Source organism: Phyllobates terribilis, unplaced genomic scaffold (genome assembly GCF_046119375.1).
Source record: "Phyllobates terribilis strain yellow unplaced genomic scaffold, ASM4611937v1 Scaffold_9__5_contigs__length_417890890, whole genome shotgun sequence".
NCBI lineage: Eukaryota > Metazoa > Chordata > Amphibia > Anura > Dendrobatidae > Phyllobates > Phyllobates terribilis.
Window position 1 is genome coordinate 145,289,292 of NW_027362769.1, and position 72,089 is coordinate 145,361,380.

Consider the following 72,089-nt stretch of genomic DNA (forward strand, 5'->3'; position numbering starts at 1 on the left):
TGTGGCGGACAAACACAGCAGAGTGAGGCCGCCCAGAGAGGTGAGCGAGAACAGGGCAGGACAAGGCCGCCTGGAGCGGTGAGCAAGAGTAGAGCAGGACAAGGCCGCCAGGAGCGGTGAACAAAGGATCAGAGCTGAGCGAGACTGCTGGAGCAGTGAGCAAGAGTAAAGCAGGACGAGGCCGCCTGGAGCGGTGAGCAAGAGTGGAGCGAGACTGCCGGAGCAGCGAGCAAAAGGGTCAGAGCGGAGCAAGGCTGCCGGAGCAGCGAGCAAAGGAGTCAGAGCAGGCTAGAACCGCCGGAGCGGTAAGCAAAGGAGTCAGAGCAGACTAGAACCGCCGGAGCGGTGAGCAAAGGAGTCAGAGCAGACTAGAACCCGCCGGAGCGGTGAGCAAAGGAGTCAGAGCAGGCTAGAACCGCCGGAGTGGTGAGCAAAGGAGTCAGAGCAGGCTAGAACCGCCGGAGCGGTGAGCAAAGGAGTCTGAGCAGGCTAGAACCGCCGGAGCGGTGAGCAAAGGAGTCAGAGCAGGCAAGGCTGAGTAGGGGGGACAGGGCTCTGTTCACACGGAACAGACAGGAAGGGAAAGGCAGAGCCAGACACCCACAGGGTACTTGCAGTGAAGTAGCGAGTGGACCACAAACTCACAAACGGGAGTACAGAGACAACAGGCAGGAGTTAGGTACGAGTTCAGACTCTGCAGAAAAAGGAAAGGAACAGACATAGAGAAAAGACAGATGAAAGATAGGAGAGAGTACAGACTGGAACTGAGTGTACGGACGAGACCGACACAGGAGCGGGACACAGGAGCGGGTCTGGGAATACGGCCCCCAGAGAGGCGGGACGAACAGGCAAGGAGCGTGTTCAGACAGGACAGACAAGATACAGGAGCAGGTCTGGGTAATCGGCCCCCAGAGAGGCGGGACGAACAGGCAAGGAGCGTGTTCAGACAGGACAGACAAGATACAGGAACGGATCTAGGTAATCGGCCCCTAGAAGGCGGGAGGAACAGGCTAGGAGCGTGTTCAGACAGGACTGGAAATACAGCCTCCAGGAAATGCAGCAGGCAAGAGTACACAGACAGGACTCAGTTCAGACACGGGAACTGATACCGCAAGGCAGGAGACATAGACAGGACTCAGTTCAGACACGGGAACTGATACCGCAAGGCAGGAGACATAGACAGGACTCAGTTCAGACACGGGAACTGAAACCGCAAGACAGGAGACAAAGAACGGGACCTGGCACCTTCAGAGTGAAAGCACACACTGAATGAAACACTATGCTCAGGCAGGAATAGATGGGAGCAGCTGAGCTATATACCAGGTGACAGACAGCAATAGGCTGAGGACGCACAAGGGGTGTGACCCACAGCAGGTACAAAAGCAGGAAGTGATCGGGCGCCGCCCTTAAGCAGCAGAAACAGACACAAACAGACAGCATGGAGGGAAGCCAGAGAGACATTCTGGACTGGAGATCAAGTGCGCGCTCTTGCACAGTGGGAGATGGACCACCATGCAAGGACGCCGCCAGGTATGTTACACACATGCACATTTGTGGCCTGCTGGAGGTCATTTTGCAGGGCTCTGGCAGTGCTCCTCCTGTTCCTCCTTGCACAAAGGCGGAGGTAGCGGTCCTGCTGCTGGGTTGTTGCCCTCCTACGGCACCCTCCACATCTTCTGGTGTACTGGCCTGTCTCCTGGTAACGCCTCCAGCCTCTGGACACTACGCTGACAGACACAGCAAACCTTTTTGCCACAGCTCACATTGATGTGCCATCCTGGAGGAGCTGCACTACCTGACCAACTTCTGTGGGTTGTAGAGTCCGTCTCATGCTACTACGAGTGTGAAAGCACAACCAACATTCAAAAGTGACCAAAACATCAGCCAGAAAGCATTGGTATTGAGATGTGGTCTGTGGTCCCCACCTGCAGAACCACTCGTTTATTGAGGGTGTCTTGGTAATTGCCAATAATTTCCATCTATTGTCTATTCCATTTGCACAACAGCATGTGAAATTGATTGTCAATCAGTGTTGCTTCCTAAGTGGACAGTTTGATTTCACAGAAGTTTGATTTACTTTGAGTTATATTCTGTTGTTTAAGTGTTCCCTTTATTTTTTTGAGCAGTATATATATATATATATATATATATATATATATATGTATATATATATATATATATATATATATATATATATATATATACATATATAGAAAGAGAGAGAGAGAGAAATAATTATATAAATAATTGTATAGTAAAAAAAGTAATAGAAGCATATATAGTGGATATGATATTATAAAGATAGAATAAATATTATTATTATTTACTTGATTATAACATAAATAATGAACCAAGTTGCACACTTGAAGCTATTTCTTTTCTTATCAATATCTTATCCATATGAGACAGCCATTATTAAACACAATATAAAATAATATATGTATGTAGCAGATCATGCCATCTTTTGTCAAGAGATGAAAGCACTATCAATACAGAGAGAATGCATTTAATAATAAAACAATCAAGAATGCAAAAATAAAAATAATGCGAACTGTTCTGTTTTTCAAAAAGTTGGACACAGCTTAAAAGCGAAATAAATTGAGCATGAAATGAGGTTTGCTTAGGAAGTTTCTCATATATTTAACCGCAGACAGATATAACAAAGACCAAAATCAATTAAAAATTATTTTCATCTGAACACCTTTCTATGGGCTCGAGCATGAATCTCTTTAATGCCTCTGTTTACCAGGTTGTTGAGATTTTTTTCTTCCTATTCTGAAATACCAATGAGCTGCGCTGTCTGTTGCTGCCCTCTGTGGTGATATTACACAGATCAGACGACTGGAAATATAGACAGCGCATTGTGAAATTAGGGAAAGAGGAAAATGTTGTTAAATTCATCTCCTATAATAACTGCAAGAACCAGATGCTCCAGATTCTGGATACAAAGAGTCAAACTTTTCTAAACTTTCTGTTCTATGAGAAAGTAAATTGTTGGAATTTTTTTTATGATAAATATAATTCTGCACTTGTTGTTTTGCAAGCCTATGCAATGCAGAAGAATTTCCATCATTCTTTTTTTCCCATAAGCACATTCATAAAGAACTTTCTGGTTCATGAATAGAATGCGAGAGCCATAGTGAAGACTGACATGTATACAGAGCAGTAGAAGATTAGGAGGAGGATGACTGGGCCCCATAGAAGTCAAAAACAGTGTTTACCCCCCTTCTGCAGCAGCGCTGTTCCCCGATGATTGCACTGCTTTTCGCGAGAGACGACATGACATTTTTGAGTCACTTGACTGCTGCAGACAATCTGCAGCTGATGACCAGCTACAACCTTCACTATAACAAATTTAATAAAAGCAGATGTCCAATCTGATGGATGATTGATGAGATGGGGTTGATCAGTGGCTATTGATTGGCTCTAGCGGTCATGTGATAAAAAATCTCACTGTCAGGAACAGCAGTGCAGACATTACTGGAATGGCACCGCTGCAGGCAGTGAGTCATTCATTGCTTTTATTTTCTATCGGTCCTTGTGTTTATTAAGCTGGGGTTGTCCCCTTCAACGCAAAAACAACACATAGCTGTCACACACTATCTGTAATATTTATTCACTGTTGTAAAGATGTCTCTTCTTATCTCTATGGCTAATCTGTGAGCTGTGACATCCTCTCACTATCCAGTTGCACAACAAAATGTCTGCTGAATTCCCTGCCTCTGCTTTTACACTGGCTATGATCATTCCACCTGATTGGCTGTGCAGTACCATGTCATTGGATGTCACAACTGCAAAGATGGCTCATGCTATCTAGAACTTTGTCTAGAATGAGATATATATATATATATATATATGTGTGTATACAGTGTATATATATATATACATATATATATATATACACTGTATACACACATACTGTGCTCAGAATGTGATTTTAATTAGTATCTCACATCTGAACACAAGAACAATTTCCATAATTTTGACAAAACCGTTCATAGAACATTTTTTAAACCACAACATGAAAGTAAGGTGAATAATATAACTTCCACTACAAAATCTTCAGCTTTACTCAAATTCAATAATTCTAAATGAATACACCCCACATCAATGACTACTACATCAAGTATTTGTTATGATCCTCATGATTTTCAAGGACATCACCAAGTCTTCTATGAATGAACAAGTTCTTTTAGAGCCCGGATGCTGGATGGAGAGTGAGGACAACTTGTCTCTTCAGAATTCCCCATAGGTGTTCGGTTGGATTCAGATTAGGAGACACTTGACCACTGAACCACTTTGCCCCTGTTCTTCTTTAGAAATGCAGCAGATGTGTGTTTTCTATCATTGTTGTGTTGGAAAAGTGCACATCTACCATGGGCACAGAGTGATGGCGAGTGGCGACATCTTCTCTTTCAATATAGAGCAGAACATCTGTGAATTCATTATATCATCAATAAAATGTAACTCCCCAACACCAGCTGCTCATGCAGCCACACATAAGAACACTGCCATCACCATCTTTCATTGTACGCATTATATCAGCCACGTGAACCATAGGTAGTCTGAAGATGTTCATTCACTTTTTTAGAAGAGTATTGTGGGTATGTTTTCTGACTTGTGCAAAAGTCATTGTGCAGGGAGGAGGCGGTTGTGAACTGTGACATCACGTAATGGGAATGGTGGATAATGTCTATAGAAGTGCTCTCAGTCATTGTACAGGAGGAGGATGAGGTAAGTTGCCACATCACCTATTGTGAATTGTGGATCCTTTGTTGTTTTCTGTATATAGAGGTGTTATCAGTCATTGTACAGGAGGAGGAGGAGGTGAGCTGTGACATCACCTATTGTGAATAGTGGATCCTGTGTTATTTACTGTATATAGAGGTGTTATCAGTCATTGTACAGGAGGAGGAGGTGAGCTGTGACCTCACCTCTTGTGAATGGTGGATCCTGTGTTATCTACTGTATATAGAGGTGTTATCAGTCATTGTACAGGAGGAGGAGGTGAGCTGTGACATCACCTCTTGTGAATGGTGGATCCTGTGTTATCTACTGTATATAGAGGTGTTATCTGTCATTGTACAGGAGGAGGAGGAGGTGAGCTGTGACATCACCTATTGTGAATAGTGGATCCTGAGTTATCTACTGTATATAGAGGTGTTATCAGTCATTGTACAGGAGGAGGATGTGAGCTGTGACCTCACCTCTTGTGAATGGTGGATCTTTTGTTATCTGCTGTATATAGAGGTAACTGGTTAACCAAAGAAAAGGGCCAGTCAAGTTCTAATGCTCTTCCAAAATATAATCAAAACTCAAAGAAAATTAAAGGAAACAGGAGCATATTAAATAAAAATAAAAAGGATTTTTATGTCAATATTCAATAAAAGTTCACACTGAACAAGAGGATAGAAAAGGGAAAAAGAAGCGACACCGAAGTGCCACGTCCGTGCAGGGAGTATACAATGGTCAAAATTGTTTGCAAATTGCAAATACATAGCAGTATAGAAAAAGTATGTCACATGAATCACTAATAATTTACATAAAGTGCTTGTGAAATATTATTTGATGATGTGGCAAAAGGCAAAAGTATTTAAAGAGTGAGAGCATCAAGAGAGGAGACCCATATGTAGCAAATACAAAGGAAAGGGTCAATGCATAGAGTGCATGGAAAAATAAATAAAGTGCATACCAAGCATACCAAAGGATTCACATGATATAAGCCGCAGTCGCAGAAGATATCCTAACGCACCATCATACTAGGAAATAAATAAAGGGAAAGTTCCCAGCCAGTTCCCACCCAAAATCCTGCAATACATATACAAAATTGAAGTGTACAACCTGGTGGAGCCGTGGATAGATGGCCCCAACGCGCGTTTTGCGTTTGGCTTCCTTAGGGAGGGGCGTTTGTGTATATAGAGGTATTATTAGTCATTCTACAGGAGGAGACGAGCTCCGACATCACCTATTGTGAATGATGGATTATGTGGTATCTACTGTATATATAGGTGTTATCACAAGGAGTAGATAGGTGAGCTGTAACTTCAGCAATTGTGAATAGTGGATTCTGTGATACCTATTATATATTATCAGCTATTGTACAGGAGGAGGAAAAGGTGAGCAGTGACATCATCTATTGTAAATGTTGAAACCTGTGTTATCTGTACGTAGGTAATATCTTTTATTTTAATCTGGTCTATGACGATGATGACTGCTGAAAAATAATCTCTACAGATCAGGAAGTGTCAGACTAATATTAGGCGAGGTAATTTAAGTGAAAATTACTGAATGTATTCCTACTTTTAACAATGAATAAAAAAGGGGAAAAATCTATTAAAAACAAAAGTTCCAAAAATATAAATATATATATTTTTTCTGATGACACCTTTGATTTAAAATAAGACAGATTTGGATTTAGGCTGTGTTCGCATGTGAGGTTTTATATCAACTTTTATAAAATGGCATATGCTTAAAAAATCATGGCATTTTTCTTGTGGTTTTATGAAAATAGAAGTAAAATTGGGATAAAATCACTAAAAAACTTTGATGTGTGAACACAGCCTTCAGGGTTAACACGTTCTTTTAGCAATAGGTAGGAATCCAATTGGGTTGGAATTAACTTTTTTTTAATATAAAATGTAACAGTTCAACATCTCTACCTGCAAGAAATGTGTGAGTTTTTGAAAAGGATGTAAGTGAGTACACCTGTGTCTTATCAGTCATCTCTAGCTGGTTTTCATCAAGTGCCATTCATTCCCTGGAGACGTGCAGAACAATGAAGGAGGTACAGAAGAAGTGGCGAGGATTTATAAGGAGGCTGACCACTAAAGTATACTATACGGTTAAAAGCTTAATTATCTAGGTGTCTACCACCGAGAAGAAATTTGTATAATTTTACATACTTCATAATTGCTCTTGAAATGGCATAATGATAAGAACATTACGAGGGCAAAATTAGAGATTACCTTAAATGTGCGCAATGTAATTTTTCTAATTATAAAGCTTAATGCTTAAATATCTGAACTTATAAAGTGAATATTCGGATACCTTTAAAATGCCACCAGGTGTTTTTACATGAAAAAGAAACAGATTTCACTGATTTGCTAAATATCTCTATTTTTGCTTTTCTTTGAGGGTATTAATCTTTGCAGCACAGCAGGATTCTGTAGATTACAATTAATGGGAGAAAGTCTGACAATATATTAAAGAAAAGGCATTTCTGCTCATTGGAAATTTATATTACATTACATTGTATGTAATTAGTTTGATAAGAAAAAATAAAAACAAACAAGTTATATTAAATAAATTCTGAAGGAGGTTGACTTTACATTTCAATCTCTGGGAATATGCTGTATTACGGTTAAAGGGTATAAAAGGGGAAACCCATTTATGTGTTGAGTCAAGAAACTAAGGGGCACCTGCACTGACGAACTTGGGGCACTATCTTACTTTATATTAGCAGTGCCCCTTATTTTGTCCACGGCGATAATATTACACTTCACAGTTAAATTGCACAATGAAAGGGCAGCACGGTGGCTTAGTGGTTAGCACTGCATCCTTGCAGCGCTGGTGTCCTCGGTTCAAATCTCACCAAGGACAACATCTGCAAGGAGTTTGTATGTTCTCCCCGTGTTTGACATACCCCCAAAATCCTTTCTTAATGCTCTTGACATCTCTTTCAAGCCTTAATTCATTATCAGCTTTAGCTAATCTGATGCATGCCCTGCAGGTTCTGCAGATAACCGTCTTATGTGCAGGACACCACTGCTGCACTCAAGCGTCTAGATCAGCTCCACCTTGATAGCCAAATGATACTGGTGACTGCTGACGCGGAAGCACTTTACACCTCTATCATGCATGCACACGGATTGAGGGCTACTTCTTGGTTCCTCAACAATAGCAATCTAGATGTTGAGCTGGTCGATTTGATTTTGGTGTTGCTTGAGTTTGTCCTGACACACAATTGTTTTATTTTTAAAGATGAAGTTTTTTGCAAATACAAGGGACAGCAATGAGGGCGGCGTGTGCCCCCTCTTATGCTAATTTGTTTTTAGGAGCCTGGGAGAGGGAGATCTTTCAAAGCTCTCCCCTCCCTGGAAGTGAGAATATCCATAATTGGGCAAGATATATTGATGACGTCCTATTTGTGTGGGATGGCAGTATCAATGATCTTCATGAAATTATGCGTTTGATGAACAACAATGATCTCAATATCAAATTGACTTATACTTATGGACGCAAAGTTAATTTTTTGGATATTGATATTGAGGTGTCCCCAGATGGGGTGATTCATACGGATATATTTCGTAAACCTACGGCCACTAACTCCATCCTCAGGGCAGACTCATCTCACCTCCCTTCTACCATTCGTGGCATACCGGTTGGGCAATACTTAAGAGCCAGAAGGATCTGTTCTACTGATGAGGCATTCGAGCAACAGGCTTCTGAACTTTATGTCCGATTTAGAGAAAGGGGATATGGACATAGACAAATCCGGTGAGGATATTGGCAGGCTAAGAAAAGTAGTAGGAATCAGCTACTCTATTTCACACATATCCCCAAAGTAAAATCAAGTTCCAATCAAGTGAGGCTGATCACTCCATATAATTGCCAGTGGAAAGACTTCTCTGAAATTATCCATAAACACTGGTCTGTTTTACAAACTGATCCAATTTTGGGCAAGATCCTACCTAAAAAACCCTGCATCACTACAAAAAGATCGAAAATTTGAAAGATTTTTTGGTCCGCAATGAATACCAACCGGCTAGGATAAGGCATATCTCATTCAGTGAGCAAATCCAGGGTTTTTGCCCCTGTGTTCAATGTAAGGCCTGTCTTAACACTGTTAGGAGTAAGGAATTTTTCAATTCAACTCGGGATCGGAAATTTGTGATAAGACAGTTCCTCACTTGTTCCACAAAGGGTGTGATCTATGTGGCTGAATGCCCGTGCCACAAAATATATGTGGGCATGACCACTAGGGAGTTCAGGATTCGCGTAAGAGAGCATGTGCGTGATATCGAAAAAGCCAAAAACTCGGATGAAGAGGAACAGCTAAAGACCCTCCCCAGACACTTCAAAAGCTTTCACAACGCTGATGCAACATTTTTGAGAGTGAAAGCTATTGACAAGGTATCTTTGGGAAGTAGGCGGGGTGATTTATTTAAGACTCTTTCCTGTGTTGAAAGTCGGTGGATCTATCGGTTAAATTCTACAGTACCCCATGGGCTTAATAAACATTTTGGTTTTGGTTCATTTCTGTAAATTTCTGTGTATCTTATTTCTGTGTGTTTTTAACTGGTTTTAACATCATCTTTTGTATGTTCTCCCCATGTTTGAATAGGTTTTTTCTGATTTCCTCCCACACTCCAAAGACATACTAATAGGGAATAGATTGTGACCCTCAATGGGGACAGTGATGATGATGTCTGTGGAATTAGTGGAGCTATATAAGTGAGTAAAATAAACCTTTTGTGCCCTAAGTTAGTGATCTTCTTTGGGCCACAAAACAGTAAGTACTTCTCTGTAGTGCCCTACATAGTAACATTATCCAAAATTGCACCCTTTATACCTTACAGAGTAATAATACCCCACCTAAAATTTTTTATTGCCCCCGAAAAGCATTAGCTTCTCTCTTTTTGTCCTATAGATAGTAATAATGCAATGAGTGCCCATTTATAAAGCAATAATATCCAAATTATTCCTGTAAAGTGATAATACCCCTTAAGTGCTGTGATATAAAGTAGCAATGCCCCTTAAATGCTCCTTTAACTAGTGTTTGTGGTGCCCCTGAGGGTTCAGTCGCCACAGAGGTACTGCACCTCACCCAGAGGTGTGGTGTCTCCTTCTTGCAGGTAAGGAGGGAGTGCTGCCCGGAACCCCAACACTCACATTCAACACTATACTGCTCCAGGCCGGCTGGAGGGGCAACATGCATGTGCGCAGCTGCTGAGCCCTGACCCTGGCTGGAGTGGGGGGAACCCAAAGGTAGGGGGAACCAGTAGTGGGTGTGGGTGGAGGAAGCAGTTTAGGAGAGCACCATTGTAGGAGATGTATTTAAAGGGAAGCCATCTTAGGGTGGCAGAGGAGTGAGCGAGGACAGTCAGACAGGGAGCAGAGTCTCGTTAGGAGCTCCGCTCCACAAGTAGGGCCCAGTCTTAGAGGCCCCGGAGGGGGGCAGAGGAGTAGACTCCGATCTAAAGAAGGGATCCCAGGGGGTACGGCGAGTGCGGGACAGCACCCGTATGCCCCGAATCTGTCAGAAAACAGAGGGATCGTAGGCCGCAAGAAGGGGACCGGCCCCTGGACCAGTCGTGTAACTCCACGTCTCGGCTGGAAAAACCGGAGGCTTCAGGCTTTCAGAGTCCAGTTGCTGAAGCCCTATCCTAATCTCCGTGAGGGTCAAGCAGGTCTGGGAACTCCAGTAAGACAGGAGGGACCTCAGAGCACCCGAGCGGGATTGAGAGTGGGGAAGCACAGGGCAGTAGGGAGAAAGACCCAGCGTGAAGACGGTCTAGCTAGGAACACAAGAAAGTGGGGTTCCGTCAGGTGCTCCTGATCTGCCTGAGGAAGAGCTGAGGAAGAGCTAAACCCCTGCCTTAAGGAACGCAGCATGGCGTGGGAGGCTAGCACCCGTGGAACCGTCATAAGAATTGTGATTAAAGACTCGGATGACTGCACCGTACTGCCTCCGTCCTTTCTTTGATCTGCGCCCTCTTGCCTCCCGGCACTACAACGCCCAGCGCAACCCACCCTGTTCACACTGCCCTGAGGCCCGCTCCACCTGTGGGGAGACGTTCCATCATAAGCTGCCCTAACATTTGCCTCAGAGGACTGCTCCGCAGCGGAGGCTCCCTGTAGCCGCATTCCACAGGTGGCGTCACAAACACTTTACAAACCCCCTATAAATAATTCCCCTTTTTGGTGACCACCTGGGGCCACGGACCGGGCCAGCCACCGTGATATCCCCCATCGGCATCCATAGGCCCGGCTGCCGATTACCCCACGGCCCTGGGGGCGAGTCATGTTAATACCTCCTGAATGCCCCCTTAGCATGTAACAATGCCCCCCTGAGTGCCCTAAAATATGATAAATACCCAATGTGTCCTTTTAATAATTATTCATAGAATCATAGAATGTTAGAGTTGGAAGGGACCTCCAGGGTGATCTGGTCCAACTCCCTTCTCAATGCAGGATTCACTAAACCATTTCTGACAGATGTCTGTCCAGCCTCTGTTTGAAGACTTGCATTGAAGGAGAACTCACCACCTCTCGTGGCCGCCTGTTCCACTCATTGATCACCCTCACTGTCAAAAAGTTTATTCTAATATCTAATCTGTATCTTCTACCATTCAGTTTCATTCCTTTGCTTCTAGTCTTTCTTTGTGCAAATGAGAATAAGGATGATAACCCTAAACTGTGACAGTCCTTGAGATATTTGTAGACAGCTATTAAGTCTCCTCTCAGTCTTCTCTTTTGCAAGCTGAATATTCCCAAAACCGCTCCTCATAGGACATAATTTGCAGTCCTCTCTCCATCCTGATAGCTATTCTCTGAACTTGCTCCAGTTTTTTCATGTCTGTGTTTAGATGTGGTGCCCAGAACTGTACACAGTATTCCAGATGAGGCCTGACCAAAGAGGAGTAGAGGGGGATAATTGCTTCATGTGTTCTAGACTCTATGCTTCTGTTAACACAACCCAGAATTGTGTTTGCCTTTTTTGCTGCTGCATCACACTGTTGACTCTTGTGCAGTCTGTGATCTATTAGTATACCCAAGTCTTTTTCACATGTGCTGTTGCTTAGCCCTATTCCTCCCATTCTGTATATGCTTTTTTCATTTGTGCTGCCCAAATGTAAGACTTTGCATTTATACTTGTTAAAAACCATTCTGTTAGTTGCTGTCCACAGCTCCAGTTTGCTTAGATCTTTTTGCATCCTTTCTCTGTCTCCTCTAGTGTTAGCTATCCCTCCTAGCTTTGTGTCATCAGCAAATTTAATCAGTTTACCCTCAATTGCTTAATTTAAATCATTGATAAAGATGTTGAAGAACACAGGGCCCAGGACAGAACCTTGAGGTACCCCACTTGAGACATTCTTCCAACTGGATGTGCAACCATTTATGAGACCACTCTTTGGGTCCGATCACTAAGTCAGTTATGAATCCACCTAACAGTTGCCTTGTCCATTCCATAGTTGGTCATTTTTTCAATAAGGATGGTATGAGATACTTTGTCAAATGCTTTGCTGAAGCTAAGATATACTATATCTAATGCGTTTCCCTGATCCACCCAGTGAGTGATTCTGTCATAGAAGGAAATTAAGTTAGTCTGACATGACTTATTACTTACAAACCAATGCTGGCTCTGGTTAATCACTTCATTCTGAAAAAGGTACTTACATACATGTTGTTTAATAATTTGTTTAAATATATTTCCTTGTATAGAAGTAAGGCTCACAGGCCTATAGTTTCCTGGGTCCACCTTCTTCCCCTTTTTGAAGATAGGGACAACATTCTCTCTTCTCCAGTCTTCTGGGACTTCCCCTTTTCTCCAAGAATTTTCAAGGATTATGGAGAGTGGTTCAATAATTTCCTCTGCTATCTCCCTCCGTACCCTAGGATGTAAATCATCTGGACCTGGAGACTTGAGTTAATTTATATTAGCTTAGTATTCCCTCACTATCTCTCTGTTTATAGATAGTGTGGATTCTTCTATTCCTTCAATAGTACAGTGAAGATCAGTTGATGTCACACAGAAGCAAAATAGGAATTTAAAAGTTCGGTCTTCTCAGCATTATTTTTTACCACTTTACCATTTTCATTCTGTAAAAAATCCTATAGCATCTTTGACTTTTCTTTTACTTTTGACATACCCCCAAAATCCTTTCTTAATGCTCTTGGCATCTCTTTCAAGGTTTAATTCATTATCAGCTTTCGCTAATCTGATGCATGCCCTGCAGGTTCTGCGGACAACATTATATTCTTCTTTAAATATGCCTCCCTCTTTCCATCTGGTAAACATTTCTTTCTTCCTTTTTAGCATGTGTTTAAGTTCTGTGTTCAACCATCCTGGTTTCCTTCAATGCTTCCTATTCGTCCCTCTTTTAGGGATTGTTAACGATTGTGCTTGGAGAATTTAATTTTTCAAAATTTCCCATCCTTCCTGGACATTTCTGTCCATACTGACATCCAGCCATTGGATGCCTAATGTCCTTTTTCTGAGTCCCTTTAAATCTGCCTTTCTAAAGTCTAACCTTAAAGTCTGACTCTTCACAGGTCTTCCTCCTCTAGTTACCCAAAATTCTATGATAGCATGATCGCTGCCTCCTATGGTCTCAGCAACCCTTACCTCCTCAACCATTTCCTCCTTTTTTATGAGGATTAGATCGAAGGTAGCAGATCCCCTTGTTCTCTCTTCTACATATTGGAAGATAAAGTTGTCAGCAAGAGAGGATAAGAATTTGTTGGACCTGTTACTTTAGCCTGAGAGAGATCCCCAACAAATGTCTGGATAGTTGAAATCTCCCGTGATTAATACGTCATATTTTTTGATAACTTGATACCTTCTAAATTCCTGCTTTAAAGTAATACTGGCCCCCTAAGTGCCCCCCAAAAGTAATAAAACCCCTTGTTTTACCCCAAACAATATTAATGCCCTCTGAGGGCCCAAAAAAAGAAACAATACTCCTTTGAATTCTTCCCTGAAAGTAATAATGCAAAATAAGTGTCTGTTTAAAGGTAATAACGTTCTAAGAGAAAAAAATTATAATCACCTCTCCCAGTGAGAGGAATAGCTAAGTTATCTTAACTGTTAGTAGTATGCAACAGCATTGAAAGTGGTGCTTGCCTGGTAAACCAGATGGGCCCTACTATGTAGAGGTTAATAACCATTGTCCATCCCCTCCATATGGATCTACTCATATTTATGTATACGAGTAGAGAAACTAACTTTGAACATACAGATATTTCCCTACTCATGTTTGATTTGGCTCAGCATATCCTGAGAGAGTCAGTAGTAATGAGCGAGCACTAAAATGTTCGGGTACTAGTTGCTCGGGTCGAGCAAATTGGATGTTAGAATCTATGTTGTTTATCTATCGGCCATCTTGCTGTGGCTTGCCGGCTTCTAGTCTTTTCCTCTGGTGCTGGGTGTCTTGGTCACGTGATCTCTTCACTCTTTATTACTCAGCACTAGTGATGAGCGAGCATGCTCGCCACTGCTCGGTACTCGCCCGAGCATCTCAGTACTCGGGATGCTCGAAGCTCGAAGAGTACTTTCGAGATGCTCGGGCGGGAGCTCCGGTCCCCGTCCTGCATGTTTGGCACTATTTAGAGCACCAATCATGCAGGTATTGTCTGCCACTCACTGTAATGTCACAGCCATGGTGGTTGTGGCATTACAGTGATTGCCCAAATCGATGGGAACAGTGCTCACAGTGAAACATGAAAAGCCAGCAATTCATCAGCGGCATACACAGGTACCCGACAATTTAGAACAGAAAGAATGGAGCATCACACATAGATTAGATAGATAGAAACATGTCAGTCACATATATAATAAGTACAGTGACAGTGTTGGTTACTGTACTTGTTATTTAGTGTTAAAATAAAGGATTTATTAAAAAAAAAAATAATAGTGTTTTCATGCACCGTCTCTTTAAAAAAGCTGGCCGGCAATTCATCAGCGGCATACACCGGTACCCGACAATTTAGAACAGAAAGAATAGAGCATCACACACAGATTAGATAGATAGAAACAGGTCAGTCACATATATAATAAGTAAAGTGATAGTGTTGATTACTGTACTTGTCATTTAGTGTTAAAATAAAGGATTTATTAAAAAAAAAAAAATTGGCGTGGGGTTCCACGTAATTTTAGTCTCTAGAGGAGGTTAATCAGACGGCTGGGGCAGATGTTTGAAGCCTGGGAAGGGGGTAATACCCACGCAGCTTCCCAGGCTACTAATATCAGCCCCCAGCTGAATACCTAGCCTTTACTAGCTATTAAAATGGGGGACCCAAAAAAAAATGATGTGGGGTCCCCCCTATTTTAATAGCTAGCAAATGCTAAGCAGACAGCTGGGGGCTGATATTAATAGCCCAGGAAGGGTGCCATGAATATTGGCCCCCTCCCAGGCTAGAAACACAAGCCGTCAGCCGCCCCAGAAAGGGCGCATCCATAGGATGCGCCAATTCAGGCACTTAGCCTCGCTCTTCCTACTGCCCTCTAGTAGGGGCAGTGGGGTAAGAGGACTGGGGTTGATGTCAGCTTATAATGCCATCTGACATCCACCCCAGGTTGGTAATGGAGAGGCGTCAATAAGACACCCCCATTACTAACCCCATAGTCAAAGTTAAAAAAAAAACAAACGCCCAGAATAAAGTCCTTTAATTGAAATAAACACACAATTCTTTAATGTTCTAAATTAAACCATACTTACCATCACGCCCATTCCAGCTGAAGCCAACGATCTCCTGCAATAAAAATAAAATAATAATCCAACCTCATCTTTACCTTTCCATGGTTCCCAGGATGGCTCCAGCTCTGCTACATTCACATGACAGGCTGGATCGCAGCTGAAAACTGCCATCCAGCTTGCCATGCCGCAGACACTGAGAAGCGCAGGCATGCTTGCGCTCTTCAGTGTCTGGCTGTGAGGGCATCCAGATGAGCCGAGTTCATGTCCAATGTACTCAGCTCACCTCATGCTCGTCACTGGCAGTGTGGGAGAATTCTCCCACGCTGGAATGGCATTGAGATGACAGGCTGGATCGCAGCTGAGCGCTGCCATTAAGCTTGTCATCCTTCAGAGACACTGCAGAGCCGCAACCCTTACCTCCTCAACCATTTCCTCCTTTTTTATGAGGATTAGATCGAAGGTAGCAGACCCCCTTGTTCTCTCTTCTACATATTGGAAGATAAAGTTGTCAGCAAGAGAGGATAAGAATTTGTTGGACCTGTTACTTTTGCCCGAGAGATCTTCAACAAATGTCTGGATAGTTGAAATCTCCCGTGATTAGTGTTGAGCATTCCGATACTGATATATCGGGTATCGACCGATATTCGCTGTATCGGAGTTCCGATACTGAGTTCCGATACTTTTACAATATCGAATACTGGAATCGGAAGTTCACATAATGCCTACGCTCTGCAGTGTCTCTGAAGGATGACAAGCTGCATGGCAGCGCTCAGCTGCGATCCAGCCTGTCATCAGAATGCCATTCCAGCGTGGGAGAATTCTCCTGCTCAAGCGCTGACATTACATTATCTCCCTTACATTACAATTAAATGGAATAGTAGGAATTAATATTTTTTTAAGACGTTAATGCCACAGCCATGATGGTTGTGGCATTACAGTGGTTGCCAAAATCGATGGGAACAGTGCTCACAGTGAAACATGGAAAGCCGACAATTCATCAGCGGCATATACCGGTACCCGACAATTTAGAACAGAAAGAATAGAGCTTCACACATAGATTAGATAGATAGAAACATGCCAGTCACATATATAAGAAGTACAGTGACAGTGTTGCTTACTGTAATTGTCATTTAGTGTTAAAGGATTTATTTAAAAAAATAATAATGTTTTCATGCACCGTCTCTTTAAAAAAGCCGGCCGGCAATTCAGCATCGGTACCCGACAATTTAGAACAGAAAGAAACACCATCACACATAGATTAGATAAATAGAAACATGTCAGTCACATATATAAGTACAGTGACAGTGTTGGTTACTGTACTTGTCATTTAGTGTTAAAATAAAGGATTTATTAAAAAAAAAATTGACGTGGGGTTCCCCGTAATTTTAGTCTCTAGCGGAGGTTAAGCAAACGGCTGGGGCAGATGTTTGAAGCCTGGGAAGGGGGTAATACCCACGGAGCTTCCCAGGCTACTAACATCAGCCCCCAGCTGAATACCTAGCCTTTACTAGCTATTAAAATGGGGGACACCCCAAAAAAATGATGTGGGGTCCCCCCTATTTTAATAGCCAGCAAAGGCTAGGCAGACAGCTGGGGGCTGATATTAATAGCCCAGGAAGGGTGCCATGAATATTGGCCCCCTCCCAGGCTAGAAACACTAGCCGTCAGCCGCCCCAGAAATGATGCATCCATAGGATGCGCCAATTCTGGCACTTAGCCTCGCTCTTCCCACTGCCCTGTAGTGGTGGCAGTGGGGTAATAGGGCTGGGGTTGATGTCAGCTTATCATTCCAGCTGACATCAAGCCCAGGTTAGTAATGGAGAGGTGTCTATAAGACACCCCCATTACTAACCCCATAGTGAAAGTTAAAAAAAACACAAACACCCAGAATAAAGTCCTTTAATTGAAATAAACACACAATTCTTTATTGTTCTAAATTAAACCATACTTACCATCACGCCCATTCCAGCTAAAGCCAACGAACTCCTGCAATAAAAGTAAAATAATAAAGCAACATCATCCTTACCTTTCCATGGTTCCCAGGACGGCTTCAGCTCTGCTACATTCACATGACAGGCTGGATCGCAGCAGAAAGCAGATAATACCAAGCTGGCCCTAACCCCTTTATTACCCAGTGAGCCACCGCACCAGGGCCCTGGATAAGTTGGGTACAGCGCCAGAAGATGGCGCTTCTATGAATGCGCCATTTTACGGGGTGGCTGCGGACTGCAATTTGCAGCGGGGGGGGGGGGGGCAGAAAGCTTGGGCCTCCCTGCGCTGCAGATTCCAGCCCTCAGCTGCCTAGCTGTACCTGGCTGGACACAAAAATAGGGTGAAGCCCCACGTATTTTTTTTTTTAATTATTTCATGAAATTCATGAAATAATTAAGAAAAAAATAGCTTCCTTATATTGTTGTGTACAACCAGGTACAAATAGGCAGCTGGTGGTTGGGGGCAGCCCGTTCATGCCTGCTGTACCTGGCTGGACACAAATATAGTGCGAAGCCCCACGTCAATTTTTTTAAAACTATTTCAGGAAATTTATGAAATAATTTAAAAAAAATTGATGTGGGGCTTCGCACTATATTTATGTCCAGCCAGGTACAGCAGGCAGGAACGGGCTGCCCTCAACCACCAGCTGCCTATTTGTACCTGGCCGGACACAACAATATAGGGAAGCCCTTTTTTTTTATAAATTATTCCATGAAATAATTTAAAAAAAATTGACGTAGGGCTTCGCACTATATTTGTGTCCAGCCAGGTACAGCAGGCAGGAACGGGCTGCCCCCAACCACCAGCTGCCTATTTGTACCTGGTTGGACACAACAATATAGGGAAGCCCTTTTTTTCTTAATTATTTCATGAATTTCATGAAATAATTTAAAAAAACAAAATACGTGGGGCTTCGCCCTATTTTTGTGTCCAGCCAGGTACAACTAGGCAGCTGGGGGCTGGAATCCACAGCGCAGGGAGGCCCAAGCTTTCTGGCCCCCCCCGCTACAAATTGCAGTCCGCAGCCACCCCGGAAAATGGCGCGTTCATAGAAGCGCCATCTTCTGGCTCTGTACCCAACTCATCCAGGGCCCTAGTGCGGTGGCTCACTGGGTAATAAAGGGGTTAGGGCCAGCTTGGTATTATCAGCTGGCCCTAAGCCCGAAATTCATGGGGTCACGCCAATATTAGACATGACCGCCATGAATTTCTAGTAAAGTATTTGAAAAAAACCACAACACCCAGAATAAAGTCCTTTAATTGAAATAAACACACAATTCTTTATTGTTCTAAATTAAACCATACTTACCATCACGCCCATTCTAGCTGAAGCCAACAATCTCCTGCAATAAAAGAAAAATAATAAACCAACATCATCCTTACCTTTCCATGGTTACCAGGAAGGCTCCAGCTCTGCTACATCGAGATGACAGGTTGGACCGCAGCAGAAAGCTGCCATCTAGCCTGTCATCCCGCAGACACTGAGAAGCGCAGGCTTGCTTGCGCTCCTCAGTGTCAGGCTGTAACGGCATCCAGATGAGCCGAGTCTCTCACGCTCACCGCATGCGCAGGATAATTCTCCCACGCTGTCAGTGACGTGCATGAGGTGAGCTGAGTTAATTGTCGGCTGATCTGGATGCCGTCACAGCCTGACACTGAGGAGCGCAAGCAAGCCTGCGCTTCTCAGTGTCTGCGGGATGACAGGCTGGATGGCAGCTTTCTGCTGCGGTCCAACCTGTCATGTGAATGTAGCAGAGCTGAAGCCGTCCTGGGAACCATGGAAAGGTAAGGATGATGTTGCTTTATAATTTTACTTTTATTGCAGGAGATCGTTGGCTTCAGCTGGAATGGGCGTGATGGTAAGTATGGTTTAATTTAGAACAATAAAGAATTGTGTGTTTATTTCAATTAAAAGACTTTATTCTGGGTGTTTGTGTTTTTTTAACTTTCACTATGGGGTTAGTAATGGGGGTGTCTTATAAACGCCTCTCCATTACTAACCTGGGCTTGATGTCAGCTGGAATTATAAGCTGACATCAAGCCCAACCCTATTACCCCACTGCCACCGCTACAGGGCAGTGGGAAGAGCGAGGTTAAGTGCCAGAATTGGTGCATCCTATCGATGCGCCATTTCTGGGGCGGTTGACGGCTGGTGTTTCTAGCCTGGGAGGGGGCCAATATTCATGGCACCCTTCCTGGGCTATTAATATCAGCCCCCAGCTGTCTGCCTAGCCTTTGCTAGCTATTAAAATAAGGGGGACCCCACGTCGTTTTTTGGGGGGGGTCCCAGATTTTAATAGCTAGTAAAGGCTAGGTATTCAGCTGGGGGCTGATATTAGTAGCCTGGGAAGGTCAATGGGTATTACCCCCTTCCCAGGCTTCAAACATCTGCCCCAGCCGTCTGCTTAACCTCCGCTAGAGACTGAAATTATGGGGAACCCCACGCCAATTTTTTTAAAAATAAATCCTTTATTTTAACACTAAATGACAAGTACAGTAACCAACACTGTCACTGTATTTATTATATATGTGACTGACATGTTTCTATCTATCTAATCTATGTGTGATGCTCTATCTTTCTGTTCTAAATTGTCGGATACCGCTGATGAATTGCCGGCCGGCTTTTTTAAAGAGACGGTGCATGAAAACACTATTATTTTTTAAAATAAATCCTTTACACTAAATGACAAGTACAGTAAGCAACACTGTCAGTGTAATTATTATACATGTGACTGACATGTTTCTATCTATCTAATCTATGTGTGAAGCTCTATTCTTTCTGTTCTAAATTGTAAAAAATTGTCGGGTACCGGGGTATGCCGCTGCTGAATTGCCGGCTTTTCATGTTTCACTGTGAGCACTGTTCCCATCGATTTGGGCAACCACCTCCCCCAATACATTCTACAATATTGTTAGTTGTTTTCCTTCATGTAGAATTAACCTACAAGGAAAGAAAGGGTTTATTTTCATTCCGATATTTGTATCCCATTGACTTGCATTGGTTTCCGGTATCGGAATCGGCGATATCCGATACTTTTTGGGTATCGGCCCGATCCAATCCGATCCGATATTTCCTGATATCGGAAGGTATTGTTCAACACTACCCGTGATTAATACGTCATATTTTTTTGATAACTTGATACCATCTGAATTCCTGCTTTAAAGTAATACTGGCCCCCTAAGTGCCCCCCAAAAGTAATAAAACCCCTTGTTTTACCCCAAACAATAATAATGCCCTCTGAGGGCCCAAAAAAAGAAACGATACTCCTTTGAATTAGTCCCTAAAAGTAATAATGCAAAATAAGTGTCTGTTTAAAGGTAATAACATTCTAAGAGAAAAAATTATAATCACCTCTCCCAGTGAGAGGAATAGCTAAGTCATCTTAACTGTTAGTAGTATGCAACAGCATTGAAAGTGGTGCTTGCCTGGAAAACCAGATGGATCCTACTATGTAGAGGTTCATAACCATTGTCCATCCCCTCCATATGGATCTACTCATATTTATGTATACGAGTAGAGAAACTAACTTTGAACATACAGATGTTTCCCTACTCATGTTTGATTTGGCTCAGCATATCCTGAGAGAGTCAGTAGTAATGAGCGAGCACTAAAATGCTTGGGTACTAGTTGGTCGGGTCGAGCAAATTGGATGTTAGAATCTATGTTGTTTATCTATCGGCCATCTTGTTGTGGTTTGCTGGCTTCTAGTTTTTTCTTCTGGTGCTGGGTGTCTTGGTCACGTGATCTCTTCACTCTTTATTACTCAGCACTAGTGATGAGCGAGCATGCTCGCCACTGCTCGGTACTCGCCCAAGCATCTCAGTACTCGGGATGCTCGGAGCTCGCCGAGTACTTTCGAGATGCTCGAGCGGGAACTCCGGTCCGCGTCCTGCATGTTTGGCGCTATTTAGAGCACCAATCATGCAGGGATTGTCTGCCACTCACTGTAATGTCACAGCCATGGTTGTTGTGGCATTACAGTGATTGCCCAAACCGATGGGAACAGTGCTCACAGTGAAACATGAAAAGCCGGCAATTCATCAGCGGCATACACATGTACCCGACAATTTAGAACAGAAAGAATAGAGCATCACACATAGATTAGATAGATAGAAATATGTCAGTCACATATATAATAAGTACAGTGACAGTGTTGGTTACTGTACTTGTTATTTAGTGTTAAAATAAAGGATTTATTAAAAAAAAATAATAGTGTTTTCGTGAACCCGTCTCTTTAAAAAAGCCAGCCGGCAATTCATCAGTGGCATACATCGGTACCCGACAATTTAGAACAGAAAGAATACAGCATCACACATAGATTAGATAGATAGAAACAGGTCAGTCACATATATAATAAGTACAGTGATAGTGTTGATTACTGTACTTGTCATTTAGTGTTAAAATAAAGGATTTATTAAAAAAAAAAATTGGCGTAGGGTTCCCCGTAATTTTAGTCTCTAGCGGAGGTTAAGCTGATGGCTGGGGCAGATGTTTGAAGCCTGGGAAGGGGGTAATACCCACGGAGCTTCCCAGGCTACTAATATCAGCCCCCAGCTGAATACCTAGTCTTTACTAGCTATTAAAATGGGGGACCCCCCAAAAAAATGACGTGGGGTCCCCCTTATTTTAATAGCCAGCAAAGGCTAGGCAGACAGCTGGGGGCTGATATTAATAGCCCAGGAAGGGTGCCATGAATATTGGCCCCCTCCCAGGCTAGAAACACCAGCCGTCAGACGCCCCAGAAATGACGCATCCATAGGATGCGCCAATTCTGGCACTTAACCTCGCTCTTCCCACTGCCCTGTAGCGGTGGCAGTGGGGTAATAGGACTGGGGTTGATGTCAGCTTATAATGCCAGCTGACATCATGCCCAGGTTAGTAATGGAGAGGTGTCTATAAGACACCCCCATTATTAACCCCATAGTGAAAGTTAAAAAAACCCACAAACACCCAGAATAAAGTCCTTTAATTGAAATAAACACACAATTCTTTAATGTTCTAAATTAAACCATACTTACCATCACGCCCATTCCAGCTGAAGCCAACGATCTCCTGTAATAAAAATAAAATAATAAACCAACCTCATCTTTACCTTTCCGTGGTTGCCAGGACGGCTCCAGCTCTGCTACATTCACATGACAGGCTGGATCGCAGCCAAAAGCTGCCATCCTGCTTGCCATGCCGCAGACACTGAGAAGCGCAGGCATGCTTGCGCTCCTCAGTGTCTGGCTGTGACGGCATCCAGATGAGCCGAGTTCATGTCCAATGAACTCAGCTCACCTCATGCTCGTCACTGACAGCGTGGGAGAATTCTCCTGCGCATGCGGTGAGCGCAGGGGAATTCTCCCACGCTGGAATGGCATTGACATGACAGGCTGGATCTCAGCTGAGTGCTGCCATCCAGCTTGTCATCCTTCAGAGACACTGCAGAGTAGTGTTGAGCCACCCCCGTAGTGTTCGAGTTCGGTTCGGTTCGTCGAACTGTTCGTCGAACACCTTCGAACACCGTTAAAACCAATGGCAGGCAAACAAAAACACATAGAAACACGTAGAAAACACCTTCAAAGGTGTCCAAAAGCTGACAAACTGCTCAGAAGACACAACTAACACATGGAAAAGTGACAAGTACATATAGTCATGCGAAAAGAAAAGAGGTGGAGGAGTAAAAGGAGGGGGAGACACAGATATAGGCATGTCATGCCCTTCTAAAATCCAAAAAGTGAGAAGCCGACACGGCCAGTCCGTTCCTGCCCGTGCCACCTCTGTGTCGCCGGGTTTGTGCCAGAGCCGCGGTGGACCCTGACGGCCAGCCCCCCTATCCCAATACTGGTGCCTGTCCGCCGGTGGGTCGAGGCCCCCCACGGTGGGGGGGGAGTAACATCTGCAGAAGAAAGACCATCTTCCAGCCAAACTAAGATGTCGACTTCTTTTCGTGGACAATGTGATACGATCCCATTCTTACGGACACGCCCATCGCTACAAATTCTAGATGAGGCACAAAAACAGCAGGTGCTTCAACGGATATCAAGTGCTCCTTCAAGTGGGCTCTCCATCACCTCAATTTCAACATCACAAATACTCCAGTCCTCAGAGATGTCACCCCAATCGCACTTGCTTCCTCACAGCTCCCAAGTCTCCAGCTGCCCGTCTGAGTATGGGGTAACACAGATGGTTGAGTCTGCACAGCTGTTTACTCATACTATAGCCTGGTAAATGGAGGTCTGCTCCAGAGCTTCTGTTAATCCAGATGAGGAAATGATCTGATCTGATGCCCAGAATCTTTATAAGTCGGATCCAGGACCAGATGAAGAAGGTTCTGAGCATAATGTAGACCCTTGTTCCCAAACTGTAACTCCTGTTGGTGGAGACAATGATGAAGACGATGATGAGACTCAAATACCTGATTGGAGCGACAACTTGACTTTTCGGTCAGGGCAGGAAGAGGTTGGCTCTGTGGACGACGTGTGTGATAACACACAGGGTGATGATGATGAGGTTGGAGATCCCACTTACTGTCAACCCATAGTCAGCCAGTCGATGAGGTCAGCAGAGGAGGTGGAGGAGGATGTGACTAGCCCTGGGGATGGGGATGACTCGGTACCCGGGCATTTGCCTGGCCTTGGGGATGTCGCGGTGGTCGGCTCCCTGGCCCGTACCCTGGGGTCTCTCTTTAAAAGGGTGGATAATTGTTAATTTTATAAGAGTTCATGACGCCACCTGTGGTATCTGGTGACAAGCACCAGCGCTGCAGCAGTCCACTGAGGCCGGTGATAAGGCAGCTCGATGGTATAGCTCCCCACAGGTGGAGCTAGGTCTCAGGGCAGCGTATGCAGGGGAAATGCAGGACAGGCGAGACCCAGCTGGGTCAGAGCAAGAACGGGAACGGACACGGTAGTCACTTCAGTACCTTTTACTGGTGGAAATTCAGGCACATCCCGGAGCACTGTAGGGTGAAGGGTGCATATCAGGATCCTCCCCAATGAGCGGGTGTAGGGCCTCCTGTTTCTTGCCTCTGCGTAGTAAGTTTCTGATCTGCCTGGAGCTAGGCCTAACTTTGTCTCTGTCCTGCGCTGGCTGACCTTGTGGTAGGGCCTTCTCTTGGAGTTCATGCTCTCAGTATGCGGGGCCTAAGCGTCTCCTGGCTCTGTTACATATCAGCACCTTAGCGATCCTGGGACTTGTAGTTCTCCAGGGATTCCGGTTATGCCTTACTGGGTCATAGAGATACCGGTAAGCTCGGATCCTGTGTCCGGTAAATGCTTCGGGGTGAGCTGGTTAAGCTCCTCTGCCCCTTATGTACTAACTCGCCACTCGCCTTCGGCCTACTCGGGCCCTCACTAGGCTATACACACTAACGGCAGCTTGCCGCGCTTCACTGATCTTACGGCACCGGCACACCTTAAGCTCTATCTGGGCTCCCTGAATCTAGCAAGCAGGAGCCTCGTGCTCCACTGCTGAACTATTAACTGCATTCTCTAGACTAGACTGAGCTCCACTGCAGACTGACCTCTCTTAGGCTTCTCTACTGCAGGAACTCTTCAGAGGAACTGAACTGCCTAGCTCCACCTTCCCTATTTATATCCCTAACGGGCTCCCTCTGCTGGTCTGAGGTGGAAGGTGGAGATGTGTGAATGTTTATGGGGGCCTCTTGTGGAGGATTCCGTCAATGCACTCTTCTAGGATCTGTGATACCAAGCGCAGCGGGGCATCACAGATGCTATTGACGACGAGGTTAGGTTGCGCCTTCCTGAACAGAGACGGAGTACTGGAAGCACGTCAACAACTGCATCCTCAACCACAGCTCTGCCTCTGACCACAAGTCGTAGTGGCTCTTCAGGTCACATGGGCTCTAAGCCTTGCATAGCCTGGGCATTAATTCAGATCGATAAGGATGACCCAACTCGTGTTATCTGTAATATTTGTCAGCAAAAGCTAAGTAGAGGCCCAAAAATCCATAGTTTGAGTACTTCATGCATGTACCGTCACATGGATATGAAGCATAAGTTGCAGTGGGAAGCTCACTGTGCTACAATGCGGCCTAGCCGGCTGGGCCAACCACCGTCTGCCCCATCTTGTGCATCCGCAGCCTCTTCATCCTCTGTGACTGGGGGGACAGCAGTCACACATGTTTTTGGACGCAGACCTGCCACCTCTTTACCCGCAACAGCCAGTGTGATTGGCAGGTCGTCAGTTCATTGGGAAGTGGAAATACCTGCTAGTGTTGAGAGCTCTCCGACATCGAGAGCACCACCTTTGGATCAAGGCAACCTAACATGTCCGCCTGCATCTTCCTCACAGACCGGCAGTTTGCCGGGGACACCCTACTCAACACCGTCTAAGCACAACAGCCAGCCCTCGGTCCCTCAGATGTGGAAAAGTAAAAGACCATTTCCTCCTAGCCATGAGAAAGCTAAGAGGTTGAATTTCACCATCTGCAAGCTGTTGGCTACAGAAATGCTGCATTTCCACCTGGAGGACACAGAGGATTTTCAAGACCTTATGTCCGTCACAGTGCCCCAGTACCAGATGCCCAGTCGGCACTACTTCTCAAAGAAAGGTGTGCCTGCGCTCCACTAGCATGTCGCACACAACATCACCGCTTCTTTGAGAAACTCTGTGTGTGACAGGGTGCACTTCACCACAGACACTTGGACGAGAAGGCATGGACAGGGGCGTTACATGTCGCTGACTGGGCACTGGGTAACTATGGTGACAGCAGGACAAGGGGCTGCTGTCCAAGTCTTGCCGTCCCCACGAGTTGTGTGTCAATCCTCTTTATCTCGAAGTTCCTCCACTGCTTCTGCCTCCTCAACCTCCTCTCGGTCCTCCACCTGCACCCAAAGCCTGTCTGGTAATGCCACCTGCTTTCTAACTGCGCAGAAGGAATCCTGCACACCTCCTTACTATGCTGGCTGCAGGGCTCAACGTCATCAGTGTTTACTTTGAAATGTCTGGGAAATGTGAGTCACACAGCTGAGGAGTTGTGGCCAGCTCTGGAGACCCAGTTTCATGAAAGGTTGTCTCCACTGGACCTGCAACCAGGGAAGGCCATGTGCGACAATGCTGCAAACCTGGGTGCGGCCCTTCGCCGGGGCAATGTCACACACGTGCCTTGTATGGCTCACGTGTTGAACCTGGTTGTCCAGCAATTTTTAGCCCACTATCCCGGACTAGATGGCCTTCTGCAGAGGGCACGGTTGCTGTGTGCTCACTTCCACCGTTCGCATCCCGCAGTTCAACAACTTACATCTCTACAGAAGTCGTTGGGCCTGCCAGTTCACCGGCTGAAATGCGATGTGCCGACACGGTGGAATTCAACTCTGCGGCAGCACCGACAAGCCCTGGTGCAATACGTTCTGACGTATAGCCTGGGCCAACGAGATCCAGAGGTGGGGCAAATCACGCTGCAGGAGTGGTCTCAGATCAGGGACCTATGAAGTTGACGCGCCCCCTGGGCCATGGGGTACCCTGAGCCGGGCCGGTAGACGCTGGGGGTTGTAGTCACTGTGGCGGTGACCCAGTCCGTGACCCAGGGCGGTCAATCCAAAGGTAATTTGTATATATTGATTTTATAATGTCTGACTACGCCACCTGTGGAGTGCGGCCAAAGGGGCCGCCGCTGCGGAACAGTCCTCTGAAGCTGGTGGTTTTGCAGCAACGGTATTATTACTCACCACAGGAAGAGTGTAGCTTCAGGGCAGTGTGGGTGGTTGATGGTGGTTGTGACTCGCCCCCTGGGCCGTGGGGCACGCGGAACCGGGCGATAGGGAGACGTTGAGGGTAGTAGTGGCGGCCCGGTCCCGCGGCTCTGGGTGGTAAGACCAATGGTAGTCTGCTATGCGCTTCAGATAATGTCCGACTACGCCACCCGTGGATTGCGGTTATTAGGAACCGCCGCTGCAAGGCAGTCCGCTGGGGCTGATGATGGGTGCAGCTGAGGTGATGAGACTCCCCACGGGAAGAGTGCGGCCCCAGGGCAGTGTAGTGGATGGTGGGAGTGATGGTAGTGCGAGTGCCGGTGCTAATAGTGCTGGAGACGCGAAGGAGCACACAGACAACAAGTTACAGTCCAGGGTCTTTACTCACAGTTCGTTTGTTCCGGGCCACTTCTGTCAGCAGTGACCGCCCGAGCCGTGCTGCGTCCACCAGGTGCGGGGCTCGGTCAACTCCCAGGCAGTTCTGGAGCATGGCACAGGACCCCCTTTTATCCTTCCTCTGGCCTGCCTCACCAGTGACCCACTTTTGTCCAGCTGCCGCGGACCTGTGCGGTTAAACGTGGGCCCCGTCCTCCGCTGTCCTATATGGTGCCTTCCTAGCAGGTTTGATGAGGTGTCACACCAATATATGATCACGACGACCGGTCTTTGGCTGAGGGTAGTTTCTCCTCCACCAACTTGGGATCCAGTACCCTTAATCTGCCTGACCCTTCACCCTGGATTCTCGTGGGTCCTTAGGGTCCCTTCCACCTTCTTGTTCCTGAGCCCTTCTGTTTCTCTCTCTCTCCTCCTTCTTTCCTGTTCTGCCTTCTCCTCCTTCCCTTGGCCTCTTCTCCAGGCCCACTTCTCCTTCTTCTCTCAGGCTCCGGCCTCTCCTCTAGGCCTGCCTCTGGAGCAGCACTCAGCCTGAGCTGCTGCTCCCTGTCTTCTTCTCTGACTGAACAGAACCTAGAACTAAGATGGTGCCCACCTTTTATACCTCCTTCTGACCATGAGCCCAGGTGACCAGCAACCAATGGGCTCCTACCTACACTCAGGAACCAACCCCTATCTGCCCCTACAGCACTGGGTGTTCCACCCCTCCCTCCCCACTCCAGCAGGGACATGGTCGGTCGTGCCTGCACTTCTGTCTAGTGGGAGCACCGTTGAGCTGTCCCTGGGAAATGGGGTGTGTGTGCTGCATGCAGCTAACTGAGCCCTGGTCCATACTCCATCCTTACCTGGGAGTGGAATATCACACTTCTGGTCTGAGGTGCAATACCCCTGTAGCGGCCGAACCCTCGGGGCGCTACAGTTGTAGTGCAGGGAGTCAGTAATGAACACAGAGTCCGTGTGATGCCGTCTCAAGATATTACTCACAGTTGTTGTAGTCCAGATTACAGGTACCAGAGCAATCTCCCCCGTCGTGCTGTGCATACTCAGTGAGGGGCGCAGTCCACCCCCAGATAGCTCCGGAGTACTTAGCAGGACCCCCTTCTGTGTGTCCTTTCTCTGCCCTTCTCCCTGCACCTCGCACCCAGTGACACTTCTATCCGGTATCCTCGGGCCTTGGCGGGTGACGTGTGTTCCGTCCCCTGGGTCCTATGTGGCTACCTTCTTAGTGAGACTGGTGTGGACTTTGGCCTGCAGTACATGAAATGCAGCAGTCTCCGGTTTCTAGTTGAGCCTTGCTGTTTCTCCGCTAGTTGAGGGACCGGTTCCCCTTATCTGGCCTGACCCCTCTACCTCCTGGTAGCAGCGGGAGTACGGGTGGCCTTCTGCATGGCCCGTAGCCGTAGGGTCCCTTCGGTTCCTGGAGCCTTCCAGCTCCCACTCCTCTCTTCTCTCCTTCAGTCCTGGGCCTCCCAGGCTAGGCCCGCCTCCGGAGCAGAGCTCATGCCTAGTCTCTGCTCCTGTCACTTTTCCTTCTCTGTCTGGCTTGCTCTTTCTAAGATGGCTTCCTATTTATACTCTCCTTGTCATGTGCTCCCCTAAGCTGCTCCCCTAAGCACCCACTACATAGGACCCTCAAACCAGCTAGGGACCTGGGACTGTGCTCTCCCTTAGGAGCAATCTCGCCCTACCCCCACAGCGGGTATGTGTTGGATGCAGGAGTTAGGGTCCCGAGCCATACGCCTTCCTTACCTGAGGGTGAGATACCACACCTCTGGGTGAGATGCAGTAACTCTGTGGTGACTGAACCCTCAGGGGCGCCACACACCCTTCTGCACAGTTTTGAAATGGCGACGAAGATGTTTAGTGCGGACGACGATGCCATTATCAGCATGACTATTCCGGTGATTTACATGCTGGAGCACACATTAAACAGAATTCTGAGTCAGGTGGTGGGACAAGAGGAGGTGGAGGAAGTAGAGGAGGAGTCGTATGCGGAAGGGATAACATCTCCAAGGTCCAGATGGTTGGCAGCACCAAGGCGGCAGGCATGGGAGGGTGGGGGAGAGGGATTAACCAGGGCGCATGGTAGCAGCCAAACTGTTGAGGAAGGTGCAGGAGCCGAGGAAGAAGTGGAGGACGAACTGGCAATGGGCATGGAAGACTCATCAGATGAGGGAGACCTTGATCACATTTCTGTTGTGCGAGGTTGGAGGGAGAGAGCAGAGGAAGGAAGCATGATTCTTACCTCGCTACCAACACAACAAGGACTTGGTCCTTCTGGATGCGCAAGACACATGAGTGCCTTCTTGCTGCACTACCTGCAACATGACCCCCGGATTGTCAGAATTCGAAGTAATCCCGACTACTGGGTTGCCACACTCTTAGATCCCCGGTACAAAAGTATATTTGCCGAAATAATTCCTGCCATAAAAAGGTATTGACGAATGCAGGAGTATCTGCAGATGCTGTTGCAGAATCTTACATGTGCTTTTCCACAAAACACCAGTGATGCACGTAGTGAATCTCACAGTTCTAACTTGCCAATGGTGGGACTGTCGAGTCTTCATCACTCAAACAGTAACAGTAACAAAGTATCTGCTGGTAACAGCAATTTTGTGGAATCGTTTCACCACTTTTTTAGACCATCTTTTGCAAGGCCACAGGAGACAAGAAGTCTGACACATAGTCAATGCCTAGAGAGGATGGTACAGGAGAATCTCCAAGTGAACATCGAAGCCATGACTGTGTCACTGGACCCTTGCTCATTTTGGTATTCCAATCTGGAAAAATTGCCGGAGCTTGCCACTCACGCCTTGGAGATCTTGTCATGCCATGCAGCCAGCGTTCTCTCTGAACGTGTGTTCAGCGCTGCTGGTGGTGTGCTGACAGTTAAGCGCACGCGGCTGTCCACTGAGAATGTAGACAGACTCACGTTCATAAAGATGAACAAATCATGGATTCGCAAGGACATTTCTACCCCTGTGTCATCCTTGGGAGACTAAAAGCTTGGGGATTTGGTAAAATCACCTCACCAACCGTTTTAAGCAACAGTGGGGCAATTGATGCCACTTAACCCTAGAACGCATGACCATAAAAATCTACACTTTCACATACCTGGGGCCCTTTAGGCCCGTGTGCAAATAACATGGAATAACTCAAACTCAAATGACAAACAACTATATACATGAAGAATACCTAGAGTTTCAAAATTCTAACTAAAGTAATCTTGCAGAAAATAGAAAACAATTAACTGGGCGGGCCTGCAAGGCCACAGGTATGCGTTCTAGGGTTAAGTGGTGTCTGTGCCACAATTTTGGGAGTCACCTTGCTGTGTCTTACGTGACGTTGGCATCGTCAATTCCAGGTGGGTTGGGTCGCAACCCCCTTCCTTTTAACTGTAAGAAACTACATACACTATGGCTTGGGGTAACACAGATGGTTGAGTCTGAAGAGCTGTTTACTCAGAGGTCTGCTCCAAATCTTCAGTGTCTGCTTGTCAGCGTGGAATTTTTAACTGCATCTAGCCTAGGCAATACTTTGGGCGTAGTAGCCCAGCTGCGAAGCAAGCTGCACCGCCTGTGTATCTAATAAGAATTTTTAAATGAATCTAGCCTAGGCAGACTGTGGGGACCCCCAACCAAACCCAGACGCTCAGCCCCCCTACCGCCCCCCTTTCATGGACAATGCAATAATGTAACTCTTACAACTGGATGGGTGAGGATCGGTCACAGCTTTATTAACTCTTTATACTCATTCCATTAGAAAGGCATTTTATTTCTAAAATAATTCAGCTTGTTGCAGCATGCCCTGGGTCCCCACTCCGGCAAGTTGGCCAACAAGCGTAACTCTCCAACATGTCCTTTCTATTTCCAGGCCACGGAGGATCCAGCGTACTCGTATGCAGGACTCTGACCCCCACCCATCACTCTTAACGCTTGTTCCACTCCGTCCTGGAGTCCTGACAGGAATATGTCCAGTCCAATATCTATTAAGTGAACACCGTCGGGCCGTATGAGGCCTGCTTTATCTCCTTCCAGTTGTCGGTGTCGTATCACTACACCGCCTCTGTCTCTTCTAAATTTTGCCATCCGAATATTTATTACCCGCCTTGTCCATTCGATGGCCGTGATGTCTCGCGCACCTTGCCATACTGCTATCGGCACAATCTCTGACCATACTATAGCTAATTTTGTGAAAAATTCTCTGAAGCGCTCAGTGTCTAGTTTCATTATTGCCATTAGTTATGCGCTCTTGTGATGACCTAGGTTGTTTCCCCCGGCCTGTGTAACTAAGATGACCGGACCTCTTGCCTCTCTCCCTACCTTGATTACCTCCATTAGTACCTGTGGCCATAGCAGGCCTCTAATACCTCTCCAGTTGAAATATGTGTTATGAAACTCTAATTTCCTCCCGCCTGGGCGGACTTTCGCCCTTTTTTCTGCCCAATATATATATGAGTGGCCTATCACTCACACTGTTGGCTTAGCGTCACCTGTAAAAGAAACAAACCACGTTAGGATAACAAGTCCGGTCTTATGTATCTCGCCAAACACGTGGATCGCCATCTCCCTATCCTCTGAACTTACGTTTCTGACAGTACTGCTCTTGCTGCTTCCGTGGCCGCACCTATGCGGAATGAGTGTGTCCCGTAATCTTTGGGGTGGTTCCCTGCCGATGTTATGCATTTATTAAATATAGCTTGGAACAGGTATCTTGATAATGGCGTTCCATCAATGTGTGATAGGAAGAAATTACTTTGTGATCTGATGGTTAGATATGTTTTTACTATTGTTACCCGACTCAGTGTACCGTTTGTGGGTTGTAGAAGTACCCAAGTACCCCTGCCCGCTGGAACCGTTTTCGATTGGTGTATGCGTAGACGTATTGCATTATTGGCTATGACTACGTCCTGGTGTAATAAGCCTCCACTGGTGGTAATTTTGGATTGAGGGACTAATTCGCTTATACATAGCGCCCCGAAGAAGGCGATCACAAATGCAGTAGACATTAGTGTTGCTTCAAATTGTGAGTGTCATGTTAATGGTGTTAGGGATAAGATGTGAGAAATCAGTTTTGGTGAAACGGGACGGGACGTCTACATTCCTGACTTGGCTGACCCCTTTTCCACCCTTTTATGGATTGTCTGATGATGAATCTTTGTCACATCTCCCCAATTCAGTAGTTGGAAGTGAAATGCTACTCCGGTCAGACACCGCTGCGCTGACGCCCCTGATATGCCCCTCATCATTAGCTGGTGGAGAAATTCTATGGTGACTTGTGATCTGGCTTGTTCACATTGGTCAACCCATCTGCCTGCTACTAGTCGTGTCCACTCTTCCCATGCCTTACCGTATGCTTGCCACGTTGATGGGGCAACTGACGCTCTGATTAATGGCATCAACTATTCGCCACTAGATCCCATAGGGAGGGTGGGCAACTGTTGCCCGATGGGTGGGCGTTGTGGAAGAGCTCTGTGAAAATCTGCCAATTAAATTGTTATAAAGCGTTAGCAGCAGCTTTATACCCCTCAGCATAGTGGCTAGCGTGGACCCATACATTGTGTTTTAGGCACAGGAATGCTAGCATGCGTAGTAGGCCTAGCACTGGGAGAGACGATGATGCCATCTTATTAATGCAGTGCGCTAGGCTGGTGTTTTGTGTTATGAAGCGTATATTTTTGTTAGCCAGGCTCGCGCCCCATATTTCTATTGCTACCACTATTGGGAAAAATTATTTTCAGGGCTAGATGCAGCTAAAAATTATTATTAATTTCAAAGCTGGTGGAGCTTGGTATAGATGGCCTAATACAATGAGTCCCACACACTGCTAGAAGCCCAAATATTTTTTCAGAGCTAGATGCAGATAAAAATTATTTTTAATTAGCAACCTGATGGAGGTCAGTATAGATCGACTAATAGAGAAAGTCCCACACACTGCTAAAAGGCCAAATATTTTTTCAGAGCTAGATGCAGAAAAAAATTATATTCAGTTTGCAACCTGATGGAGGTCAGTATAGATGGACTAATAGAACAAGTCCCACACACAGCTAGAAGCCCAAATATTTTTTCAGTGGTAGATGCAGATAAAAATTATTTTTAATTTGCAACCTGATGGAGGTCAGTATAGATGGACTAATAGAACAAGTCCCACACACAGCTAGAAGCCCAAATATTTTTTCAGAGGTAGATGCAGATAAAAATTATTTTTAATTTGCAACCTGATGGAGGTCAGTATAGATGGACTAATAGAGAAAGTCCCACACACTGCTAGAAGGCCAAATATTTTTTCAGAGCTAGATGCAGACAAAAAATTATTTTGAATTTGCAGCGTGATGGAGGTCAGTATAGATGGACTAATAGAACAAGTCCCACACACTACTAGAAGGCCAAATATTTTTTCAGAGCTAGATGCAGAAAAAAATTATATTCAGTTTGCAACCTGATGGAGGTCAGTATAGATGGACTAATAGAACAAGTCCCACACACTGCTAGAAGCCCAAATAATTTTTCAGAGCTAGATGCAGAAAAAAATTATATTCAATTTGCAACCTGATGGAGGTCAGTATAGATGGACTAATAGAATGATGCTATGCCCAAAAGATTTTACTTCACTAGGTGCAGTAAAAAAATTGGTATTCTATACACAGGTGGCATATCTTGCAACACAGATAGGCTACTCCACTGACTAACACACTCTGCAATAGGCCAAAAAGGATTAGCTTTGCTAGATTCAGCCAAATGCTGTGAAAAAAACTTGCACAGCACTGGCACAGACCTGCCTGGCAAAAACTGATAGGAACTGATGTAACCTAGTCCTGAAAAGGACTGCAATTACAATTAGTCTTTACTCCCACAATCTATCTATTTAAGAGCACAGACCTGCCTGATAAAAGTCGTAGGAAATGCTGTAACCTAGTCCTTAAAAGGACTGCAATCACAACTATTCCCTACTCCCAAGCTATCTGTAGATTTGTGCGAAAATTGGCTCGAAATTAACAAGGTATAGTGCACACAGCAACAGCGGTGCCGTCTAACACGCAGCTGCAGCAGTGAGAAAATGGTGGCGACGGGGAAAATGGCTTGGTCTTATAGGGCAAGGACATGTGACATACACTGCCAATGACACATGCCCTTGCTTGTGTGAAAAAAAGCACTTCGCTCCGTGTGTGCGCTGCTGATAGGCTGACAGATTGCACCTCCCCACTGCAAATGCGGGAAAGAGAAAAAAAAATGGAGATCTTCATTGTTCCTGCAGAGATCCATCCCCTGCCCCTCCCCCCACCCCGCTGTACAATCCAGTTATGATTTTGGTGCACGAACAGTTATCGAACATAACCTCGAACAGCCGAATTTTACTCAAATCGTTCGTGTTCGCCGAACGGCTCGAACACCGCCCAAAACAGCTCGAATTTGAGATTGGCGAACAGTTCGAGTAGAACAACGCTCATCTCTACTGCAGAGTGCAAGCATGCCTGCGCTCTGCAGTGTCTATGAAGGATGGCATGCATTGCTTTTAACGGTGAAAAATACATTCACCGGTAAAAGTCATTTTAAGATTTTACTACCTTACCTTGCCATGTGGTGTGTGAGACATGATCAGACACATCCTGTTTCATTTATGAAGGAGGGACTCTGAAAGTCACAAAGCCTATTTATATAGAGCCATCAGGCGGCCCTTACTATTCTTAAAGGGCCAGCAGTCAGCTATGCTTTGTTGTTCCCATTATTAAAGAGTGTGTCTCCTATGCTGTTATTGGGTATGCAGTGACTGCAAGGGCTGCCAAAAATTTGGACACACCCCAATACCCCTTTAAAGAGACATAAAGGAGTGCGTCTCCTATAGTGGTAATGCCCATGCAATGACTGCAAGGGCTGCCAAAATTTATGAAAAATCCCAATAACAATTTAAAGACACATAGAGCTGGGCCACAGTAAAGACATGTTCCCATTAGAAAGGAGAGGGTCTGCTATACAGCTATATGGTATGCAGTGAGTCCAACGGCTGCCAAAATTTAGGAAAAACCCCAATACCAATTTAAAGACACATAGAGCTGAGCCACGGTAATGACATGTTCCCATTACAAAGGAGCAGGTCTCCTATACTGTTCTTGCTTATGCAGTGGCTACAATGGCTGCCAATAATTTGGAGGAACTCCTAAGCCCCTTGCAAGAGATATAGAGGTCGGAGGGCCTCCTGAAAACAAGGTTTCCATTATTAGGAATTGGGTCTTCCTTACTGTTTGCCTATGCAGTGAATGCAACGGCTGTCAAAAATTTGGAGGAACTCCAATGCCCCTTGCAGGAGACGTAGAGGTCGGAGAGCCTCCTGAAAACAATATTCCCATTATTAGGAAGTGGGTCTCCCATACTGTTTGCCTATGCAGTGAATGCAATGGCTGCCAAAAATTTGGAGGAACTCCAATGCCCCTTGCAAAAGACGTAGAGATCGGAGGGCCTTCTGAAAACAATGTTCCCTTTATATGTGATATGGTGGTGGAGGATGAGGATGAGGAGAAGGAGGAGGACAAGAGCAAATAGACAAAATCAGGAAGCATATGCCCATGTGTGGATGTGAAGAGGTGCATGGGAATACACCTCCCAAAAAAAGACACTGGATTTGAGTTTATGTTACGCTGCTATCATTCGGTGGTGTTGAGAAGTCTGGCCCAATCCAGCCCTTGTTCATTTTTTATGAGAGTCAGCCTGTCAGCATTTTCAGTTGACAGGCGGATGCACTTATCAGTTATAATTCCACCAGCGGCACTAAAAACCCGCTCTGATAAAATGCTAGTGGCAGGGCAGGCCAGGACCTCCAAGGCGTAGAGAGCCAGTTCATGCCATGTCTCCAGCTTGGATACCCAATAATTATAAGGCACAGAGGAATCATGAATGACGTTGGTAAGGTCAGCAAGGTACTCCCTCAGCATCTTCTGAAACTTTTCTCTCCTTGTGAGATTACCTGGTGCCTCAGGGCCTGTGGGATGGCAGGGTCTGAGAAAAATGTCCCAGAACTTTGACAGCGTTCCCTTGCCTCTGCTGGATTGTATTTGTGTCTCTCTCGCCTGTACTCCTTGCTTGTCCAACGAACTGTGACCTCTGCAACCAGGGTTTTCAGATGGGAATTTTTTTAATAATTCTGCAACAGGGGCATTCTGGTACTGCCCCATTTTATTAGGCCTGTCTGGCATTGGAATAAGAGACAGAAAGTTCTATTTGTAGTGTGGGTCTAGAAGTGTCACCAACCACTAATGACTGTCACCCAAAATTTGAACAACGTGAGGGTCACGGAAGAAGCAGTGTAACATAAACTCAGTCATATGTGAGAGACTGCTAACAGACAAGAATTCCGTGTCCTCACCAAGATAACGACTGACCATGCTCTCCTCCTCATCATCCTCCTCCTCTCTGTCCTCAGGCCATCCACTCTGAACAGACGGTATGACAATTGTGCAGTTAGTACAGTCTATAGCGCAGGAAACTAGCTCCTGTTCTTCCTCCTCCTCCTCCTCTTCCTCATTGTCACCCAATCCACGTTGGGATGAGATGAGGCTGGGCTGTGTGGAATCACTCTGTATGTTTCCGTACTCCATCTCATTGTGCTCCGCCTGCAATGCATCCTCTTTAATTGTGAGCAGAGAGCATTTTAGAAGACAGAGAAGCGGGATGGTGAGGCTAATTATGGCGTCATCACCGGTCACCATCTTGGTGGAGTCCTCAAAGTTTTGGAGAATGGTACATATGTCTGACATCCATGTCCACTCCTGAGGACTTATGTGTGTAGTCTGACCTGAATACCGATGGCCTTGATGATGCTGGTAGTCAACAACTACCCTCTTCTGCTCACAAATCCTTCCCAATATCTGCAATGTAGAGTTCCAATGCGTGGGGACATCAAACACCAGTCGGTGAGCTGGAAGCTGCAAACGTTGCTGAAGCACGTCACGGGTGGCAGAAGCTGTAGCTGACTTTCTCAAGTGGGCACACACGCAGGGTACTTTGACAAGCAGATCCGGCAGATCTGGGTAGGTTTCGAGAAACCACTGAACCACTTTGTTAGGCACATGGACCAGCTATGGTACGTGTATGAGCCCGCCTCACCACCAGGTTCCGGCCATTGTCACACACAACCATGCCTGGCTATAGGGTCAGCGGTATCAGCCACATATCTGCCTGCTCTTTCAGAGCTGTCCACAACTCTTCAGCGTTGTGCGATTTGTCACCTAAGCATATTAGCTTCAGCACAGCCTGCTGCTGCTTGGACGAGGCAGTGCTGCAGTGCTTCTAGCTTCTGATTGATGTCGTCATTTCGGAGATGGAGGCTGAAGAGGAGGGGGAGGATGAGGTCCAGGAACGGTAGAATGTGGGGGCAACCTTGATTGACCCAGGGCCCACAATTCTCGGTGTCGGGAGGACGTGTTCCGTCCCAAGGTCCAACTGGGTCCCAGCTTCCACTATATTAACCTAGTGTGTCATCAGCGAGATGTACCGTCCCTGCCCACAAGCATTTTTCCACTTGTCCGTGGTTAGGTTGACTTTCCCAGTAACTGCGTTTTTGAGGGCACGGCTAATGTTGTGGAACACATGCTCGTGTAATGCGGGGACGGCACACCGGGAGAAATAGTGGCGGCTGGGGACCGAGTACCGAGGGATGGCCGCCGCCATCAGGTTGCGGAAAGCTTCCGTTTCCACGAGCCCTAACTGTAAAATATGTATTTCATTTGAATTTTTACTGCTCAATTTTCACTAATATTTTTATTTTGAACAGGATGTTAGTTTTCATGCTTTTCTTTTTATTTAATTGCCATCAGCTCTTTTTTAAGTAGATATAGTAGAAGAAACTGACGAAGCTGCAATGATTAATAATTTGTGCAATTAATTATTTTCACACGTACTGAACAATATAAATGAATGAATGAATCAATGAATTTCAAATGATGTTAGAATTTTTACATAACATTATATTATACATTACCCATCTTGTGCTCTGTATGTATTTTCTTAAAAATGAGGATCTGCCCTGGGGGTTGTCTGGGTGTTGCAAGGTGACCTGTTCACACAGCCGCAGCATATTCATGCAATTGAATTACAAATTTTGAAACAGATCCCAAGTCATAAAGTTTCCTTTAATTTTGTACCTAATGACTGGAGCACGATGACATGGGTCAATTTTACATTTTAAGATAAAAGGATTCTTTCTTTCAAGCTAATTTCAATAAAATTAGAATTTTATATAAAATCTTTCTACACCTAAATCCTTACGGCTAATATAACAGTACGATGAATACATCCAAGGATAAATCCTGAAAAACAGATTGCTAATGTGTTATAAAGATTTCATTATTTTATTTTTATGAAAACAATGTCTGCATGCATTTTGCCAAATTTATTGTGTGTGTTTAGGGCTCGTGAAGATGACCATATTTTCAGTCCGAGTGTGATCCGGCAAAACATCAGATCAATGTTATTGTATGGGGCCGTGCACTCGGCTATGCGAGTTAATGAGTCCATGGAAAAAAATCAGAATGCACTCAGATGACATCAAAGTACGGTCCAATTTCCATGGACTGACAGAATGGAGAAGATCGAGAAATTTTTTTTTTCCATCTTCTCCTCATCTGAGAAAATCGTATCGCACTATGATCACACTATGATCACAATATTATCAAACTCTGATCAGAGTGTAATAAAAATAATCGTCCCGATTCTATCAGATGAGAGCAAATACTGTCATTTGATCCTAGCCTTGGACAGTTTTTGCTACTGGCAAGCGAGTTCGGAAAGTCATATGAGGCAAACCATTATAGAGCTTAAACGCTGCAATAATTGGGAGAGGTCTACTTGTTTTGTGATTATGTCAGCAGTTATGTTAAAACTGGAGAAAAGTTAATTGATTCGAAACTAATCAAATTCACTTTGAATTTTACAAAAATATCAGATTTGCTAAAATCTGAATTTTTTGCAAGTTGCAGCTCTTGAATCCAGCAAAGTGGCATTTTGCTGAATACATTTTAGGGCTAAGAAGGGGTAAACAATTATGTAAAATGCTCACCTTTCCTTGGCTTACACTTGTCCTGTCGCACAGCTGCCTTCGGCTCCGGCCACTCTTTAGGGTTCTTCAGCACCTCCAGGTCTGACTAGGCCACATGACATTGACTATACGTCTGCAACATTATGATGTCTTGAGGTCTAGTCAGTGCCGGAGACGCCAAACTGCTCAGAGTGACCGGAGTTGGAGGGACCTCTGCGGCAGGAAAGATGAGGGCCGAGAAGAGGTGATTATTATACATATTTTTCTACTTGTAAAAGGTAATATTATCAGGGTAGTCCAATATTATCTAGCGTAGTAAGGGTTTTTTTGCTCATAAGAAATAAGCAGATCAGCCAAAATTCAAATTTGCCTGCTCACTCGCTTTTTCTGCCAACCGTCTGGTCCTCACTGCATCTTCTGATCCCCCCACCGCTTGTGCTGGAATCCCCAGGTCTTTCTCCGGCTTTCATGGGACCCAGGAGGGTTCAGCGCAAGCATGCGAAAGGTCATAAAATCATGTCATCATGACCTTTTGATGGCCCTTTTTGGCTCAGAAAAATAATAGTTTGTGACCGCCGACCACCGTTTTGCTGAATTTTGACGAATATGAATTTTTAATAAATTCTAGTAGAATTCAATTTCACACAAATTTATTTACTCATCACTAGTCCATAGTTCATGGGCTTTACACATCTCATCAGTTTGCCTATTCTGGAAATTATGTACTCCAGTATATTATTAGTGTAGGCTGTATATATTATTTGGGAGTTTGATCTCAGTATTTTCCTTGAATACCATTGTTTGGATACATGTTGGATTACCAATGATCAGCAATAAAATCTAATACAAAATTCTTCAACAATTTCCAATACATTTGTAAATATTATATTACTTATAAGATTTCAATGCAACATAACAATTATGTGAATTCAAATTATTACATGTTTTCCATCACTCGTTTGCATGACTGGTCATTATTAACATCCAGCACTTAACCATATTCAATAGCTCCCATTCGAACTATGATTAAGTATTTGTATCTCTAATAGGATTGTTCCACATGACTGCCATACATTCTGTTTCCAAGGTATTCCTAGCCATCGTTAATTATGGCTAACATGCCCAGAGAACATATTTTTAATAAAATCAATGTGGTAAGTCACTTTAACAAATTCATCTTATTAAAAGCAAATATTTATATATATATATATATATACATATATATATATATATATATATATATATATATATGTATATATATATACACAGTACAGACCAAAAGTTTGGACACACCTTCTCATTTAAAGATTTTTAAAGATTTTTCTGTATTTTCATGACTATGAAAATTGTACGTTCACACTGAAGGCATCAAAGCTATGAATTAACACATGTGGAATTATATACTTAACAAAAAAGTGTGAAACAACTGAAAATATGTCTTATATTCTAGGTTCTTCAAAGTAGCCACCTTTTGCTTTGATGACTGCTTTGCACACTCTTGGCATTCTCTTGATGAGCTTCAAGAGGTAGTCACCGGAAATGGTTTTCACTTCATAGGTGTGCCCTGTCAGGTTTAATAAGTGGGATTTCTTGCCTTATAAATGGGGTTGGGACCATAAATTGTGTTGTGCAAAAGTCTGGTGGATACACAGCTGATAGTCCTACTGAATAGACTGTTAGAATTTGTATTATGGCAAGAAAAAAGCAGCTAAGTAAAGAATAACGAGTGGCCATCATTACGTTAAGAAATGAAGGTCAGTCAGTGCGAAAAATTGGGAAAACTTTTAAAGTGTCCCCAAGTGCAGTTGCAAAAACCATCAAGCGCTACAAAGAAACTGGCTCACATGAGGACCGCCCCAGGAAAGGAAAACCAAGAGTCACCTCTGCTTCTGAGGATAAGTTTATCCGAGTCACCAGCCTCAGAAATCGCAGGTTAACAGCAGCTCAGATTAGAGACCAGGTCAATGCCACACAGAGTTCTAGCAGCAGACACATCTCTTCAACAACTGTTAAGAGGAGACTTTGTGCAGCAGGCCTTCATGGTAAAATAGCTGCTAGGAAACCACTGATAAGGACAGGCAACAAGCAGAAGAGACTTGTTTCGGCTAAATAACACAAGGAATGGACATTAGACCAGTGGAAATCTGTGCTTTGGTCTGATGAGTCCAAATTTGAGATCTTTGGTTCCAACCACCGTGTCTTTGTGCGAAGCAGAAAAGGTGAACAGATGGACTCTACATGCCTGGTTCCCACGGTGAAGCATGGAGGAGGAGGTGTGATGGTGCGGGGGTGCTTTGCTGGTGACACTGTTGGGGATTTATTCAAAATTGAAGGCATACTGAACCAGCATGGCTACCACAGCATCTTGCAGCGCCATGCTATTCCTTCCGGTTTACGTTTAGTTGGACCATCACCTATATTTCTACAGGACAATGACCCCAAACACACCTCCAGGCTGTTTAAGGGCTATTTGACGAAGAAGGAGAGTGATGGGGTGCTACGCCAGATGACCTGGCCTCCACAGTCACCAGACCTGAACCCAATCGAGATGGTTTGGGGTGAGCTGGACCGCAGAGTGAAGGCAAAAGGGCCAACAAGTGCTAAGCATCTCTGGGAAATCCGTCAAGATTGTTGGAAGACCATTTCCGGTGATTACCACTTGAAGCTCATCAAGAGAATGCCAAGAGTGTGCAAAGCAGTCATCAAAGCAAAAGGTGGCTACTTTGAAGAACCTAGAATATAAGACATATTTTCAGTTGTTTCACACTTTTTTTGTTAAGTATATAATTCCACATGTGTTAATTCATAGTTTTGATGCCTTCAGGGTGAATATACAATTTTCATAGTCATGACAATACAGAAAAATCTTTAAATGAGGTGTGTCCAAACTTTTGGTCTGTACTGTATCTATCTATATATATATATATATATATATATATATATATATACATATACACAGTGAGTAAGGAAAGTGTTCAGACCCCTTTAAAATTTTTCACTCTTTGTTTCATTGCAGCCATTTGGTAAATTCTAAAAAGTTCATTTTTTTCTCATTAAAGTACACTCTGCACCCCATCTTGACTGAAAAAAAACAGAAATGTAGACATTTTTGCAAATTTATTAAAAAAGAAAAGCTGAAGTATCACATGGTCATAAGTATTCAGACCCTTTGCTTAGACACTAATATTTAAGTCACATGCTGTCCATTTCCTTGTGATCCTCCTTGAGATGGTTCTACTCCTTCACTGTAGTCCAGCTGTGTTTAATTAAACTGATAGGACTTGATTTGGAAAGGCACACCCCTGTCTATATAATACCTCACAGCTCACAGTGCATGTCAGACCGAATGAGAATTATGAGCTCAAAGGAACTGCCCAAGGAGCTCAGAGACAGAATTGTGGCAAGGCACAGATCTGGCCAAGGTTACAAAAGAATTTCTGCATTACTCAAGGTTCCTAAAAGCACAGTGGCCTCCATAATCCTTAAATAGAAGAAGTTTGGGACCACCAGAATACTTACTAGACCTTGCCATCCCAGCCAAACTGAGCAATCGTGGGAGAAAAGCCTTGGTGAGAGAGGTAAAGAAGAACCCCAAGATCACTGTGCCTGAGCTCCAGAGATGCAGCAGGGAGATGGGAGAAAGTTCCACAAAGTCAACTATCACTGCAGCCCTCTACCAGTCGGGCCTTTATGGCAGAGTGGCCCGACAGAAGCCTCTCCTCAGTTCAAGACATATGAAAGCCTGCATAGAGTTTGCTCAAAAACACATGAAGGACTCCCAGACGATGAGAAATAAGATTCTCTGGTCTGATGAGACAAAGATAGAACTTTTTGATGATAATTATAAGCGGTATGTGTGGAGAAAACCAGGCACTGCTCATCACCTGCCCAATACAATCCCAACAGTGAAACATGGTAGTGGCAGCATCATGCTATGGGGGTGTTTTTCAGCTGCAGGGACAGGACGACTGGTTGCAATTGAAGGATACATGAATGCGGCCAAGTACAGAGATATCCTTGATGAAAACCTCTTCCAGAGTGCTCTGGACCTCAGACTTGGCTGAAGGTTCACCTTCCAACAAGACAATGACCCTAAGCACACAGCTAAAATAACAAATGAGTGGCTTCAGAACAACTCTGTGACCATTCTTGACTGGCCCAGCCAGAGCTCTGACCTAAACCCAATTGAGCATCTCTGGAGAGACCTGAAAATGGCTGTCCACCAACGTTCACCATCCAACCTGACGGAACTGGAGAGGATCTGCAAGGAAGAATGGCAGAGGATCCCCAAATCCAGGTGTGAAAAACTTGTTGCATCATTCCCAAGAAGACTCATGGCTGTACTAGCTCAAAAGGGTGCTTCTACTCAATACTGAGCAAAGGGTCTGAATACTTATGACCATGTGATATTTCAGTTTTTCTTTTTTAATAAATTTGAAAAAATTCTACATTTCTGGTATTTTTCAGTCAAGATGGGGTTCAGAGTGTACTTTAATAAGAAAAAAAATAAGTTTTTCCAATTTACCAAATGGCTACAATGAAATAAAGAGTGAAAAATTTAAAGGGGTCTGAATACTTTCCGTACCCACTGTATATGAATTTCTTATCTATTTAATATCTATCCATCTAATATCTATCTATCTACAGTCATGGGCAAAAGTGTTGACTCCATTGAAATTGTTCCAGAAAATGAAGCATTTCTCCCAGAAAATTATTGCAATTACACGTTTTGTTATACACAAGTATGTTTCCTTTGTGCGTATTGGAACAACACAAAAAATAAACAGAGAAAAAAAAAAGAAATTGGCCATATTTTCACTCAAAACCCCCAAAATGGGCAGGACAAAATTGTTGGAACTTTTCCAAAATTGTGGGTAAATAACTTTTTTTAAAGTATTTGATGCTTGTTTAAACTCACCTGTGGCAAGTAACAGGTGTGGGCAATATGAAAGTTACACCTTGTGAAGAAACGGCACCAGGGGTGCCCTACAGAATCCCGCTGTCACCGCTTCTTCCAGTGGATCCACACCCCTCAACCCGCCTAACATCACACTACGCCAGATGGAGCACGTGATACGGATCTACCCTTTGCACCAACGTGACGTTCCGCACCCCCCCAAGAATGCGTAATGTCAGATTGGCACAGTCCTGCACCATCACCTCCTGTCTACATGGGTACAGAGAGGCACCAGGGGGTGGGACACGGCTGTCCACTCAGACGCTGACGTGGCCCCACACTCTTCAACTCTCCTGACAGGCTGAGAGGCTCTTTCACTACTCCAGTGAAAGAGAGCCTTGTTGGCCTGGATAGAGCTGCCACCAGTTTCCATTTGATAGAACAGACTTACATCGGGCAAAAAAACAGCCCAGTAGTGCGTCGTTGGACTGAACAACAGACCGTGCGGTTCGTGGCTCAAGATAAAAAACCAACCCAAGATTAAATTATATATTTAATCACCATAAGGGCTCACTAAACAATCTACTATATACAACAGGGTTATATATACAGTGGTCAGAGTTACAAATACAAAAGCATGGTATATCAAGCATAACAGATCTTAAAGTCAATTACCGGTTAGATGGAAAGCATGACTGGGGGGTTGGGAGACAACATGGGGAAGAATGTGTGCCCTGCTTGGTTGCAGGACTTGTTACTCACGCCTGCATGTCACGAACTTCCCAAGGGAAAAGACAATAGGCTTTTGCTACGCAGACCTTCCAACTCTCTGGGAGCTGGGACATAGTTCTCCCTCAACTCGGTATTTAAATATAGTACCTTAACAAAACAGCACGTTAGTGAACAAAGGAAAGGATCACGATAGGGAGCCTGCCTTTCAGCTCAGCTCATGCTGCAGAGGAGCACTCACACTGAAGCCCCCCTCCCTTCTCTCTTACAGCTAAGAGTCGAGTTACGCTGTGACTGGAGACCTGACAACCAGGGAACATGTGATTATTCTAGAATATTCTACACACCTCCCTCCTCTAGAGGGAGCTAGGGGGCAGCACCACTTGGTGCTCCCCTGAGCGCCCATCCGCAACCTCTCCTTGGCAAGATAAGCCATCGACATTGCCATGCTCGCGGCCCTTTCTGTAGCGTATGGCAAAGTGGTACTGCTGGAGTGCTAGGCTCCATCGCAGCAAACTCCCGTTCGTCCCGAACACGGTGTGTAACCTGCCGAGGGAGGTGGCATATTCCTCCATGGAAAAGGAATGTCTGACAATTGTGTGGGCCCTGCAGTGTCTGCAACCATACCTGTACGGACGCCAATTCACCATGGAAACAGACCACAATCCCCTCAGCAAGAGCTTCCGGTTCAGGTACAAAACGGGGTGTTCATGGCCCGTAGTGTCGACCTGGCTGAGCACAGCACCGAGGCCAAAGTCACTGGCGTCGGTCTGCGCTACAAACGGCCGAGTGAAGTCGAGCTCCCTGTAGTACAGGGGAGTTGGAAAGGGAGGTCTTCAGCGCCCGAAGGCAGTCTCACAGTCGTTTGTCCAATCGACTGCGGAGGGCAGCTTCTTATTGGTAAGGTCCGTCAGGGGCTTAGCCAGGCTACTATAGTGAGGGACAAACCTCCTATAGTACCTGGCAGTGCCCAGGAAGGACATCACTTGTTTCTTGGTCTTGGGTGTGGGCCAGGATGCGATGGCATCCACCTTCCCGGGCTCTGGCTTCAGAGCTCCCCCACCTACCTGGTGTATCAGGTAGTGGACCTCACTCATACCCAGCTGGCACTTTTCCGGCTTAATGGTCAAGCCTGCCCATTGGATCCGCCCGAGCACCTGCACCAGATGCTATAGATGATTCTCCCAGGTGGGACTGAAGATGACATTGTCATCCAGGTACGCGGCCACATACCCTTCGAGTCCCTTGAGCAGCGTGTTGACCATCTGCTGAAAAGTGGCAGGGGCATTCTTCATGCCGAAGGACATCACCGTGGACTCGTACAGTCCGAATGGGGTGATAAAGGCAGAGCATTCCCGTGCCTTGGGGGTCATGGGAATCTGCCAATACCCCCTTCTCAGATCCATGATGGTCAGTTACTTAGCTGATCGAGCAGGTCAATCATGCACGGCATTGGCCACGCATTGTGACCGTGACAGCGTTGAGCCCCCTGTAGTCCACACAGAACCGGGTTGTCCTGTCCTTCTTTGGGACGAGGACCACAGGCGAGGCCCAAGCACTGCTGGAGGGTTGGATGACCCCCAGCTTCAGCATCTCATCAATCTCCTGGCGCATGTGCTGCTGCACTTCCAGGGAAACCCGATATGCTGAGCGCCGGATTGGGGGGTGATCCCCGGTGTCCACGACTCAGTCTTTCCGGGCTTGTTGCTAAACAAATCATGGAAGGGGTGCAGGGTTGACAAAGCTGGGACCTTTGGTTCAACAACAGCTGGTGGCAAACCTCCACGTCCTCAATGGTCCCACCCGCCCTTGCTTAGGCGAGCATGTCCGGGAGTGTCTCCGCCTCTCCCTCCTCTGGCAGGTTGCACACAGGAAGGGCACAGGCCTCCCGTTCATGATGTGCCTTCATCATGTTCACATGGAAGGCCTTCCGCTTTCCCCGGGCGTGGTCCAGGGTGAACAGGTACGTCAAGGCATTGAGCTGCTGGTGCACGGGGTACGGGCCTTCCCATGCCGCTTGAAGCTTGTTCAGGGGTACGAGGACCAGTACCCACACCTTTTGACCCATCTGGTAGGTCCTCTTACAAGCATTCTGGTCGTACCATCACTTCTGGTCGGCCTGGGCTCGCATCATATTGTTGTGCACGAGCTGCGCCAAGGCCTGCATTATGTCACGGAAGCGCACGACATATTCGATGACTGACACTCCAGGGGTGGCTAAGTCCCTTTCTCAGACCTCCATCACCAGAGCCAGAGGGCTCCGCGCACGCCGGCCGTACAGGAGCTCAAAAGGGGAGAACCCCGTTGAGGCCCGAGGAACTTCCCGGTAGGCAAATACCAGGTGTGGGAGGTACCGCTCCCAGTCGCGCCCGTGGGAGTTGACCAAAATCTTACGCATCTGCTTCAGGGTGCCATGGAACCGCTCTCACAGGCCATTGGTCTGCGGGTGGTACGGGCTGGTCACCAGATGTTGCACCTGTATTTGCTTACAGAGGGACTCCATCAACTGTGACATGAACTGGGTCCCCGGTCAGTGAGCATTTCTTGAGGAAAACCAACTCAGGAGAAAATCTCCAGTAAGGCGGTGGCCACCTTGTCGGTCCGAATGGACGACAAGGCTACCGCTTCCGGGTACCGGGTGGCATAGTCTACTACCGTCAGTATGAAGCGTTTCCCGGAGCTGCTGGGAGTGGCCACCGGGCCAATCAAATCCACAGTCACCTTCCTGAAAGGCTCTTCAATGATGGGCAGAGTTACCAGTGGGGTTTTGGGGTGCCGCCCCGCCTTCCCCACCCTCTGGCAGGTGTCATAGGACAGGCAGTAGGCAGCCACCTCGGCCCCCATCCTCGGCCAGTAGAAATGTTGGGCTAACCTGGCCTCGGCCTTATCGACCCCTAGATGTCCAGCCATCAGAATCTCGTGCGCCATCCGCAACAACTCCACCTTGAACGGATAGAGTAACACTAGCTGTTGGTCCCTGGGCCACACCTCCGGTGAACCTCGCCGGACCATTACCCGATAGCACCGTCTTTGGTCCCAGACTACTCACTCGAGGTCTGAGTCTGAGGGAGGCTGTGCCACCTGCTCCTTAAGAGATTTCAAGCTGTCGTCAGTCTCTAAAACCGCCTGAAACCCTTGACTGGATGTGGCCAGAATAGACAAAACTGCCACGTCTTCTGTCAGTTCCCTGGGACCTGTCTCCTGGCCTCCGTCTGACCCGGCAGCCACTTGATCGGAAGGGGAGAAGCCGTCGGACTCCTGAGGGGCCCCTGGGGCCCAGGTGCCACCACTGTGTGTCACAGCGGCCACGGCTGCTGTGTCCGCAGGTAGCGCCCCCTTCTCCTCGACTTCTGACCAAGCCTCCGGTCTACTGTAAATGAACTACTCTGGCCCTCTGACATCCCATTTGTGGGGGAACCCTGCCATGCGGCCTTACCTGAGAGACCTACCTCTCCTGGGACTGCCCCACCCTCCATGGCATGCTCCTCCTCCTCAGCTGTGTTCCCCCTGTCGGTCACCTCGGTGACACCCTCACAGACGAACTGCTCCAGCCGGACGGTTGGCTGCACTCTAAGGCTTTATCACAGCCAACTTGATCAATCTCCTCTCCCCCTAGGGGAGAGGGACACAGTACATCACCCACCACCGCATCCCCATCAGTAGGCATGTTAATAACATTGGAATCAATAGGGGTGGACATGATGTTGTCCAGGGAGTCAGGCCTTGGGGGTTCAGTGGCCACATAGTGGGACACAAGCCGCCCCAAGTCCATCCCAAGTAAAACGCTTGCGGGAATGTTCAGGGGTACTCCCATCTCTCTCACTCCCCTCCCAGCGCCCCAGTCCAAATACACCTTGGCAACGGGCAGTGCCGGCTCGACACCTCCGATCCCGGAGATGGCGAGAGTTTTTTCAGATATCAAATCCTGGGACGACACCAGTTCAGGCCACACCAGAGTCATCTCAGCGCTTGTGTCTCGTAGTCCCATGGCCCTGGCCTGGCCGATGTTAACAGTTTGCAGGTTGTCAAGGGACCTCCCACCACCCCCACCCAAACACAATGACAGTGGCCAGTCTTTGGGACAGAGACGGGCCCTTGCGGCGCTGGGGACACATGGCTTTGAAGTGGCCCGGCTGACGGCAAAGGTGGCACAGTCGGGGTTCCCCTACAGGCATGGAGAGGGAAGCATGGGTAAGTGCCCCCTTGGGCTTGGGGGCAGGGACAGCAGGCACCGCGTTCAACTTACTCCCTCTACAGCCAGCAAGTTTCTTGGCCTCTGGAGTCCTGTCGTTGGAATACTCGTCGGCAAGTGACGTTGTTGCACAGGCCCCCTGCGGCTTCCGGTCAAGGAGGTACTGTTGGAGGTCCTCTGGGCAGTTCCACAGAAACTGGTCAGTCACGATGAGCTCCTTCAGCTGCTGGACTGTGGTGAGTTCCAGTCCTGCGGTCCATTGATCAACGGCTCTCAGTAGGGCCCGCATGTGATCGACCCAGCTGTCTGCAGGACTCTGCTGCAGACTCCAGAGGTTCTTCTGGTATGTCTCAGGAGTCAGGTTGTCCTGCCGGACCAGAGCCTGCTTGATGTCCTCATAGCTTAGGGTGGTCTCACTGGGCAGGTACCCAAAGATCTCCAGGGCCTTACCCCTAAGGTGAGGGGTTAAGAACAGGACCCACTGGTCTTCAGGCAGAAGGTACTGACGGCAGTTTTTTTCAAATGACAGCAAGAAAGTGTCCAGGTCCCCTCCTTTGTCTAGCAGGGGGAAGTCCTCCGCCCATAGCTTTGGTACTCGGATCTTGGGGGGCTCGGTACTGGCTGGGGCTTGCTGCTGAAGCTGGAGCAGAAGCATTTTCTCCTGACGCTCACGCGCCCGCGGCGTTCTGCTGCGGCTGCTGCCTCGAGACATTCCTGGTGCTTGTGCACCTCGAGAAGTTCCTCCATGAGGGTATCTAAGCTGGCCCTGTCCCCAGCCTGGAGACTCACAAGGGCAACTTGCATGAGGGGGTCAGAGCCGGCTGGGCTGGAAGGATGGGCAGGTGGTGGGCGGTCCTCCCCTTCTTCTGGTGCGACATCGACTTCCACCTCACTTTACAATCTGGAGAATTGGACATCTCATTGTTATGATCTGCTACAAGAACTAAGGAAAGATAGGAAAACTGTCCCTACAATAGGACTAAGCTGATTCCCTACGATGCAGCGGGCAACCTGTTCCTTGTGAGCAGACCCGCCTTCGTCCTCAACTAGTCTGAACGCAGACCTATACATATAAGGGAGGGGTCCCTAAAAGTACTAAGGACTGGGACAAAATTGGACACCTCCTAGCAGAAGTTGTAGCGGAGCAAAAAGACAAACAGACAAAAATACTAAGAGGTCCAAGGACCAAGCAAACTATAGAGATAGGTAAAAAGCACCTGGCTAGATTAAGAGTCAAAGTAACACTGAAGTCCAGCAAAGCCAGAAGGGCGGAGCTGGAATAAATAGGCAGCAGGTCACGTGACCACAAATTAGAAAAAAACTAACAGGAGGGTTCTAACAGTACCCCCTCTTCTATGAGGATCCTCCAGATCCTCCAGGCCCAGGCCTATCAGGAAACGTCCTGTGAAATGCTCTGATAAGTCTAGGAGCAGAGACATCATCTGCCCTTACCCAGGAGTTATCCTCAGGACCGAAACCTTTCCAAGCGACGAGATACTGCAATCTCCCTCTATGCCTTCTGGAATTCAGGATACAAGAAATTTCATATTCACCGTCTTCCACCATCGGAGGAACTGTGACAGTGGCATCCCTATCCGATACATCAGCTTTTTTCAACAAGGAAACATGAAACACCGGATTAATCTTCCAGGAGGAGGGAACCTCCAACCTAACAGCAGACTGGTTAACCACCCGAAGCACCTTAAATGGTCCCACTAACTTCGGACCCAATTTCTCAGAAGGAATCCTCAACCGCAGATTCAAACCATGTCACCAACAGTAAACAAAACCTCTTGACGTTTCCTGTTAAAATACTTCTTATATTTTTTGTAAGCCTCTTGAAGGTTACAACGCACATCAGTCCAAACTCTCTCCAAATCACCGGAAAAATTCTCCTCCTCCGGCACAGCCGACACCAATTTGGAGAACGAACCGAACGACGGATGTCTCCCAGTACAACAAAAAAAAACGGAAACACCCAGCAGAAGAGGATGTATGGTTGTTAAGAGCAAATTCAGCAAGTGGCAGAAACTCAGACACCCCTCTTGATTGTCTGCCACAAAACAACGCAAAAACTGCTCAACATCCTGGTTCTTTCTTTCTGTCTGTCCATTAGACTCAGGATGATACCCAGATGAAAATGACAAATGGACTCCAAACCTGTCACAAAAGGCACGCCTAAAACGAGCCACAAACTGAGGTCCCCTATCAGAAACAATGTCGGTGGGAACGCCATGGAGTCTGACAATTTCCTTGACAAAAGCCTTAGCGAGTGTCTTAGCGCAGGGTAGTTTAATGAAAGGAACCAAGTGACACATCTTGCTAAAATGGTCCACGACCACCCAGATGACAGTGAAACCCTCGGACACAGGAAGGTCAGTAATAAAATCCATTGCAAGATGCGTCCAAGGTGCACTAGGAACCTCCAGAGGGCAAAGCAACCCCGCAGCAGGAGCATGTGAAGCCTTTGATCTAGCACACACCGTACATTGACGCACCCATTTAATGATTTCCTACTGCCACCCAGGCCAAAAAAAACTGTGACCTACCAGTCTCTTAGTCTCAGAAATTCCTGGATGACCTGCCAACCGAGACTCATGATACTCCACAAACAACTCTTTCCTAAAGGTTCTAGGTACAAACAACCTCCCATGGGAAGTGTTAGATGGGGCATCCTCCTGGGCTTTCAGAATCCCATCTTCCACAACGGAGTCCAATGCTGCTATCACAACTCCTTCCTGTAAAATGCTCTCCTCCTCCTCGGTACCAACCATGGGAGAAAAGCTGCGAGATAAAGCATCAGCTTTAACATTCTTAGTACCCGGGATGTAAGTAACAGAAAAATTAAACCGCGAAAAAAACAGTGCCCACCTAGCCTGACGGGCATTCAAGCGCTTGGCAGCATCTAGATAGATCAGATTCTTATGATCTGTGAAAACCTGAATGGGAAATTTAGCATCTTCCAAGAAATGACGCCAATGTTCAAATGCGAGTTTGATAGCCAGCAATTTCCAATTACCAACATCGCAATTAAGTTCGGTTTCAGAAAATTTTTTCGAAAAAAAAGCACAGGGATGAACCCTATCCTTGTTCTCCTGAGACAAAACCGCACCGACCCCCACCGAAGAAGCATCAACCTCGACCAAAAAAGGCTTAGTCTCATCAGGCTGCATAAAGATGGGGGCAGAACTGAACCTCTCCTTGAGATACACAAAAGCTTCAATGGCCTCAGTAGTCCACTGGACCATATTCGCAACTTTCCTGGTGAGATCGGTCAGCGGCTTAACAATTATAGAAAAATTCTTAATGAATTTTCTGTAATAATTGGCGAAACCCCAAAATCTCTGTATCGATTTTAAACCAATAGGCCTAGGCCACTCCTGCACAGCCTGAACCTTCACCGGGTCCATCTCAAAGCCCTCGCTGGAGATAATGTAGCCCAAAAAACTAATTCTCTGCACAGAGAACTCGCATTTCTCCAGCTTAGCAAAAAGTGAATTGTCACTTAATAACTGCAATACCTCACGTACGCTCTGCCAATGAGACACCAGATCTGGCGAATAAATCAAAATGTCATCCAAATACACAACCACATTCTTACCAATCAAAGGTCTCAGGATGTCATTAATAAGGTTCTGAAAAAACGCTGGTGCATTATTAAGACCAAAAGGCATAACCAGATTCTCAAAATGACCCACCGGAGTGTTAAAAGCAGTCTTCCATTCATCACCCTCCTTCATTCGCAACAAATTGTATGCCCCCCGGAGATCAATTTTAGAGAACCACTTGGCCCCCACTAACTGGTTAAACAAGTCAGGAATTAACGGCAGTGGGTAGGAATTGCGTACGGTAATTTTATTAATTTCTCGAAAGTCCAGACATGGACTTAAACCGCTGTCTTTTTTTTTTACAAAATAAAATCCAACAGCCACAGGTGACTTAGAAGGTCTAATGTGACCAGCAGCCAAGCTCGTCTGTACGTATTCCTCCAAGGCTTTTCTTTCAGGGAGAGTAAGATTAAATAAGCGACTCTTGGGAAGAGTAGCTCCAGGAACAAACTCAATGGTGCAATCATAGTCCCTATGAGGAGGTAGAATTTGTGACTCCTCCTCTGAAAAAACCTTCCAAAAATCCTGAATAGGTACAGGTAATTCCCCTCTTTCCACAGCAGCAATGCGACAGTTACAACATTTATCATAACACTTAGGACTCCATGATTTAATCTCATTAGTAGACCAGTCCAGTAAAGGATTGTGCAGTTTTAACTAGTGTTGAGCCACCCCCATAGTGTTCGGGTTCGGTTCGTTGAACCCCGGGATGTTCGAGGAACTGTTCGTCGAACTGTTCGTCGAACACCTTAGAACACCGTCGAACACCGTTAAAACCAATGGCAGGCAAACAAAAACACATAGAAAACACCTTCAAAGGTGTCCAAAAGCTGACAAACTGCTCAGAAGACACTCTCTTTAAAAAAGCCGGCCGGCAATTCAGCAGCGGCATACACCGGTACCCGACAATTTAGACAAGAAGGAATAGAGCATCACACATAGATTAGATAGATAGAAACATGTCAGTCACACATATAAGAAGCACAGTGACAGTGTTGGTTACTGCACTTGTCATTTAGTGTAAAGGATTTATTAAAAAAAATATTAGTGTTTTCATGCACCGTCTCTTTAAAAAAGCCGGCCGGCAATTCAGCAGCGGTACCCGACAATTTAGAACAGAAAGAATAGAGCTTCACACATAGATTAGATAGATAGAAACATGTCAGTCACATATATAATAAGTACAGTGACAGTGTTGCTTACTGTACTTGTCATTTAGTGTAAAGGATTTATTTAAAAAAATAATAGTGTTTTCATGCACTGTCTCTTTAAAAAAGCCGGCCGGCAATTCAGCATCTGTACTCGACAATTTAGAACAGAAAGAATAGAGCATCACACATAGATTAGATAGATAGAAACATGTCAGTCAGATATATAATAAGTACAGTGATAGTGTTGGTTACTGTACTTGTCATTTAGTGTTAAAATAAAGGATTTATTAAAAAAAAAATTAGCGTGGGGTTCCCCGTAATTTTAGTCTCTAGCGGAGGTTAAGCAGACGGCTGGGGCAGATGTTTGAAGCCTGGGAAGGGGGTAATACCCACGGAGCTTCCCAGGCTACTAATATCAGCCCCCAGCTGAATACCTAGCCTTTACTAGCTATAAAAATGGGGGACCCCCCAAAAAAATGATGTGGGGTCCCCCCTAATTTAATAGCTAGCAAAGGCTAGGCAGACAGCTGGGGGCTGATATTAATAGCCCAGGAAGGGTGCCATGAATATTGGCCCCCTCCCAGGCTAGAAACACCAGCCGTCAGCCGCCCCAGAAATGGCGCATCCTTAGGATGCGCCAATTCTGGCACTTAGCCTCGCTCTTCCCACTGCCCTGTAGCGGTGGCAGTGGGGTAATAGGGTTGGGGTTGATGTCAGCTTATAATGCCAGCTGACATCAAGTCCAGGTTAGTAATGGAGAGGCGTCTATAAGACACCCCCATTACTAACCCCATAGTGAAAGTTAAAAGAAAACACAACACCCAGAATAAAGTCCTTTAATTAAAATAAACACACAATTCTTTATTGTTCTAAATTAAACCATACTTACCATCACGCCCATTCCAGCTGAAGCCAACGATCTCCTGCAATAAAAGAAAAATAATAAAGCAACCTCATCCTTACCTTTCGATGGTTCCCAGGACAGCTCCAGCTCTGCTACATCGAGATGACAGGCTGGACCGCAGCAGAACGCTGCCATCCAGCCTGTCAACCCGCAGACACTGAGAAGAGCAGGCTTGCTTCGCTCCTCAGTGTCTCGCTGTGACGGCATCCAGATGAGCCGAGGTCATGTCCAATGAACTCGGCTCACCTCATGCACGTCACTGACAGCGTGGGAAAATTCTCCTGCACTCAGCGCTTCAGCGTGGGAGAATTCTCACGCTGAAGCGCTGAGTGCAGGAGAATTTTCCCACGCTGTCAGTGACGTGCATGAGGTGAGCTGAGATCATTGGACATGACCTTGGCTCATCTTTATGCCGTCACAGCGAGACACTGAGGAGCGCAAGCATGCCAGCGCTTCTCAGTGCCTGCGGGATGACAGGCTGGATGGCAGCGTTCTGCTGCGGTCCAGCCAGTCATCTCGATGTAGCAGAGCTGAAGCTGTCATGGGAACCATGGAAAGGTAAGGATGATGTTGGTTTATTATTTTTCTTTTATTTCAGGAGATCGTTGGCTTCAGCTGGAATGGGCGTGATGGTAAGTATGGTTTAATTTAGAACAATAAAGAATTGTGTGTTTATTTCAATTAAAGGACTTTATTCTGGGTGTTGTGTTTTTTTTAAATACTTTACTAGAAATTCATGGCGGTCATGTCTAATACTGGCGTGACCCCATGAATTTTGGGCTTAGGGCCAGCTGATAATACCAAGCTGGCCCTAACCCCTTTATTACCCAGTGAGCCACCGCACCAGGGCCCTGGATGAGTTGGGTACAGCGCCAGAAGATGGCGATTCTATGAACGCGCCATTTTCCGGGGTGGCTGCGGACTGCAATTTGCAGCGGGGGGGGGCCCAGAAAGCTTGGGCCTCCCTGCGCTGCAGATTCCAGCACCCAGCTGCCTAGTTGTACCTGGCTGGACACAAAAATAGGGCGAAGCCCCACGTATTTTTTTTTCAATTATTTCATGAAATTCATGAAATAATTAAGAAAAAAAGGCCTTCTCTATATTGTTGTGTCCGGCCAGGTACAAATAGGCAGCTGGTGGTTGGGGGCAGCCCGTTCCTGCCTGCTGTACCTGGCTGGACACAAATATAGTGCGAAGCCCCACGTCAATTTTTTTTAATTATTTAAGGAAATTCATGAAATAATTAAGAAAAAAAGGCCTTCCCTATATTGTTGTGTCCGGCCAGGTACAAATAGGCAGCTGGTGGTTGAGGGCAGCCCGTTCCTGCCTGCTGTACCTGGCTGGACACAAATATAGTGCGAAGCCCCACATCAATTTTTTTAAATTACTTCAGGAAATTCATGAAATAATTAAAAAAAAATTGACGTGGGGCTTCGCACTATACTTGTGTCCAGTCAGGTGCAGCAGCCAGGAACGGGCTGCCCCCAACCACCGGCTGCCTATTTGTACCTGGCCGGACACAACAATATAGGGAAGACCTTTTTTTTTTAATTATTTCATGAAATAATTAAAAAAAAATTGAGGTGGGGCTTCACACTATATTTGGGTCCAGCCAGGTACAGCAGGCAGGACCGGGCTGCCCCCAACCAACAGCTGCCTATTTGTACCTGGCCGGACACAACAATGTAGGGAAGCCCTTTTTTTCTTAATTATTTCATGAAATAATTTAAAGAAAATTGACGTGGGGCTTCGCCCTGTTTTTGTGTCCAGCCAGGTACAACTAGGCAGCTGGGGGCTGGAATCCGCAGCGCAGGGAGAACCAAGCTTTCTGGGCCACCCCCGCTGCAAATTGCAGTCCGCAGCCACCCCGGAAAATGGCGCGTTCATAGAAGCGCCATCTTCTGGCGCTGTACCCAACTCATCCAGGGCCCTGGTGCGGTGGCTCACTGGGTAATAAAGGGGTTAGGGCCAGCTTGGCATTATCAGCTGGCCCTAAGCCCGAAATTCATGGGGTCACGCCAATATTAGACATGACCACCATGAATTTCTAGTAAAGTATTTAAAAAAAACACAACACCCAGAATAAAGTCCTTTAATTGAAATAAACACACAATTCTTTATTGTTCTAAATTAAACCATACTTACCGTCACGCCCATTCCAGCTGAAGCCAACGATCTCCTGAAATAAAAGAAAAATAATAAACCAACATCATCCTTGCCTTTCCATGGTTCCCATGACAGCTTCAGCTCTGCTACATCGAGATGACAGGCTGTACCGCAGCAGAACGCTGCCATCCAGCCTGTCATCCCGAAGACACTGAGAAGCGCAGGCTTGCTTGCGCTCCACAGTGTCTCTCTGTGAGGGCATCCAGATGAGCCGAGTTAATGTCCAATGAACTCGGCTCACCTCATGCACGTCACTGACAGCGTGGGAAAATTCTCCTGCACTCAGCGCTTCAGCGTGGGAGAATTCTCACGCTGAAGCGCTGAGTGCAGGAGAATTTTCCCACGCTGTCAGTGACGTGCATGAGGTGAACTGAGTTCATTGGACATGAGCTCACCTCATGCACGTCACTGACAGCGTGGGAGAATTCTCCTGCACTCAGCGCTTGACAAGTACAGTAATCAACACTATCACTGTACTTATTATATATGTGACTGACATGTTTCTATCTATCTAATCTATGTGTGATGCTCTATTCCTTCCATTCTAAATTGTCGGGTACCGCTGCTGAATTGCCGTCCGGCTTTTTTAAAGAGACAGTGCATGAAAACACTATTATTTTTTTAAATAAATCCTTTACACTAAATGACAAGTACAGTAAGCAACACTGTCACTGTACTTCATATATATGTGACTGACATGTTTCTATCTATCTAATCTATGTGTGAAGCTCTATTCTTTCGGTTCTAAATTGTCGGGTACCGGTGTATGCCGCTGCTGAATTGCTGGCTTTTCATGTTTCACTGTGATCACAGTTCCCATCGATTTGGGCAATCACTCTAATGCCACAACCACCATGGCTGTGGCATTACAGTGAGTGGCAGACAATCCCTGCATGATTGGTGCTCTAAATAGCGCCAGACATGCAGGACACGCTTTTGGTGCACGAACAGTTATCGAACATAACCTCGAACAGCCGAATTTTTTGCAAATCGTTCGGGTTCGTCGAACAACTCGAACACCGCCCAAAACAGCTCGAATTTGAGATTGGCGAACAGTTCTAGTCGAACACCGCTCATCTCTAGTTTTAACCAAGGCAAACCTAACACTACTGGAGAAGGTAAATTATTTAATACCACTAAATCCAAATTCTCTTGGTGAATACCATTAATAGTGAGTGGAAATTCAAAAACCTTGTGAGGAACACATTTCAAAGGATTGTTATCAACAGCAACCACAGAAATAGGAGATGACAAAGGTTTAGGTTCCAATTTAAGTTTTTCCAAAAATCCCTTATCAATCACATTCAGTGTAGAACCACAATCCACAAATACCTTAAATTCAATCAACTCCTCCTGCATTGAGGTACTCCCTGAAAGAAATACTCCCTTAGAGTTTAAACAAGCAATACGAGCGTAACTGACCTTTTTTTTTTCTTTGTTTAACAGAGCCTCACAGTTCTTAACAAAATGGTCAGATTTACCACAGTAAAAACACAATCCCTTGGAAAACCTGCGGTCTTGTTCCTGAGAGCGGAGTGGCATCGCCTCAATCTCCATCGGTTCTCCATCGTCCTAGCAGACCCTCTGATGACTAGGAGCTGCTATAGCAGGAGTTTTCTCCTCATTAACCCTGGCACGCAGTCTTCTGTCCACCCATATTGCTAATTGCATGGCTTCTTGCAAGTTTCCAGGTGCAGGGAAAGCAATCAGCAGATCCTTAACCCTTTCACTTAGACCAGAAAGAAACAAAAATTTTAACGCAGAATCATTCCATCTCACTTCAGAAGACCACCTTCTGAAGTGTGTACAATAATTTTCAACATCCCCTGACCCCTGCTTTAAACATCTCAGTTGTGTCTCAGCAGAAGAGACTCAATCAGGATCGTCATACAACAGCCCCATAGCAGAAAAAAAATCTTCCACTGATCTAAAACACGGATCATTAGGTTGGAGAGAAAAGGCCCATCCCTGTGGTTCCTTGCACAAAAGTGACATGATAAACCCAATGCGCTGTGATTCATTCCCAGAGGACCTGGGTGTCAAACGAAAATATAATAAACAAGCATTTTTAAAGGAAAAAAAATCTTGTTGTTTACCATAAAAAAAATCAGGCAGTCCTACCTTCGGTTCAACAAAATGCGCTCCAGGACAGCTACTCACGTGTTGCTGGAGCTCGGCCACCTCAAGAGACAATCCCTGTAAGCGTTGAGCCAATTCCTGAACAGACACCATACTGATCTCCGGATCTCATTCCTTAGGATTTTTTTTTTTTTTTTTTAAATTTTGGGCTGGACTTACTGTTATGATCTGCTACAAGAACTAAGGAAAGATAGGAAAACTGTCCCTACAATAGGACTAAGCTGATTCCCTACGATGCAGCGGGCAACCTGTTCCTTGTGAACAGACCCGCCTTCGTCCTCAACTAGTCTGAACGCAGACCTATACATATAAGGGAGGGGTCCCTAAAAGTACTAAGGACTGGGACAAAATTGGACACCTCCTAGCAGAAGTTGTAGCGGAGCAAAAAGACAAACAGACAAAAATACTAAGAGGTCCAAGGACCAAGCAAACTATAGAGATAGGTACAAAGCACCTGGCTAGATTAAGAGTCAAAGTAACACTGAAGTATAGCAAAGCCAGAAGGGCGGAGCTGAAATAAATAGGCAGCAGGTCACATGACCAAAAAATAGAAAAAAAACAACAGGAGGGTTCTAACACTCACTGGTTCTGCTCCTGGTGCCACTGGCCATCCTGAATGCTACTGTCACTGACACCAAACTGCAGCCTGATGCACCCACACACCTTACAGTATTTACAGTATTTACACTCTGACTGTCTAGTGCTGAGCTAATCTTAGGACCCCAGCAGCAAAAGCTACTACTGGCAGTCCTTAATGTCTGTAAGTATGTGTTAAACACTCACACACACTATTATCTCGATCCCACCGCTGCCACCAATCTGAAGAAACGGCACCAGGGAGGCCTCGCAGAATCCCGCTGTCGCCGCTTCTTCCGGTGGATCCACACCCCGCCACCCGCCTGACGTCACACTAAGCCAGAGAGGCACCAGGGAGTGGGACAAGGTAATCCACTCAGATGCTGATGTGGCCCCACACTCTCCCACACTCCTAACAGGCTGAGAGGCTCTTTAACTACTCCAGTGAAAGAGAGCCTTGTTGGCCTCCATAGAGCTGCCACCAGTTTCTATTTGATATAACAGACTTATATCGGGCTAGAAACCAGCCCGGTAGTGCATCGTTGGACTGAACAACAGACGTGAGGTTCTTGGTTCAAGATAAAAGACCAGCCCAAGATTAAATTATATATTTAATCACCATAAGGGCTCACTAAACAATCTACTATATACAGCAGGGTTATATATACAGTGGTCAAAGTTACAAATACAAAAGTATGGTACATCAAGCATAGCAGATCTTAAAGTCAATTACTGGTTAGATGGAAAGCATGGCTCTGGGGTTCGTCGACCACATGGAGAAGAATGTGTGCCCTGCTTGGTTGCTGGACTTGTCCCTCACGTCTGCATGTCACAAGCTTCCCCAGGGAAAAGACAATAGGCTTTTGCTACACAGACCTTCCAACTCTCTGGGAACTTCCACTACCTGCCCCCTGTTCAGTCCAAGTCTCCACCCCCTGTTTCTTCCCGGATAAGAGACTCCCAGGACTAATGTAGCCCATATCTCCTTACTGGATGGTCCCAGGGAACCGGTTCTGGTGTCAACAGACCCGGCCGGGCCCCTGCTACATGTGAAAACCAAACACACTGGTTTTAGGAGGTTCCAAAAGGCTAGGATTTGTATCTCCTCGTCCCTACACACTAGATTGGGCTAAGATGTAGTCTGGCATTCTCAATCTCTCCCTGAGCTAGAAAATCCATTTTGTGAAGAGCTGGGACATATATTTCTCCCACAACTCGGCATTGAAATATAGTACTTTAACAAAACAGCACATGTTAGTAAACAAAGGAAAGGATCACAGCAGGGAGCCTGCCTGTCAGCTCAGCTCAGGCTGCAGAGGGACACTAACACTGAATCCCCCCTCCCTTCTCTTTTACAGCTGGGAGTCGGGTTACGCTGTGTCTGAAGACCTGACAACCAGGGAACATGTGATTATTCTAGAATATTCTTCACACACCTGAAACCAGATAAAAAGGGGAGAACTTTACTCAATCTTTGCACTGTGTGTCTCTACACTGTGTTCCAAATTATTATGCAAATAATATTTTCTCAGATTTTCCCAAATTACCTATATGAATTGCAGTCATTGTAATTTTCCAGTCAAATAACTATTAGAGTACAATTGAAAGGTTTTTGTACAAACTGCCTATGATAACAGTATATTTTTTAAAAAATAAAAAACTCAAACTGCACTCAAAATGCATGTTCCAAATTATTATGCACAGCAGAGTTTTCAACCTTTTCATTTTAATAAAGAACAAAAAAATGGTCAGTTTTGAAATTATAAGCATTAACAGTGTAATGCACACGCCCAGGCTGAGCGGCATGTGCGTGAGATTCCACTGGACCGTGCCGGAGAGTGAATGCCTGGAGGGGCATAACTAGGTATTCACCTGATCCGACCAGGGTCGCACGATGGCATACAACGCCAGTGCACCAAGGAGGAACCGAGCAGAGGGACCAGGTGCTACTCCAGGACAGACCCCGGACACGGCTGTTGACCCACACAGGGGAATACAGGAACAGACTGGTAGGCTGGCACACAGACTGGTGGGAATAGGCAGGCACGACTGCTATGCAGGCAGGCGGGTATGCAGGCAGGGGGGTACAGGCAAGCACGGCTAGAGTGCAGACAGGGAGGCAATAGCAGGTAGGAACACAGGCGGGATAGGACCCAGTACACACTGGGACTCAGGAACAGAACCACAGATGTGGCGGACAAACACAGCAGAGTGAGGCCGCCCAGAGAGGTGAGCGAGAGCAGGGCAGGACAAGACCGCCTGGAGCGGTGAGCAAGAGTAGAGCAGGACAAGGCCGCCTGGAGCGGTGAGCAAAGGGTCAGAGCTGAGCGAGACTGCCGGAGCAGTGAGCAAGGAGTCAGAGCAGGACGAGGCCGCCTGGAGCGGTGAGCAAGAGTAGAGCAGGACGAGGCCGCCTGGAGCAGTGAGCAAGAGTAGAGCAGGACGAGGCCGCCTGGAGCGGTGAGCAAAGGGTCAGAGCTGAGCGAGACTGCCGGAGCAGTGAGCAAGGAGTCAGAGCAGGACGAGGCCGCCTGGAGCGGTGAGCAAGAGTAGAGCAGGACGAGCCCGCCCGAGCAGTGAGCAAGAGTAGAGCAGGACGAGGCCGCCTGAAGCGGTGAGCAAGAGTAGAGCAGGACGAGGCCGCCTGGAGCGGTGAGCAAGAGTAGAGCAGGACGAGGCCACCTGGAGCGGTGAGCAGGAGTAGTGCAGGACGAGGCCGCCTGGAGCGGTGAGCAAGAGTAGAGCAGGACGAGGCCGTCTGGAGCGGTGAGCAAGAGTAGAGCAAGACTGCCGGAGCAGTGAGCAAAAGGATAAGAGTGGACCGAGACTGCCGGAGCAGTGAGCAAAAGGGTCAGAGCGGAGCAAGGCTGCTGGAGCAGTGAGCAAAAGGGTCAGAGCGGAGCAAGGCTGCCGGAGCAGTGAGCAAGGCAGAGCTGGCTAGAAACGCCAGAGCGGTGAGCAAGGCAGAGCAGGCTAGAACCACCAGAGCGGTGAGCAAGGCAGAGCAGGCTAGAACCGCCGGAGCGGTGAGCAAGGCAGAGCAGGGGGGACAGGGCTCTGTTCACACGGAACAGACAGGAAGGGAAAGGCAGAGCCAGATACCCACAGGGTACTTGCAGTGAAGTAGCGAGTGAACCACAAACTCACAAACGGGAGTACAGAGACAACAAGCAGGAGTTAGGTACGAGTTCAGACTCTGCAGAAAAAGGAAAGGAACGGACATAGAGAAAAAACAGGTAAAAGATAGGAGAGAGTTCAGACTGGAACTGAGTGTACGGAGGAGACCGACACTGCAGCGGGATACAGGAGCGGGTCTGGGAATACGGCCCCCAGAGAGGCGGGACGAACAGGCAAGGAGCGTGTTCAGACAGGACAAACAAGATACAGGAGCGGGTCTAGGTAATCGGCCCCTAGAAGGCGGGAGGAACAGGCTAGGAGCGTGTTCAGACAGGACAGACAAGATACAGGAGCGGGTCTAGGTAATCGGCCCCTAGAAGGCGGGAGGAACAGGCTAGGAGCGTGTTCAGACAGGCCTGGAAATACAGCCTCCAGGATAGGCAGACAAGAGAACACAGAACGGGACCTGGCACATTCAGAGTGAAAGCACACACTGAATGAAACACAATGCTCAGGCATGGGTTAATTGGAGCAGCTGGTTTAAATACCAGGTGACAGACAGCAATAGGCTGAGGACGCACAAGGGGTGTGCCCACAGCAGGTACAAGAAGCAGGAAGTGATCGGGCGCCGCCCTTAAGCAGCAGCACACAGAAGCAAACAGACAGCATGGAGGGAAGCCAGAGAGACATTCTGGATTGGAGATCAAGTGCGCGCTCTTGCACAGTGGGAGATGGACCAGTATGCAAGGACGCCGCCAGGTATGTTACAAGCAGGTTATTACAAACTGAAATCAAACAGTTTTCAACTCAAAACTTTATTCTAGGTGATGTTACATTTGCACATAGGACCCCTATAGGAGTGTCTATGATGGCGGGAGGCAGTTCACATCTAAGCAACAGCTCTGGGAGGGTATTCTGTCCTCATGCAAAACAATTAAAGCAGAAACCATCCAAAACCTGACAAATTCAATGGCCGAGAGAGTTCAGAAGCTCCTTTCGAACAAGGGGTCCTATGTGCAAATGTAACATCACCAAGAATAAAGTTTTGAGTTGAAAACTGTTTGATTTCAGTTTGTAATAACCTGTTAATGCTTATAATTTCAAAAATGACCATTTTTTTGTTCTTTATTAAAATGAAAAGGTTGAAAACTCTGCTGTGCATAATAATTTGGAACATGCATTTTGAGTGCAGGTTGAGTTTTTTACTTTTTAAAAATATACTGTTATCATAGGCCATTTGTACAAAAACCTTTCGATTGTACTCTATTAGTTATTTGACTGGAAAATTACAATGACTGCAATTCATATAGGTAATTTGGGAAAATCTGAGAAAATATTATTTGCATAATAATTTGGAACACAGTGTATGTGCCACACTAAGCATGGAAAACAGAAAGAGGAGAAAAGGACTGTATGACGACTAGACAACCAACATTTTTTAAAAATATCAACAATTTCAAGGTTACTAGTCCATCTCCAGAGATCTTGATGCTTGTTTGTCCACAGTGCGCAACATAATAAAGAAGTTTGGTGGTTGGTGGATAAGAAGCCCCAATCAAGTTCCAAAGAAATTTAAGCTGTCCTGCAGGCTCAGGATGCATCAGTGTCAGTGCGAACTATCTGTCGACATTTGAATGAAATTAAACGCTATGGCAGGAGACCCAGGAGGACCCCACTGCTGACACAGAGACATAAAAAAGATAGACTGCAGTTTGTCAAAATATACATGACTAATCCTAAATGGTTCTGAAAGCATTTTTCAAAGTAAAGGACACAGTACCTACAGTCAAATAGGGTGGAGGTTCAAAGATGTTTTGGAGTTGTTTTACTGCCTCTGGCACTGGGTGCTTTCACTGTGTGCAAGGCATCAATAATTCTGAAGATTATCACAGGATTTTGGGTCTCAATTTAGTGCCCAGTGTCAAGAAGCAACCTGAAATGGATGGAAACAAAAATCCCATTGAACATTTGTGGAGAGATCTTAAAATTGCTGTTGGGAGAAGACAACCTTCAAATATGAGATAACTGGAGCAGTTTGCAAAAGAAGAGTCGTCCAAAATTCCAGTTCAGAAGTTTAAGAACCTTGCTGATGGTTATAGGAAGCGATATATTGCAATTATTTATTCAAAAGGGAGTGCAACCAAATATTAAGTTGAGGGTGCCAACAATTTTGTACGGCCCATTTTTGAGTTCTGCGTGAAATTATGTCCAATTTGCTTTTTTTTCCTCTATTTTTTTGTGTTTTTTAGTGATAGGCAAGCACTAAAATGATTGGGTGCTCGATGCTCGGGTCGAGCAAATTAGAATGCTCGGGTGCTCGATCCCAATGTAAGTCTATGGGAAACTCAAGCATTTTTCAGGTGGCTCCCCATGGCGGTCTGCAAAGGGCCTAAAAATTGCCCAAATCAATGGGAACAGTGCTCAAATGACATATGAACAGCATGGGGAAGACCCCTGGAAGCATTTCTGACTCCCAGGTCACTGCTGTCAGCAACGTTGTCAGAGGTATTACTTCACTTTTACGGACTCACAATAAAACATACAAAAACTAAACCAAAATGGATTTTCCTTGGAAATATGTTAAGGAACATCCTTTCCAGGGTAATGACTTGTATATTGTAACATACCTGGTGGCGGGCTTGCATGGTGCACCATCTCCCACTATGCAAGATCGCAAACTTGATCTTCAGTCCAGTCTGCTAGCCTGGCTTCTTTTCATGCTGTCTGTTTGTCTCTGTTCTGACTGCTTAGGGTGGCGGCCCGGTTACTTCCTGTTTTTTGTAGCTGCTGTGGGCACACCCCTAATGCGTCCTTAGCCTATTGCTGTCTGTCACTGGATATTTAAACCAGCTCCACCTTGAAGCTGGTGCCTGAGCAACTCTTATCCTCAGAGGGCTTCTTGCCTCTGATGTGCCAGGTCCTGTTCTGTTTTTCCTGCCTGTTCGCCTTCCTGGAGGCTGTATTCCCAGGCCTGTCTGAACACGCTCCTAGCCTGTTCGTCATGCCTTCTGGGGGCCGCATACCCAGACCTATTATCTGTGTCTTCTAGCCTGTTTGTCCGCCATTCTGGGGGCCGCAAACCCAGACTCACTCCTGTATCTCGCTGCAGCGTCAGTTCCTGTCTTAACACTCAGTTCCTGTCTGAACACTCTCCTAGCCTGTTACCTGTTTTTCTTTATGTCTGTACTTTTCCTTTTTCTGCAGAGTCTGAACATGCACCTAACTCCTACTCGTTGTCGCTGTACTTCTGTTTGTGAGTTTGGAGTCCACTCGCTACTTCCTTGCAAGTACTTCGTGTGTATCTGGTTCTGCCTTTCCCTTCTAGTCTGTTCCGTGTGATCAGAGCCCTGTCCCCTATGCTCTGTCTTTGCTCACCGCTTTGGCGGTTTCCCCCTTGCTCTGCCTTGCTTACCGCCCCGGCGGTTTATCTCTGCTGTGCTTTACTTACCGCTCCGGTGGTTCCTGTCCGCTCTGCCTTGTCCACCGCACCTGCGGCTTCGCTCTGCTCAGCCTTGTCCACCGCATCTGCGGTTTCGCTCTGCTCAGCCTTGTCCACCACATCTGCGGTTTCGCTCTGCTCAGCCTTGTCCACCGCATCTGTGGTTTCGCTCTGCTCAGCCTTGTCCACCACATCTGCGGTTTCGCTCTGCTCAGCCTTGTCCACCGCATCTGTGGTTTCGCTCTGCTCAGCCTTGTCCACCGCATCTGCGATTTCGCTCTGCTCTGCCTTGTCCACCGCATCTGCAGTTTCGCTCTGCTCAGCCTTGTCCACCGCATCTGCGGTTTCGCTCTGCTCAGCCTTGTCCACCGCATCTGCGGTTTCGCTCTGCTCAGCCTTGTCCACCACATCTGCAGTTTCGCTCTGCTCAGCCTTGTCCACCGCATCTGCGGTTTCGCTCTGCTCAGCCCTGTCCACTGCACCTGCGATTTCGCTCTGCTCAGCCTTGTCCACCCACCTGCGGTTTCGCTTTACTCTGCTTGATTACCGCATCTGCGGCTCTGAACCCATCTCCCAGTCTGTACTGGACCCTACCCAGTCTGTGCTCTAACCTGCCTGTTTCTGTATTCCCCGGTGTGGGTCAACAGCCATGTCCGGGGTCTGACCTGGAGTGGCACCTGGTCCCTCTGCTCAGTTCCTCCCTGGTGCACGGCGTCGTAGCCGTCGTGCGACCTGGATAGGATCGGGTTGATACTTAGTTACGCCCCTCCAGGCACTCTCCGGTTCATGGCACAGTGGGATCACTAATCTCGCACACGCCAGTCAGTCCAGGCGTGTGCATAACAGTTTTCTCAGGCCATGGTTCCCGTTGAGCCCCACGGCCCTTCGCACTCAGAGACATTTTCTGGCAAAAACGTGCACCAAGAAATTTTTTTTCACAAGCTGATGTCCAGGCCATGTACGCACCAGCCCAAATGGAGCTTTCTGCACCCATTCCTGCGGATCCACCACGGTACTATGGGGATCCTAAATAGTGTTGAGCCACCCCCGTAGTGTTCGAGTTCGGTTCGGTTCGTCGAACACCCGTGTGTTCGCCGAACTGTTCGTCGAACTGTTCGTCGAACACCTTCGAACACCGTTAAAACCAATGGCAGGCAAACAAAAACACATAGAAACACATAGAAAACACCTTCAAAGGTGTCCAAAAGCTGACAAACTGCTCAGAAGACACAACTAACACATGGAAAAGTGACAAGTACATATAGTCATGCGAAAAGAAAAGAGGTGGAGGAGTAAAAGGAGGGGGAGACACAGATATAGGCATGTCATGCACTTCTAAAATCCAAAAAGTGAGAAGCCGAGACGGCCAGTCCGCTCCTGCCCGTGCCACCTCCGTGTCGCCGGGTTTGTGCCAGAGCCGCGGTGAACCCTGACGGCCAGCCCCCCTCTCCCAATACTGGTGCCTGTCCGCTGGTGGGTCGAGAGAGCCCCCCTGTGGTGGAGGCAGCTCTAAGCTTTTTAATTTAAATTGTCCCTCTAATTTGAATGAATACACTTTAAATCCATTTACAAGGATCTATTGGAGGGCAAGTCTCATGCCAGCAGCCGCGTAATTCCAGCTCCAGTAGCGTCCACTAAAGCTGCTGCAGTTAAAAAGCTTTTATAAGGATCGAGCTCGGCTGTCCACCGCAAGGCATCCTAGTGCCAGTCCCAGCCCCTATGCCTTGGGGTGCCTCCTGATGCTCTTCACTAAGTATCCCGTGGTCCCGAAGCATTTCCTTTGAAAAAATTAAGTGTCCAAACTACAGGTGGTGTAGCTTGCTTAACAGCCGGGATAATCCGCTGACTAGCAGACACTGCTACTAGGCACAAAGTATTTCCTGGGCTAGATGCAGTTAAAAATTTGTAAGTAGATACTCTCGTTGGATGCTGAGAAAGCATTCCATAGAGTCTCCTGGCACGCCATATATGATTCTCTTAAAAAGCTTGGGGTAGGGGTCTAGGGGACCCTTTTATAGCCAAAATCATGGCCCTGTATCACAATACGTCACCTAGGCTGAAGATAAATGGAACTGTAGCACCGAGGGCTCGGTTGCTACAGACGTATTGCACCTCACCCAGAGGTGTGATATCTCACTCTCAGATAAGGATAGATTGTGGATCAGGACCCGACACCTGCATGCATTACACCACATTGCCGTGCGGCAGGGCGACCAATATGCCCCTGAGATGGGCACGACAGTCCCTGTCCCTGGCTGGAGTGGGGGGAGGGAACACTGAGGAAGGGGAACCCTGCAGTGCAGGAGCAGGGAGGAAGCAGTTCCTGGGTGCATTGAGAAGGGAGTATAAAAGGTGGGCACCATCTTAGTTCAGTGCAGAGAAGTCTGAGCAGAAGTGGCAGGGAGCAGGGGCTCTGCATGAGCTCTGCTCCGGAGGCGGGCCTAGTAACAGAGGCCCAGGCCTGCAAGAGGGAGAAGGAAGGAAGAGGAGCGGAGAAGGCTCCAGGAACGAGGAATGAAGGGATCCCAGGGGTGCGGACGGGCGAGTCGCCACCGCACGCCCGAATCCACCTGCGTGGAGGGGTCAGGCCAAAGGGGGAGACCGGTCCCCGAACTAGTGGAGGCAGGAAACGACCCTCAGCTAGAAACCGGAGGCTCTGACATTTTATGTGGCGCAGCCCCTTGCTCCACCCGCTAGGAAGGCACCACATAGGGTCAGGGAAACTGGCGCCAAGTTTACCAAGAGGAGGCCCGAGGCAGCCGGACAGAAGTGTTGGTAAGAAAGGCCAGACAAAGGACACACAAAGGGGGTCCTGTGAAGCGCTCCAAAGTTATCTGGGAGTTGTCTGAGCCCCTCACCTGGTGAGCACAGTACGACGTGGGCAGCCGTTACCTGCAGACGTGGTCTGGATAATAAGAACTGTGAGTAAAGGCCATGAACTGCATCACTGACTCCGTGTCGTTACTGCTGCTGCCCTGCACCATCACCCCCATCCTCTGCATACACTGCCCTGAGGCTATACTCCTCCCGTGGGGAGTTATGCTACGCTCTGCTGCACCCACAACACCAGCCTTAGCGGTCTGCCCTGTAGCGGCGGTTCACTCTGACCGCAATCCACGGGTGGCGTAGTCGGACATTTAAACATCAAAACCACATAAATAGTTCCGCCACTGGTTTGACCACCCTGAGCCACGGAACCGGATCGCCGCCACGAAGACTACAACCACCAGCATCCACCAAAAAGGGTCCGGCTCCGGGTGTCCCAAGGCCCAGGGGGTGCGTCAGAACATTTTCATCACCTTTCACAATCACCAATGGGACAAGGCAGGGATGTCCTCTGTCCCCTCTCTTATACATCCTAGTGACGGAGCACCTGCTCTCATCAATTCGCCATAACCCCAATATTAGGTGGATTGAGGTGGGAGGCACCGAGTACAAGTGCTCTCTATTTGCTGATGATGTCCTAGTATATATCACTCAATCACATATATCCATCCCTGCTGTTATGGCTGAAATAGATCACTTTGTTACATGGTAAAATTTTAAAATCAATGCAGCGAAGTCTGAGGCCCTCGATGTCTCCCTCCCTAAATCCATATAGGATTCCATCCAGTCCAACTTTCCCTTTGCCTGGCCCTCACAGGGTATCAAATACTTAGGAATTCCTATTCATAGAGACCTCTCCCATCTATGTTATCTTAATTTTGGGCCCTTTATTGAACAATTCCATACAGACCACGGTTGGCAAGTTGGAACTGTGAGATTCACTACGTGCACCACTGGTATTTTGTGGAAAAGCACATGTAAGATTCTGCAACAGTCTCTGCTGATACTACTGCATGCGTGCATCCCTTTCTATGGCAGGAATAATTTCTGCAAATTTACTTTTGTACCGGGGATCTAACAGTGTGGCAACCCAGTAGTCAGGATTATTTCTAATTCTCACAATTCGAGGGTCATGTTGCAGGTAGTGCAGCAAGAAGGCACTCATGTGTGTTGCGCATCCAGGAGCACCAAGTCCCTGTTGTGTTGGTGGCGAGGTAACAATCATGCTTCCTTCCTCTGTCCTCTCCCCCCAACCTCGCACAACAGAAATGTGATCAAGGTCTCCCTCATCTGATGAGTCTTCCATCAGTTCGTCCTCCACTTCTTCCTGGGCTCCTGCACCTTCCTCACTAGTTTGGCTGCTACCATGCGCCCTGGTAAAATCATCTCCCCCACCCTCACATGCCTGCCGCCCTGGTGCTGCCGACCGTCTGGACCTTGCAGATGTTAGCCCTTCCGCATACAACTCCTCCTCCTCTACTTCCTCCACCTCCTCTTGTGCCACCACCTGACTCCGAATTCTGTTTAACATGTGCTCCAGCATGTAAATCACCGGAATAGTCATGCTGATAATGGCATCGTCAGCACTAAACATCTTCGTCGCCATTTCAAAACTGTGCAGAAGGGTGCATAGGTCCCTGATCTGAGACCACTCCTCCAGCGTGATTTGCCCCACCTCTGAATCTCGTTGGCCCAGGCTATACGTCAGAACGTATTGCACCAGGGCTTGTCGGTGCTGCCACAGTCGCTGCAACATGTGCAGAGTTGAATTCCACCGGGTAGGCACATCGCATTTTAGCCGGTGAAGTGGCAGGCCCAACGACTTCTGTAGAGATGTAAGTCGCTGAGCTGCGGGATGCGAACGGCGGAAGTGAGCACACAGCGACCGTGCCCTCTGCAGAAGGCCATCTAGTCTGGGATAGTGGGCTAAAAATTGCTGGACAACCAGGTTCAACACGTGAGCCATACAAGGCACGTGTGTGACATTGCCCCGGCGAAGGGCCGCACCCAGGTTTGCAGCATTGTCGCACACGGCCTTCCCTGGTTTCAGGTCCAGTGGAGACAACCATTCATGAAATTGGTTCTCCAGAGCTGACCACAACTCCTCAGCTGTGTGACTCACATTTCCCAGACATTTCAATGTAAAAACCGCCTGATGACGTTGAGCCCTACTGCCAGCATAGTAAGGAGGTGTGCAGGATCCCTTCTGCGCAGTTAGAAAGCTTGTGGCATGACCAGACAGGCTTTGGGTGCAGGTGGAAGACCGAGAGGAGGTTGAGGAGGCAGAAGCAGTGGAGGAAAAATGACATAAAGAGGATTGACGCACAACTCGTGGGGACGGCAAGACTTGGACAGCAGCCCCTTGTCCTGCTGTCACCATAGTTACCCAGTGCCCAGTCAGCGACATGTAACGCCCCTGTCCATGCCTACTCGTCCAAGTGTCTGTGGTGAAATGCACCCTGTCACACACAGAGTTTCTCAAAGAAGCGGTGATGTTGTGTGCGACATGCTGGTGGAGCGCAGGCACACCTTTCTTTGAGAAGTAGTGCCGACTGGGCATCTGGTACTGGGGCACTGCGACGGACATAAGGTCTCGAAAATCCTCTGTGTCCACCAGGCGGAAAGGCAGCATTTCTGTAGCCAAGAGCTTGCAGATGGTGAAATTCAACCTCTTAGCTTTCTCATGGCTAGGAGGAAATGGTCTTTTACTTGTCCACATCTGAGGGACCGAGGGCTGGCTATTGTGCTTAGACGGGGTTGATAAGGGTGTCCCCGGCAAACTGCCGGTCTGTGAGGAAGATGCAGGCGGACATGT